The sequence below is a fragment of the Psittacula echo genome (assembly GCF_963264785.1).
Source record: "Psittacula echo genome assembly, chromosome: 7".
In the NCBI taxonomy this organism is placed as follows: Eukaryota; Metazoa; Chordata; class Aves; order Psittaciformes; family Psittacidae; genus Psittacula; species Psittacula echo.
Genome location: NC_137740.1, coordinates 29,792,911 through 29,864,999, shown reverse-complemented (window position 1 = coordinate 29,864,999; position 72,089 = coordinate 29,792,911). Strand labels below are relative to the sequence as shown.

At 42.4% G+C, this 72,089-nt stretch overlaps 1 protein-coding gene across 1 annotated transcript; it reads left to right on the top strand.

Annotated features, from left to right (window-relative positions):
• Positions 1-43,484: 43,484 nt before the first annotated feature.
• Positions 43,485-59,079, top strand: SENP5 (SUMO specific peptidase 5). The gene is given in 10 exon segments (XM_080623541.1): positions 43,485-43,959; positions 43,962-44,912; positions 48,334-48,439; positions 48,591-48,738; positions 49,367-49,414; positions 51,301-51,378; positions 54,683-54,820; positions 56,479-56,562; positions 57,951-58,001; positions 58,092-59,079. Coding segments are annotated over 10 exon segments (2,058 nt in total). The 5' UTR covers positions 43,485-43,616; the 3' UTR covers positions 58,203-59,079.
• Positions 59,080-72,089: the final 13,010 nt, after the last annotated feature.

The window sequence follows — 72,089 nt, the reverse complement described above, 5'->3', positions numbered from 1 at the left end:
ATCCTGTGAATTGAGGAAGAGAACAAGGTGAATTCTGCTGTTTTGATGAAGACTCACAGCTTGCAGTCCTCTTGGACACACTTAACCCATGCCTTTTGGGCGTGGAATTGTTACACTCATTGGAAACTGCCATCTCAAGAAAGTATGTAATGCTGTGTGTGGAAACGTCAGCATAAGCAGAATGAGGTGTTTACCTGGGTTTCTGAGATTCTTGCATGAGGGATATAGCACTGAAACTTTGTAGACTGCATTATCTCACTGTTCCTTACTGTTCAAGATGTGAGCTTTTAAAGCCATTTATGGGTGGAATACAGCACACTGCTGGCTCAGGCTGCAAGCCTTCACATGAGGAAGTGGGCTGTAAATTCAACGTGTAGCTATAACTGAGCATTCAAAGATTTACACTGTGAATCTCATGATTTGGTAGTGTGGTGGTGGTGTTACTTATTTTGATGTTGGAGAGCCTTTTTCAGTCAGCCCTTTCTACAAAAGGAAGTGGAACTAATTCAAAGAAAGAATATATTGGTTTTTTTAATATACTGAACTCATGTTGAGGCATCCCAATGCATCCATAAAAATTCATCCTATAAAAGCCTATAGAAGAGTCTCTCTTTGTCCTCATCATTTTCTCTGTTGCAGGATGCAAGAAATAAACTGATTTCAGTGGGGACTATTCTTGTGAGTGAAATCAGCTCCAGTTCAGTAAAGAATAAAAGAATGTATGTAAGCATATTTACATTAAGGTTTTGGATGTAGGTGGAGTTGTGCCTAAAGTGAAACTCATGTTTCGCTAAGCAGGTTTAGGCATGAAAGAGACAATCACATAAAGCATGTGAGGCTCTCTGTCTCTTCAAGATGTTTTCAGGAACTTTGTCTCTCACTGGAACTTTATTCACAGTGCTCGTGATGTGTAGGCTTGGTATTTTTAGAATGACAAGTAATGCAAAAGGCTGTTCTTACTTCATCAGATCATTCATTTTTCTAGATGCCTTACACCAGAGTTTTCAGAAGGTATCCACTGACTCTGAAACTCAGTGTTGTCTGCACTGTTTGATGGATTTATAATCACCATGCTTCTCTGTCTCATACTTTAAGATACATTCTTGAATGTTCCCCCCACAGTCTGACTTCCGTTGATGTCTTTTGGGCCTCTCCAAAATTGTAATTCTCAGAAATCAGACACCTTAAGCCACTGGCAATATTTTAACATGTCTGAAGATCATATCCCAGACATCCTTTGTAGCCTTGGGCAAGTTGCTTAACCTCTCTGTAGCTTCAGGTTTTTTACCTGAAAAGGAGAGAGAATATCTGCTGTGAGCATGCTATGCAGCTTAATTCAGAAATGTGAGCAGGAGGTGCTGTGAGGTGTAGCTGAATTGCAGAATGCAATCAAGCTACAAAATATTATTAGTATTGTTATTAAATAACAATATATATTTACTATTAATATTCCATTCTACTGCTTCATGCAGTGCTATCTAATAGATCATTCACATTAAAGAGAGACATACTGTGTGGTATAGGTGATGTCTTAGCTTCATGAAGGCTTTGTCATTGACTTGTGTGGGGCCAGAATTTCACTTCATAGTCAATCTTACACCTGTGTAAATCAGAGGAAGATCAAGGCTCCTATACTGTGAAAATGTGAGTTGTTCCTGTTTTTTATAAACACTGCAGAACCATTTATTAGACACGAAATACATTTAAAAGGAGAAAAAAGAACCACATAACTATGCAGTTCAAATCAGTTAAATATTGCTGGCATTCGATATACTTAAGTCTTATGAATAATTTGGAAAAATTATTTCAGTAGAAAGATTAATCAAGGTTCAGACGTATCCCAGAGTCAATGATACTTATTGCAACTGGTGTCTGAAATCAGTATGTACTTTCCAAACTCTTCAGAGGACTGGTCCTTACCCCAAAGAATTCAAAGCCTAAGATGGAGACAGAAAAATCCCTGAAACAAAAAAATAGCTTTTCAGTGTTTTTCAGATACTGAGATTGGAATTGGTCAAGGTTGATGGCAGTCTACTAATGACTCTCTTATCCTCTAAGATTTTGTTAAAAATGAATACTGCAACACAAATGAGATTCAGAGCGTACAAAATCTAAGATGAGGAATCAGTTCCCCGCTGACATATTTTAAGTTTGAGAAGTACATAGCTACAATTTCAGGTAGACTTTTCAGTTCTCCTTGTGTAAGTCTAATAATGGTTATTTTAAATGCATGCATCATGCTGAAAGGATGGTGGAATGGATGCTTTCTAGTTCAAGGTCTGCTGCTGAAAACATTTTCTGCTTTATTAGCTGTATGCATGCTGTGATGTCTCATAGTGCTCTGTGAGAGTGCACCTGGGTGCCAGGATTTGCAGGATTCAGGCCAGAACAGAATGTAAGATTAGGCTCTGAACCAGTAAGAGTGGACATGGACAAACTGCAGGTATATAGAGGGTAGCAAAACTGCACTTGTTATTGCCTAATTACCACCTCCTTATGTCACTTGGATGTCACTTGGAGTTTTCCCTTTCAGCCTGCTGCTGCCACAGGTATGTCTAATAAATCACTTTTTTATATCATATGCACCTGGATCTCTGCTTTGCTTGACTCACTAACAGTTAATATCGGAGAATCACTCTTTCATGGAGAAACTCTTTATCAGTCTAGCAACTTGTGAACTCCTTAGCATTTGATCTGATGCAGACAGTGCTCCTGATGAAATCAATAGCCATATTGATGGAGTAGCAACCTGAGGGACTAGGCCCTGAACTGGGCTAACACAGCTGGGAGGTGAAGTCAGTGATTGAAATGCTTTCAGTAGAGTTAGGAGCTGTCCCCTAAGCAGATTTTCTGCAGACTAGAGATTTTAGATGTCCTCATATGAACTCTGATGTACAGACAACTCACCCCTAAATCAATCTTTTCATCCTGTAAACATGGATCTGAAAGTTCTCACCGTGACTGAACTCCCAAGAAGGACGTTGAGGTGCTGCCTTTCATGCTTCTACAGTTGTGTTCTCCATTAGGTGAAACACTGGCTCCCTTCAGTACAGAATAGTGCAGTTTACTGGCTCCTTTGAGAAAGCAAGTCTCCTTGGAGTGACTGGAAACAGCAGGACCTCAGAGCTACCCTGGGTTGTGCTACCAAAGCCCTTACAACCTTTTTCTCTCCTGGCCATGAGGAAAGACGGTTCTAATTACTGCAGCTCCAAATCTTTTCAGTGTTTGTGTGACACTTTCACCTTCTAGTCTTTCAGAAGTAACCCTGAAAATGAGCACTGTCAGCCCAGAAAAAACAGTGTGTTAACCTTCCTGGTCATCGAAGGGGCAACCCAAACTTGGAGCACTTTAGTAGCTGGGCTTCATAATCTCTCTGCTTCATGCCAATGTGGCCAGCCTTTGGAGACTTCACAGATTCATTCCTTACCTTGGTTAACCAGATTTATCTAGCAGCATGACTCAGGTCAGTTACACTTAGTGAAACTCCTGACCTTGGATAAAGCCTCACTGATGCACTCAGCAGGACAACATCCTTTTTCAATACTGATAAAAGGCCTGATTCTGTGCACCATTATGCAGTTTTCCTCTGAGTTATTTTTGACTAACACCAGTGTTAGGAAAGCGCAGCAAAAATTTCTGAAATGTTTACATGGACTTTTTTCTTTTTGGTTGATACTAATTGATCAATACTTTTTCCATGGCACAGTGAGAATCAAAGCTAGATCTGTGTCTGCATCTGCTTATCAGTGCTGCTGTTGTAGTGGAAGACGGTGTCATTTGTTTCAAAATATATGATATGTACAGGGTAGAATCATAGATCAACTCTGTTGGAAAAGACCTTTAAGATCATTTAGTTCAGACATTACTCCAGGACTGCCAAGCCCACCACTGAGCCATGTCACTAAGGGCAAACTGATCTCTCCTCACGATCTCCCCTCATGGCTGCCCCTTCTCTCTCCTCATGATCAACTTAAAGTGATGCATGAATTTAAGGTTAGGTGAAAATTTATGTGGACATTTTAATTCTAGTGTCTGAGAGGTTTGTCTGAATTCAGCTTAAAAATGAAGCTCAAAGAGACATCTCTGGGTATTTTTCTGCCCTAAAAAAAACCCAACCCAAACCCAACTAAATTAATGAACTGTGTTTTCTGTTTAATATGACAAAATTTTGACCCGCTGTGTGGGCCACAGGAGGTGTTCTTAGGTAAATGCTTAAAAAACCTTTCTTTTCCTCTGTGGGACCTTTCTTGCCAGGTGATTCAGGTCAGCTACTGTGCTAAGGCAGGATCAGATATCCATCTCTGAATCCAATAGTACTAAAAAAAAAAGGGTTATTGTCTCCCAGTCTTTCCTCCTCTCCCCATAGTTTGTCCATGTCTCCCTGCCAGATGTTATCACATCCTCAGATTGTTAGCAGAGATGTTCAGAAGGGGGTCCTTAAGTTGCTTCAGATAAAATCCTCTGGGTTAGCAAAGAGCTATTAGTTAAGCCATCTTGAGTAAACCTGTCTTGTTTTGATTGATAGGGATTGGGAATGCTTAAAAGATCATCCCTTAAGAGCCTGTGTGACCTGCCTGCTGATCGGGGCAGTGGCAGGTAGCTGGAGACAGTGACCACTCATGAATTTGCAGAGAGCACATCTGACAAAGATCCCAAAGTAGCTCCTCGGCCTCACTGATGCCAGTGGTGGTGGGCTGGGACTCCTAGGTTCTGTTCCTGATTTAGCTGCAGGCCCACTACATAGTCTTGAGCATATCAACCATCTCTGCCTCAGTTTCTGCATCAAGGCACAATGATCTGCACAGCAGGAGGACTGTGAGAGCTAACTGTAGAGTCTGATCTCCTTGGTGCTGAGTTACAGGCAACTACTGCACTTCATATGAATTATCTTTTTTTTTTCTCTCTCTCTCTGATATCTTGAGTAAATGAAAACCCAGATTTGTGTTCACAATGGGAAACTACACTTCATTTTGAGGAACATTGTTTATTCTGATGACTCATTATTGGCATTGTTACTATGTTAAGTGGCCCAGCAAGGAATCCTCCCTCTCAGCCCTCATCAGAAAAAGCACACAATTCCCAAGAACAATGCAGCAAACTATTCAGCTGTCCACATGGAGGGCTAAAATCTGCTGTCTGGATGCCTCTGAAATTCAGTTTGACTTCTTAGTACTGGGTAAGGTTAGCATGAGTGCATTCTTATGTGTATTCAGTTAAAACATCAGCTTCTCAGAGAGACCAAAGCAAGTAACACTGGAGTAAGCAATAACAGCCCTGGCTCCTTATCTGGCACTAGTCTGACTTTATTTTTTGTCGTCTGGTTATGCATCAATTATGATACAGAACAAAAAAAAGAAGTGGGTGTGTCATGGTTTAAACCCAACCAGGCAGCTCGTTCGCTCACTCCCCCCTTTCCTCCCCCCACTCCCGGAGAGATGGGAAGGAGAATCAAAAGAATACAACTCCCACAGGTTGAGATAAGAACAGTTTAGTAACTAAGGTATAACACAAATCACTACTGCTACCACCAATAATAATAATGATAAGGGAAATAACAAGGGAAGAGAATACAACACCTCACGATCTGTTGACTGATACCTCGCCCCCACCCAGCAGTGATCTAGCCCTTCTGGGTAACTCTCAGTTACCTCCTGGGCATGACGTGCTGTGTTTGTGTCTAGTTTGTGTCAGGCGTCCTGTCTCTGCTTCTTCCCTGCTTCCCCTCCTCCCTGGCAGAGCATGAGGCTCCGAAAGTCCTTGGTCAGACTAAACATTCTGACCAGCAACTAAAAACATCGGTTTTATCAGCGCTGTTCCCAGGCCAAAAGTCAAAAACACAGTGCTGCACCAGCTACTAAGAAGGAGAAAAAATGACTGCTACTGCTGAACCCAGGACAGAGTGTTACATGATGCCTGGGGTTGTTGCTAAGACTGTAGTATAGGCAAGACAAATTGTTGATAGAACATTCTACATGTCAGCGAGATCAGCAGAAAGGAGGAGTCCCCTTCCAACATTGACAGAAGTTAGGAACACCTTTTCTCCTCCTGAAGACAGGCACATAAATCCGTGTTGTGTAATGCCATGTGGATCTAAGGCCATTGGTCTGCAGTATAAAATATTTGTCAGCGATGCCAGCTTGAGTTCCCATCCCTGGCTCACTCCAGTAACAGAGCACAGTTCCTCAAGTGGTCATTTCTGTTGGAAGCAAACCACCGTGCAGAGGTACCAATAAACAGTCAGGGGTCATTTCACTCTTGATGAAAACAGAGTATGTAACTATGCCTGAAAGTGTCTGCTAAAGTGGTGCATGGCTGGGTTGCTCCTCAGTTTGGCTGATGTTCCCCTTTACACTACTCTGGCTTTGTAGTGCAGTATTGCATATATATGGCTATATATAATCTGTAATATGGTCTTAGTAACACAGTGGAATAGCTAGGGTAGGGGAGTGCTGCTTATGTGGCTAGAAGAATTTAAAATCTAGCACTTAAAATGAAAATTAACAACTATTCCTTTGTGATGGCAAAGGGTCAGTGTGCAATGTGAGTGGTTTTGTAATACTGCTATAGCCCAGGAGTCAAAAATCTATTTTCAAGAAATAGCCTTCCAGAAAACTCTCAGTCTTCAAATTATTATAAAATGTTTTCAGCTCTCCTAATATGATATGATGGATGATGAAAAAAGCAAATTAAATATACTGAGTTTAAGCTGGTTTACTGCTTAACTGTATCCTCTACTGGGTTTACTGGGTTGGTTTTTTTTTAAGCTGCAGAAGGGTTATTACCATCTTAAAGCTGGGAGCTCCAGTCTCCAAATCCCTATAACATCATGCAAAAGAAAATGGGACAGTTAACTGACAGACACTCTCATAACTTACTCACTGGAAGCTCATGCAAGCTCCTGACACTAAAATCCTGCCTGTGAAGGCACAGAACCAAAACCCATCATCACCTGAGGCAAGCGTAGTTTGACCACAGTAGCCTTGGGTGGAGCTATGTCCTCTCCACCAGACACAGTTAAGGGCCAGCCGTTACCTTCTCTGTATCGGTTTTGGTGTCTGTCTGAGCAGTTGCAGTGTGACAGCACCTCTCACAATTGAAGTCTTTAAGAGGAAATATGGAGCTTATGGGGGAAAGGTGGGAGATGGGATTTCCCAGAGAAGTCCAACCCAATTCATTTCCCTAAGGATGAGTTAGGATTGCAGCAATATCTCCTGGCAGCCTCCTGCAAATAGGTACCACCCACTATGGTCCTCGAAGGATGTCTCTCCCTCCCTTGTCTCCACCATACCAACGCTCTCTTGGAGCAGTATTGCCAGACATCTGTTAGCTGCTGCTACTTCTGATCGCTTCTCTGCTTGCCATAGAGCGAGCCCCAGGAGCAGCTCACACTATTTCAAGTGACATTAGTTAACTGCTCGTTCTTCCTCTCTCCACGGCTGTCTCCATGGTCACTGTCACTTTTGCATGGGTTTGCTGTAGCACCAGGGTTCTTCTTCCCCAGCAGGATAGAGCCAGGGGACAGGACATGTGTCAGGGAAGACAGTGTGAGAAATCTTTCCACCTCCTGCTCTTGTTCCAGTATATAGTCCATGCTGCTGATCTGTTTTTCTGACACATTTCTCCTTGGTCCCTACAAAGGCTCATTTTCTCTGGCTGATTTCAAGAAGCAGTGGGAGATGCCGATGTGAAGCCAATATTGTAAAAGCACACTGAAACCTAACTTAAACTTGGAACCTGGCCTAGCCAGATCAGCAGTAAAATTTTCAAAAGGAAAGAGGAGAAAAGCTATTTCCCATCACAGGAGCAATGGGGTGTTTTCCATGGGAACAATGATGTTCTGGTTAAGTTCTAAGAACTTTTCTAATTATTAGGCCAAACCAATGTGAAAGCTGCTGTCAGCAGGAAGAGCTGATGGGAGGAATTATAATTGTGTCTGGGGCCATATGAAAGGGTTATACCATGTCTTGCTCCAGACTTTGCATGAGTCATTTTCCTCCTGGTCAGGATTTTGTATTGAAGTGCAGACTGGCAGTTGTCTGGATCTTTCCTTGTGCCAAAACTGCTGTGAAGTTGGTTTTGTTTGCTTGCTTTCCAGTGCCACTGTGAGAAGTACCATCAATAGAATTTCTTTGCTGTGGAGGGAGCATCAAGCAAGGCATCACACTGTGTGGGGCAGTAATTGCAACACTTGCTGCTGATCTATTGTTAGCAAGTTCTTTTGTGGGAGGAGTGCTTCCTCAGTTCCATCTATAAAACCGTATTGGTTTCAGGAGGAATTATGGCTGCTTGCCACTTCTGACTATCTGCCTCTGAGTGCTTAGGTCTTTAATTGTATATAGGCTTTCTGTAGAAGCCTATTTGCTGCAGAGACCTACCTTTAGACACCACAGTGCAGGACTGTTCCCAAATAATACAGTGGTTTCCATGTGTAAAGCTGAGATAACAGTTTTGCACCTCCTGCCTTGATTAAAAGGTATTTTTAAAAGTGGGTGCACCAAGTGATCTACCTCTTTCCTCCCCTTTCAGTTCATCCCAGCTCCTTGTGGCTTCATTGGAGAAGTACCCATTGTTTTCAGATAGAGCTAGATTGGACTCCAGGATACTCTGAAAAGACAGTCACCAATTTATTGCTGCTGTCAGCAGGTGAAACGGGTTACAAGACTGTGTAGGAAATTTTGCAGGAAGCAACAAAGCAAGCAGTTATGTCATAGAAAATGCGCAAAGCCTGGAAATGATCCAACAGTTGTGTCAAGCACTTCCAGCTACAGTCTTCAAATCAGACAGAAAACTCCATCAGCTACCATGCGATTTGTGTCATTCATGTCCATACAATGAGTTAAGCCACCACACTAGCATCAGCCACATGTATTCACAGCTGTCTGGTACTTGCTGTATCCTCATGCGGTCTTCCTAGTGCGTAACTTGGAAGGCTTTGTTATAGGTCAAGCTTGCTTAAATGTTCATGCACTTAAAATATTGAAAAGGCTTCTGTCACACCCACAAAGCACTGGCCTCAAACATCTCCTAGGCTGCTCTGGGAGAGGCTTGACTTCTTAGCCACTGTGGGTGTTAAGTGTGTGCTCTGAAGAGTCTGTGCTCAGCCCTGGTATGAGGTGTATATTCACACTTTAATACAGATTTTCCCAGACTACAACATGTGGATACTCAGAACTTTTCAGCATATGCATGCAAGAATATGCACTTGCACTGGATGCACCAGCTTTGCACAGGATTTCAAAGCATAATTGCTTTTTACTTAGTAGCACAAAACTATACTAATCTACAACACCCCTCAAAACAAAACAAAGCAAAAACCCACCAACAAAATAGCTTTATTTCCTGCCTCTATTTCTTTACCACTATGGACATTACTCAGAGACCTGTAAGTGATCAATTTTTCTTTGCAGTTCATCTTAGGGCTTTTGAGCCCTACAGTCAATACCTTTCGGCTGGTACCTCAACTAAACCAGAAAATGCACGCTGAAAAAGCATTTCCTTCTTCTGCCCCATCTTCTGCTCCAAATCTTGTGTGTCTCGCTGCAAGTATGCATCTATATCCCAAAGACTGATAGATCTTGATTTATGTATTTGTTTTTAATGCTTTTCTCTACTGCAAACAGCAGTCCTCAGCACAAGGAGTGACTTTTCCTGTTCCACCTTATCTGACAATAACCCCTAAAACTGATAAGCCTCCTTCCATCAGTTCTCCACTGTTTTCTGATGCAAATTCATAAAACTGGAATTAAAATTCATCCTTCTGCAGTATGTGGTGGTTTTCCTCTCAACAGTTTTCTGAGTGAGAGCAGCAAGTGTGAAGGTGTTGAAAAGCAGCCTGCAGTGCTCCATGTCAGCTGTAGCTCTCTAGAAGGAAACACTGCTGTAGCAAGATCAAAAACTGATATTAGCATGGTGTCCAGGGCAGTACGGCCTATTCTTTTTGTTCTGTTTAATGAACATGCTATTTTCTTGCTTCATTGCTTCATTGCTTCATCTACAGCACACTGGCAGTGGTGACTGTCATTATTTATTATAAGGGATAGTCTATCATGCTTTTCAGTGGAAAATTGGATTCCTGACAAAATCATTTTGCTCAAAGTTTTGTCTTTGGTGTGAAAATTTCACTTTTATTTAATTAAAAATCATTCAAAGAATATATTTTTTTGCCTGAAACTTTTAGCAAGTATTTCTTTAGTGCCATGTTGTTAATTTTTATGGGACATAGGACAGATGTGTTTGTATCTTCTGTCTCTTTTTGTGGCTCACTACTATAGCACTGACTCTTGTGGCTCTTTCAAATACCGTTCTGTGTGCCAAAGAATGAACAGAGGGCCAGTATCTATTTCATAGTTTTATCAGGATAAATCCTTGTTAGTGCCACTGAAAGGAAGGCAGTTTCTTTGTATATATGTCAGTCTATCCACAGGGCTTCTTGACTGGTTGAGCACTGGGGGCAGAGCTCCCTGGTGGAGACATGGCTTATATTGGCAGAATAATAGTAATCTTTTGCCAATATACTTCAAACTAATTTGCCATACTGCATAAACTGCATCTGGAAAAAAACTAGTTTCTGCTGACACTGCTTTTGTCAGAAGAAGAAAAAAATCCAGCCTCTGACCAAGACAGTCATATGATCAGACACATTACATGCAGGCAAGGGCTCAGATGCAGTATCTGGTCTGACTGCCACCTGGCTAGCCCTGCTAGCTAGAGTTTTCTGCTCTTCTTGTTCCCTTGTAGTAGAACCAAATAACACCATTTCCCACCACCTATATACTTATAATTATAAAGGTACATGCAGATTTGGTAGGTAAAGTAAGTCCCCCTACTAGTCTGTGATTTTAATGTGAATGGCTAGGTTCATCACTGTGACCTGCCAGCAGAATAACTGTCTATCTTCTTGGTAATAAGCCACAAACCCCTGGAGCCACTCCTGGCACCTTCTCAAGTGCAATCTAAGGTGCATGTCAGCACTGATTAAATGGAAGCTTTAAAGAAGGCGGTTTGGACCTTGATTATTTCAGAAGCACCAGTAGTCAAGGAACTGGATCACTTGAGCTGTCAGCTGGGTGATTTAGTGCAACTCCTATAGGGAATAATGAAGGTTGTGATAAACTGCAGTGTAAGCAGCTGGTAAATAATTTTATGGTAGAGCTGTATTTAGAAACACTGAATGATGGCAGCTTGTGTCACAGATCTTATGGAAAGGTGCTTTCCAGAGTTATATATTTAAATGGACATAGTGGGTCTAAGCTGTTCTTTGGGAACTCAGCTGAAATCGATAGAATGATTTCAGGGTTGATTTAAGAAAAGAAAATGCCATCAATAATGTTACATATTTATTGATAACATGAAGCAATTAACTCCTTTGGAGAGGATGAGTAAATTTTTTTATATTAATGCTGATTTATTACTGTATTGTTTCTAGAACACAAAACAAGACCTCCAAACCCTAGCATCCACTTGTTTTTTTTTTTTTTATCTTGGCCTATTTATCAGTTCTTTTACCATGAAGCCCACACAAATGAGGAGATACATTTATTATGTTCTTCTTATTTCACAATGTCTAATTCAAACCTGGCAATAATGTTTCCCAGAAGAAATACATATTTATTTTTAACAGGTTTGTCTAATTTTTTTTTTCTATAGGTTATTTTAAGACCTGGCCACATTTGGATTTTTTTTTCCTTTTCTAATTCAGAAAATTCCCTAAATTAATGTCCAGTGGAAAATTAAATTTCATGTTCTAGTTGTAGGCAGAATTAGGTAAATAAATTACTAAAACTTACACGATATTCCTTTTATGCTTTCATGAGCCAACTTTCTTTGCTCTAGCAAAATTTTCAAACTAAATAAGTGAAGTAATTCTGAAATACTGTTTGGTTTTCGAGTGCTATACCATGGATGCTGTACACTGGAGAGGTGCTTGTATTGACTGTAATTAGAATTTGGTTTGATGACACTCAAAGTTTCCGTACACATGGAGATAACTTCTCAAAAATCTCTCTGCACAAGTCATAGGCCTCTCTTCTCTGCTTCCCTATGCTTTGGGCACTTAGGGAGCATATGAAGCTGACATTTTACTCAGTTGGGGATTGTACTGACAGGGGTGCATGACTGTGACATGCTGATAGATGATGGAGGACCCAATATTAGCTCAGAAGTGGTGAGAAGTGCCGCTCAAACCAGTGTGGGTATACTTGCCAGCCCCAGAAAACCTGTACGCAGGTAAAGTAACGCAGTTATCCACTGCTCTGGGTTATGCTGTCATTCTGTATCAAGACAAATTAGTGTACTCGGAAGCAATCAGAAGTAATTACTCTTTAAGAAACAAGAGGCGTCACCTTGTGGCTTCTATCTGACAGCTGAAGAACTTGTCTTCCTGTGGAAAACCCATACAGCTTAATCTTCTTGTGTCAGATCATATTTCCCTGCCTCCTTCTGGTAAATGTTTACATTGCTGCAGTAAAAGGGGCACTGCATGATCTTGGCTAACAGGGGACTCCGTGTTTAGAGATAGTAATGAGATCCAGCATCTTTCAGCTATCATTCTCAAGATGAATACAAAGAAGGTTTGCAGGTACAGAATAGCACCTCAGCAGGGGCTTGAGTGGTCCCATTCTCAGGAGTAAATCCTGGTTCCACAAAGTCAATTCCTACTGTTACATGAGCTGGTGCTATGGCACAACAATGATAGGAAATGAAACAACGGGAAGTGAGCAGAGAGACCTGGCCATTCCCTTGCTCTTCAGGTAAGATGCTCAATGACATTCCAAATAATTCATTTTAGGAGTGTAAATATATTCACTTGAACCCTGCTTTTCTCACCCCTACTGCTGCATTTTCATTCCCATCACCCACTTGTCATTTTTAGGTGTTTCCTTAAAGACTGAACTCTTCCTAAAGGCTCCAGTGGCATCTTTGAAATCTTATTGAAATCTAAAGTCAGTGTGTGTGTCAGTCAGTGACTACATTTTACGTTCTCCAGGAGGAACTGCAGGATTCATCTCAGTGAAGATGAAGCCAAAGAGTGGCAGACTGAGATCCTGGTGAGCTCCCTACTTGTAGTGATAATGAAGTGTGACTCTTTCTTAGGTAGTAAGGTAGAGAGAGTCTAAATTTCAGATCCTGGCAAATGCTGTCATCACTAAAGCTGCCCTCAGAGGGTTGTTCCAACCTTTTGTAACTTACCTTTGCAGTAGCTTGTGGGAAAGGAAGACTAAGTAACAATAAAGTGATCTTGCAGTTAACTCAGCTAAGCAGTGCATAGAAAATCTGGATTCAGTTCCTGGCTTTGTTTTGGATGTCCTGTGTAACTGAATACAGTGTCTGTTCACCTTGGTTCTCCTCCCATCAGATACAACTAAGAACGTTTTCATACCATCAGAAAGTGCCTTTGAGAATATATTCACTGATGAGAGATAAAAATACTGCATGTTATTGGGTAAAATAGAGATAGGCCAGTTAAATACTATTATTTAACTGGGTTTAACCCAACCTCTGAGAATTAACAGCGAGACAAGACTTTTATGGAGGGACAGTCTCTTTCATAAGACCAAAGTTTAGTTTGACCTTCATTAGTCTTTTAAAAGATACTCTCAGTAACTTTGTCATGCTTGATTTCTTCATCAGGAGGGTGGTGTAGCACTGGAATATGTCACCTAAAGTGGCTGTGAAAAATCTATCTGTATACTTTTTTAAGATGCTGTCAGACCAAGCCATGATTGACCCGGTCTGGTGTTGGCAGTAGTGTTCCTTCTTTGAATGGGAAGTTGGACCAGGGATCTCCACAAGTCCCCTCCAAACAGCATTTTTTGTGATTCTGTATTTCTAATTAGCTTTGTCCTATGTGGAAATATCAGTATTATTTTAGGCAATATCTGTATCTTCGTGCTGTGGAAGCAAACAAGTTCAGTGTTTATTATCCATTATTACTGGTGTTAAGTATTCTAACACAGGCAAACTCTTGAATAGCCTTGCTTTCTGGCTCTCTCAAGGCAAGATTAAGGATAGATATTAGAATAGGTAAATTATCCACTTTTCAAATTATTTTTATATTATATCCATATATTATATATCTGGTTATGTGCCTTACTTAATAGTGTATTCAATAACATCATACTTATATCACTTCTGTATAACAATACTAACACAAAAAATTGTCACGCATTAACTCTACAAATATGTTGAAAAATACAATCTAAGTAGGTCAGCGTCTTATGAGGATACTTGAGGCTGAAGTATCTTCTCTACCTACAGACTTTTCAAACTAATACATATATGCTCTACAGAGTTAAGAACTGCTACTATTCCGCAAATGGGAAGTATTTTCTCTTTCTTATGTTAAAGATAAATCATTATTCACTTCTTTCTGTCTTATGTTCAAGGTCCAGATATTCCAGTCTCTGTAATAGAAACCAGCAGAACTTACTTAGGACTCCCAGAACTCAGAATGACTTCTGTGTAAACTCCTCTAGCTATTAATGCTAAAAGCTCTCACATAAAGAACAAGAACTATAGCGTAGTAATAACATCAGGTTCTCGTTTTATGTTTTTATGTTCACTACTTGTTATTATTTCACATATATGAACTGATATAAAAAAGTGTGCATGCATATTTACAAGGATGCACAATGTAATGAATTCTGCATGGTTCTGTTAATGGCTTTTAAATCCTGGCTTTGTCTGTGGAGGAAAATTGTCTGTCACTTTGTCCTGATGCAGAGAAAAAAAAGGTATGAATGACACATGTCAGGAATTAGGGAAATGAAAGATACAGAATGTCAAGGCACTGCAAGATGTTTGTTTGTCTGGTTTATTCCTCCTGTCATCTTACAACTGCTGTCTTACATACATATTAAATACCTAAATTCTCAATTCCTCCAGTTTTTGTCCTGAAGAAAAAAATGTAGTAAGTGTAGTAAACAATAATTATTTTCCTTTGATGTTCCTCTGATAATTTAAATCTTCCTTTTATATACAAAGGTCTGGCTTGTTACTCTGCATGTGTGTATGCTGGCAGAAAGTGGAAGAACCTACCCATCCCCAGCTGTTTCTGCTGAGTACTGACTGAGTGCTCTCAGTCTTCCCTCTGAGTTGTGTCCTCCAGAGGGTGGGAAAGAAAAGAAGCAATGGCAGCACTATTTTGGCTGATACTCCAGGAGCTCCAGAGCTGACTGTGTAAGCTGCCATAGCAGGAGCTTCAGCACCCTGGCTCCCAAGTGGAACTGGAGTTGATTTGTTTCATCTGCACTTCAGGCTGGCAATGCACTGCCCTTAGGACCTCATTGCCCTGTTTTCCCTCAGCCACTAGGACTCATGAAATGCAAGGAAAGGTGCATGCTCTGTTGTCCTGTGACATATCAAAAGCAGAATGGCTTTCCTGCGTATGCAGATTCCCCAGAAGGGAGACACAACCATGAGAAAGGGCTGTTGCAGGGCTGACCCAAGATAGAGCCACGTGCAAGGGCACACGTGGGTAGTGCCACAAGTCAGGAAGAGAGCATACAGTGACCGGACTGCTCTTCATCTCATACAGCAAACTATCATTGTGGGACCAGGGAGGTCACTAAAACACAGAAGACCAAGCAGATGGTACCAAATCATAGTAGGCTCCATTCTTTTACAATGGATAATTTTTAAGGTAAATTCAATAGACTGATCCCAATTGCAAGAAATAAACAGCAGTGGAGGGTACTGTGCCAGCCAGAGCTGCCTGAACTGGCTCTGGAATGATACCCACGTTACAGTTTCTGCTCTATAGGGGTCCTTGCACTGTGCTTTTTGCCACAATATCCAGAGTGTGGATTCAGCAACAGAGCTAACAGCTGTCTTGTGTCATTCGCTGTCTTGTTCTCTTCCCCGGGCAGGGAGTAGTGCAGCTTGTTTCAGCAGGGAATGTCTGTCTAAATGTGTACTCTGCTCTGTGTTTATGTTGGAAAAGGAAAGATCAAAGCATGTGCTTGGAGTTAAAAATAGAAGCTGTGTGATTAGGGACCTCATCTCATTCCCAGTCATGTGCGTATGTACATGTACTTACACGACGTACCCATGCCCCTCATCACTGCTGGAACCTGGGGCAGGAGACAGCTCTCTGAAAACCAAGCTGTTCCTTTAGATGACCATCAGAGGTCAGCGCTGCTCTGAAGGGAAGTGGACTTAAATCTTATCTGTGACTAATTAGTTGTCTGCAATGAGGAAACACCCAAGATCAGGTGATGATGGTGGCTTTGTTGAGGCAGAACAAAGCCCTGTCCACCCTGGTGTCCTGTTTTAGAGAGTGCAGTACTGAAAGCATATGAAAAGAGCGTAAAATGGGGCACTGAGACAAGAGTCCTTTTTCTGGTATATTTTTGCAGCTTCTGGTGCTCTCTATGGAGGCACTTCCTGAACTCCAGGCTGTATCTGAACTGCTGTACGTTGTGTCTGCTGCTGGATTCCCATGAAATGATCTAGTTTCTTTGAATCCACTTACTCCTTTGGACCCTGCATCAGTGAGCTTCACATTCAACTACCTACTGTGTAAGAAGTGCTTCTAAGTTATAAGGACTAAAGAGTAGTTCTTCCCTGTTTGCCTTCTCCATTGCACTCCATGATAAATACCTCAATCACATCCAGTTCAGCTGCCTGTTTAAGTGACTGAGTCCTTGCGTATGAAGTCTTTTCAGTTATAGAAGGCATTTAGTACTTCTGATGTTCTTCCTGCTTCCCTTCACTCTGCCATAGCTTTTTGAGATGGCATGACCAGCATTGCATGCAGTGCTGAGGACATAGGCACACCACCAGGGATTAACAGAATTGCAGAATGATGTTTTCCATTTTGTTGTCTCATCCCTTCCCATTTGTCCTTAGGATTGTGTGAGAGTTAACAAGTAGCTCTATTGTTAGAAGAGCCTACAGGGACAGCCTTGCAGGCTCCTTCTGAAGGAAGGATGCAGATAACAGGACATGATTTATCTGTTTAATTTATGTTGGACTGTTTGATTTTGCAAAATTAACTTCCTCCATGAAGAAAGATGTCAGATTAAATGTTCAGTTGAAAGGTGCAAGGAGAGAGTGAGAGATTAGTGTTCATAGCAGTGCAAAGCTGTGCACTTTGATCCTTCTTCATGCTTACTGCTCTGCTCCATTGTGTATCTTGCCTACAGGACAAAGTTTAGGGGCAGGACTGGGAGACTGCCTTATCCAGAAACTGCCAACTAGATTGTTTCCCTTGGATCAGGCCCTCTTTCAGCAGTTATGTCCTTGGCTTTTCACATGCAAAAGAAGCAGTTTATTAAAAGAAACAAGATACTTCCCAGAGTCTGACAGCTTGCATTTTAACTATCACCCCAAACAAGGGACCTCAAAACTGACCCCAAGACGTTAATTTAACCATTACAATTCCATTAGTCTAATTTGTCATGAAACATCTTTGACTAATTACCTGCATTTGTAAGTTAGTCCACATGTCATGGGATAAGAAGTCAAGCACAGTCATAGGTCACTGCTCTGGGCTGCCATCACATAACACAGACCCTAGATGAAAGGGAATTTAGAGTTGATAGGAGGAATCTAAATGACAGCTACTCAGTCAGTACAAGGCAGCCAAGGCTGTAATGTAAAAACTGGACCATTGTCTTAGAAGTGGTGTTTTGGAAAAGATGGGGCATGCCCTCATTAGCAGAATAAGGTCTAAGCAGACTGAGCATAATGCATTCCGCATAAGCATTATGGGAATCCTGAAGGTGGTAATTTGATAAATACAGGTCCCCACTAAAACCATTTGCTAAATTTGGCAGACAACAGTTAGTCTCAAACATTTATGACTAATTTAGAACGATCCCTTTTCAAAGAGACCTGATTATGTCCTCAATATTTCTTAAAAAAGCTCATTTGGGAACTGCTGTTGGTTTCCTCAAATGACAAATGTTGAAACAGAGGGAAAGACCAATTAGGAGTCTGATTAAAGGTTGCTCAAGCCTTTAACTGAGTAGTATGTTTGGATTCAGTTCCCTATTACTTGTTGGAAATCTGCCCATGAATTTATAGTGGGAGCAGCAGCATGCTGCATGCCACAAACACCTCTCTCTCTTAGATTTAGGCAACTGTAAACTTCCCTTCATTTTTCTTGTTCCAGTGCCTATGCCATTCCCCTAGAGACAAGATGAGGAGAAGGATGTGGTACGTGATTAATGTAGGACAAAGAATTCAGAAAATTTCCTCTTCTTCTTTTTTTTTTTTTTTCCTGTTTCCCTCTTCACTGAGAGAGGAGATGCAGAGGGATGTGGCCAAGAGCAATTCCCTCCCATCAATATACAGTGTCATCATCACACTTCTAGCTGCTGGTGCTGAGTGTGAGGGGTAATTAAATCCCTTCCTGCCCCCCAGCCCTCTGCCTCTTAGCTGATCTTTACAGACAGCAAATATAATTTAATCCTTCACTTCTATCACTCATTTGATCAATACAAAGGGCCAGCGACACACAGCTATAGTGGTCAGGCCAGCACTACTTTTGTACTCCCTAAGTATGGGCTCTGTCCAAGCTATAAATCACAGCTACTCTAAATTATAGAGGCTGCCAACATATCAGAGGGCTGGAGTGGGAGCTCCCTGTGATCACAGCAGGGAGGGGAGGATAAGGAAGGCCCTGACCTGTCTTTTCTGTACTCAGGACCTTTATTCAGACAGCAAGGAAGAGAGAGCTTCTGCGAGTCTCTGTGCTCCTCATGCAGGCATAAGCCTGCCACACTGGCTCAGCTGTGTTCTGCTTTTACCTGCTGTCCTCCAGAAAAAAATGAAATCCTCTTTCTACAGACCACCACACAGTCACTGAGATTAGCAAAAAACTTCCCTTGGTGGTGTATTACTGCAGACTTTATACTTGCAGATACTCTTTTTCCAGCACCCCTGTGGGGAGACAGGATTCATTGATTTGTATTTTCCCCTTATCACCAGCCAGCACTGCGAGTGCTCTGTCCTCTGTGAGAGGGAGCAACAGCATCACCATGCTGCCCCCAACTCCTGCCACACAACAGCAACAGCCATGAGCTATCTCACGGCTCGGTGGTCTGAACACAATGGCACTTCTTTCCTTCCTCTGTAGACATTCACCTGTCATTTTCTACCAGTATTCCTCGAAATCTTTAAAGATAAACGAGTCTTCAGGTTTCCAAATCTTTAGCCTTTCTGCAACAGGCATAAGGTATCTACGAGTCTGCAATAAAAAATCACAGACAATCCATCCTTTCAATCTCTTGCTTTTATCCTAAGCTGATAAAGGAGGCCCCGTGCTTGTCAGCTTTGCATTCTTGGTATGTGCAGTGTAGCTGAGTATTGCATATTAAAGGTGAGCAGTTGAACAGGGAAAAAAAAGCAGGAGCAAAGCAGCTATTTAATGAGATAGAGGGGCTTTCCTCTTGAAAACTGCTTACCCACATCTTGCCTCTTAGTAATTGCAGAGTATTTTCTTTATGGAGAATGCTAGCACTGTTTTCCCAATTTAATATATTTTACCCTTTTTTAGGATCATCTTTCACCTTGGTAGCATTAAATCATTCTTTACAAAATCGGAAGTGTCCCATGACATGTTTTTTTCAAACTGCTTAGTTCTGCCTTATGCATCTTTTGTTTTACAGTTACAACAAAGTTTAAGTGTGCTCAGGAGTCACAGCTTAGTTAGTCTCAGTCTGTACCTAACTTTGAACTCTTGCAGTTTCAGGTTTGAAAACTTTCCAGCCAAGCCTGTCTCAAGGTGTAACAAAACCTCTAAAGTTGCAAATACAGATATTGTCAAAACTGACTTACAATGGCAGGTTGTGATGCGCTGACAGTTAGAACCAAACCTTGGAAAGTATTAGCTTCTTGGCAGCTGTTTCAGCCTACTCATATCACTTGCTGTCTGTCTTTCTGCTAGACTTACTTGCACTTTTGCAAACTCCTCTCTGGGCCTTGTTCTGTTTTTCAGGTAGATGTTTCACCTCCTGGTATCCCTAAGAGTCTCAGGTGGGACAGCTTCACCACTGGACCTCATGTCTCCATCGGAGGTGTCATTTGCTGGCATTCACCTCCTGAAAGGGACCTAAATCATCCTTACAAAATCTGCACAAGCTTATGGGGGCCAGAGTAGCTAAGAAAGATCATTGGAAAATGCCTAATGTATGTTGTCAGCATACATACCACTGTCTTTGCTGATCTCTGGAGAGGTGCATAGATGTCATTGTTTATATATGTATAAATGATAACAGGGGGCTTCTCAAATGGCAGGATCCTGGGTTGGGATAGGAGGGGTTTTCTGTGAGGTGGGGGCTTCTCAAATGGCAGATACTTGGGGTCATAGTCTGGAGAAGATAGATGCCCTATGTTGAAGAGTATTGCCACATCTGGGGCAGGAAATTATACTGGGTTTGAGATGTGGGACAGAAGAGAGAGAATCTGTCTCACAAGTGACTGAAGGAATTTATTTTGGGGACTTGAAGGACTGAAGTAACTTATTTCACATGACTGCCCCTCCCCCATCCCATGCACATGACTGAATGCAACAGCCATTCTCGCTGATGGAAATGTGGTATCTCTATTTTCTGCCCCACCTTCATCTTCTTGTCTTTTTACTTGTCCATACAGTATCATATCCCCTATGGCATCATGTAATTAAAATAGGTGATTATGCAGATGCAGATGGATCCCAAAGGACACCTAGCACATGGACATAACACTGCAGGCAAGTTTTAACTGATTATGCAGCTATAAAGAAGTTTCTTGTTTTTAAAATTAAAAACATTCAGACTTTTTTTCCTTCTTTTTTAATTCTAACAGCTTAACATTTTCCTCTCTGGCTAAAATCTGACATGAAAGAGAGGGAACTCAGGCTTAACATGGAGTACCTTAAGGAAGTGCAGGTTGTAGCTTTCTGGGTTTAGAAACTTCTGAAGAGCACAAGATCTTTCCTCCCATTTGCAACACCCCTCCCCTCTGCATGCAGAGTGCAAACCCTGCACGCGTTTGGCTTCCAGATCTGTGACTCCACCCTCCTTTTTATAAACTGTGAATTTCCTCCCTTTCAAAGCACAAATTTTACCCCCTCCCATGCCCCCTGGAAAGTTTTGCTCTGCAAATACCCTGGGGTTTTAAATCATATGGAAACTCCTTGGCTTATTCTGTTTCTGTACTGCTACCTCCAGTTCATGGTTTCTGTTTCTATGTGGTCTCTGCTAATCAGTAGTGTTTTTGGCCTGAATGGCTGGTTTTCTCTGCATTTCCAGTGAAAAGTGTTTGTGTGTACAGGGACTGTAGCCTTCTTGCTAGCACAGTTTCTTGTTAGGTAGTAGAGAAAGAGGTACTATTTTTTTCCCCTCTCCATCATCAGCTTGATTTTATTATTATTACCAGCAAGTGATGCCAATACTGTTTGTGTTTCCTTGTCCCAATTCTTGATGGATGCATTCAATGACCATGTTAACCCCTCCTTATTCTCAGTAGCACCTTTATGATAGTATTGCCTTTCCAAGCTGCAATCTTGCAAACCTTCACTCCAGCTAATCCAACCTCTTTTGGCATCTTTCCCAAAGGTCTAGAGTTCTAAGGGGAACACTGAGCAAGGAGATTTTCCCTTGATATCCATGGATCCAGAATTTCTTCCTTACTTACCTATAGGGCTGCTCATCCCTCTTCATTGCTATCAGCAATGAGGGTCAAATGCTACTTGAAGAATATAATAATTTTTAAGAAAGAAAATAAGGAATCTAAACCACAGCTGTCTGCATTTTCTATCTGAAGGTACAAATCAGGTGGAGCTGCCCTGATACTTGTGCTGCTGGTTAAAGAATAGCATGTTATGTAAAGAGCAATACATAGTTTTCTTTATGTGAAAGAGTGATCCTGCAGTGAACTGGGAGGTACCATGCTTGTGGCGGGATCAAGGATAAGATGGTGCCTGAAGCAGAGACTGTATGGACAGCATCTCCAACTGCATTCCCCAGAGCAGCATCAGAAACTCTGGCAGGCCATAGCAGAAGTTTTCTACTTCATTATGTGCTGAAAAGCAACTGGTTTCTACTCATTAGACACTAATCAAGGTCACCCTTTCATTGCTGAATGCACTGCATTCACTATGCTGTTGGCAGGAGGTCTTGCTTTGCTCCCGTGTGTTCAGGGAAAAAAACCAACAAAATAAAATAAAAGGAGAAGTCCTTTGGCCAACCATCTGTTGGCACACAGGCTGTGGACACCGTGCAGATGCAAATGTTTGGATGCATTTTGCAGGTGTGCCCTGTGACCCATTTTTCCATGGAGGAATTCACTGGGAAAATAGATTGCACTAGACTGTTCCTGCAACTGCAGTTAATCATGCATTTTCTGTATTACTGCTACAGGATTAACACAAACATTGCTCCTATTTTCAGGCTTATCAAAGGCAGCAGCACATCTCTCTAATCTCCTATTTCCCTACTCTCTTTAAAGTATCTAAATGAATGGAGTACTGATGAGCAGGGATGTGGTGCCAGCAGGGATGGTGTCATTTAATGCCTTGCTATTTATGCTATTTAATGCCTGTGTGCCTTTACGTGTCCTGGGTGACTTGCTAACCATCTGGCACCCTCCACCTTTTCATAGGACATACGGAGATGTAGACAGCACCTTTGTCCCCAGTCCAGAGAGCGACCAGCAGCAATAAAACAGTACAGTTCTGATGTGCCTGCTCCTACACAGCCTGCACCCACTGTCACTGAATGATGCAGCTTGGAGGCCACAGTTTGATGACTCTTGACACCAGGAGGTTTCGATCTTAATGAGCTAAGGGGATGTACCTGTATTTATATTGAGCTAGTTGGCACATGCAACCTGGATTTTTCTTCCAACTGTAAAAAGCCTAATGATAGACGATCTGCCCTAGCACCTGTTTGTACACAGTTAACTTGTCAAAAGGTTTCAGACAAGCTGGAATCAGCAGAATTATGTATACCACGTTAGCTCCTTGTCCTGGGTGTCCTGCAGCTGGATTTTCTGTATCACTGAATCACAGCCTGAATGTTTAGCTTTATACTTTCACAAATAGCAAATACTTGGGTTGTGTCCTCCAGCCTTCTAGCAAGTGGGCTGAGATCCACCCTACTGCTTTCACACCACTGTCAGCTGGCATTAACTTTCAGTAATTTTCTCCTTTGAGGCTAGATTGTATTCAGTGACCTAGAAGTAAAATATTCTGTATTTCGTTAGCAAGTGGTCCCTGGAAATGCACAGTCTAAACTGGGATGTCTTCTCAGTGAGCTCTTTTGTGTATCTTCCTGCGGCGATTGTACTGTAATTACCAACAATCCTCTTTCTGGTAGCAGAATTTATTAATTGCTGTCCACTTTCTCCTATGTATTTCTGCTCAGATCACAGTGAAATAAGGACTTTGTTTAGTTTGTGGAGGGGCCATGATATCCTATGATAAAGCATTAGTTTTCTATATGACATTCTCAGAGATTATATTATGGATTCACTGATATTTCTGCAAGGAGGGCAAACTGGAATCTGTGTTTGACTTGCTGTACTGCATATTAGCAGTAAGGCTGTGGGATCTGACCCTGAAAATGCTCACGCCTGTGAGAGTATTTGCAGCAGTAAGGACTAGTCATGTGTAGAAGCATTTTCACAATCACCCTTCATGATTATGGGATCACTTGTGGATGGTGCCGATAGTCTGCTGGGAGGTGCTGCATGCCCTTTTCAGTGCTATTGCTGCAGGTTCATTTTATTCAGCATTTTGAGAAAGTGGCCAGCTCACGTAACTTTAATGCAGGCTGTTAATGTAAGTTGTATCTCCACAGTTTTTTATGTTCCTATTCAAGGTCAGATCCAGTTGGTCACTCTGTGGCAGTATGTAATGAATTGCCAGCATCCCAGAAAGTATACAATCTGAGATTAGAAGCAGCACCAGCTTATTACCATGATAGTCAATTGCAAATGGAAGCAAGGGCAAGGTAATGTAACATGTGAGTGGAATAGCACTCAATCTGTATATTATGAAATTGTCATTCTGTGCCACTGTTCAACATAAATGGGCTAATCTTCAGTTTGAAAATGAGTAGAGCTTGACTGCTAAAGAATAGGTCATTTGGCTTCTGGCAGCAGCAGAAGATGCTGTAGTATTAGCTGTAAGAACTTATGCATTCTTGGTAAGGAGATAAAAATTATTAAATAGCACTGCTTGCTTCTCTGTCTTCTAAAGTAATTCATATTTGGACTCGGATTCATCTAAGCATTTGCGTAATTCCTCAGGCCATTCCTATTCAGCCACGCATTTCAGCTTGTGCTTAAATTCAAGCAAGTGCTGAAGTCCTTTTCCATTCCTGGGGCTTCAGCCTTGCTGATCAAAGTCTTGGCCATTAGTTTATAATGTTTCAGTAGCTTCTGAGGTTTCTATGCTGTAGCAAATGGAAGATTGCTGTATTTTTTATATTATGGGCTGAATTTCTTTAATGACTCAGAAAGGTTAACGGTGAAGATCTTGGGGCCCTGGAGAGGCTCATTTTGAACACAGTCTTCTGTTGGAAATCCAAGAGCCAGGGAACTGGGGTCATGTCTCCCAGGAGCTTCATGGATTCTGCAAAACTGGCAGTCACACTGACTGCCTCCCTTCCACTGGCTTCTTCCTCAAAAGGAATGGGTAGAGCCAAGGGGAAGGTTTTGTTGGGATCTTTGGGATACGGAACTCTTTAGGCCAAATTCTGTTATGAATTATGCCTTATGATTCCAGAGTAACTACTTAACTTTGGTAGGGTTGTGCCAGGTGGTAGACATTGCTGAGGCAAATTGTAGTTTAAAAAAAGCAACTCTGAAAAATTGCATTACCATATGTAATTGCATTACCATATGTATTTACAGACCAGTCAGTCTCACCTCTGTGCCTGACAAAGTCTTGGAGCAGATTCTCCTGGAAGGCATGCTAAGGCACATGAAAAACAAGGAGGTGCTTGGTGACAGCCAGCATGGCTTCACTAAGGGGAAATCCTGCCTGACCAATTTGGTGGCCTTCTATGATGGGGCTACAAAACTGATGGAGAGGGGCAGAGCAGTTGATGTCATCTACCTGGACTTGTGCAAAGCGTTCGACACTGTCCCACATGACATCCTTGTCTCTAAATTGGAGAGACATCAATTTGATGGGTGGACCACTCGGTGGATAAAGAACTGGCTGGATGGCCGCACGCAAAGAGTTGTGGTCAATGGCTCAGTGTCCGGCTGGAGACCGATAACAAGTGGTGTCCCTCAGGGATCGGTATTGGGACCGGTCTTGTTCAACATCTTTGTCTGTGACATGGACAGTGGGATTGAGTGCGCCCTCAGCAAGTTTGCCGATGACACCAAGCTGTGTGGTTCGGTTGATACGCCGGAGGGAAGGGATGCCATCCAGAGGGACCTCGACAGGCTTGTGAGGTGGGCTGATGCCAACCTTATGAAGTTTAACCATGCCAAGTGCAAGGTCCTACACCTGGGTCGGAGGAATCCGAGGCAAAGCTACAGGTTGGCCAAAGAAGAGATTCAGAGCAGCCCTGCAGAGAAGGACTTGGGGGTGTTGGTCGATGAGAAAATGAACATGAGTCGGCTTCAGTGTGCGCTCACGGCCCAGAAAGCCAACCGTATCCTGGGCTGCATCAAAAGGAGTGTGACCAGCAGGTCGAAGGAGGTGATCCTGCCCCTCTACTCTGCTCTCATGAGACCTCACTTGGAGTATTGTGTGCAGTTTTGGTGTCCTCAACATAAAAAGGACATGGAACTGTTGGAACAAGTCCAGAGGAGGGCCACGAGGATGATCAGGGAACTGGAGCACCTCCCGTATGAAGATAGGCTGAGAAAGTTGGGGCTGTTCAGCCTGGAGAAGAGAAGGCTGCATGGAGACCTCATAGCAGCCTTCCAGTATCTGAAGGGGGGCTATAAGGATGCTGGGGATGGACTATTCATCAGGGACTGTAGTGATAGGACAAGGGGTAATGGGTTAAAACTTAAACAGGGGAAGTTTAGATTGGATATAAGGAGGAAGTTCTTTACTGAGAGGGTGGTGAGGCACTGGAATGGGTTGCCCAGGGAGGTTGTGAATGCTCGATCATTGGCGGTGTTCAAGGCCAGGTTGGACAGAGCCTTGGGTGACATGGTTTAATGTGGGGTGTCCCTCCCCATGGCAGGGGGGTTGGAACTAGATGATCTTAAGGCCCTTTCCAACCCTAACTGTTCTATGATTCTATGATTCTATTTCTATCCAAATTCAGGAGGGGGGATGGTGAAGAACCTTGATATGCTGAATTTTTGGTTTTCTGGGGATGGAAAGTTCAAAACCTATTGCCTGGTGTTACTAAGCTTTATGTGTCAGTTCAGTTTAGTGTCAAAACATGTTCAGCCAATACAGCTCCACTGCTTCATGAAGACATGTGTGGGAATTGGAAATTTTTCAATTGGTATTGACCCCAATCTAAAATGAAATGTTTGGTTATGGCTTTTTGAAGAAAATACAGTAAAACAATTGACTTTTTTTTTCTTTTGGGGAAAAAAAAATAAATTGGTAGGAAACCCTCTACAGAATAGATTCATGGTCTGAAGCCTTTTTCACAGTGGGACTGGTGGGAATTTTGCTGTTGACTTTCATGTAGCCAGAATTTTACTGAGGTTTCCCTTGCAGCAGGAGGGATTGTTTTGCTCTTTATCTGGAGGTACCAGTGTACATTCAAAGCTTCTTGGCCCATGTCAGATATAAAAAGTCTTCTTCCAAATTTCATTGATTTGTTGGAGGTCTTGTTCCATTGAAAGAAACATAGATTTTGTCTCTATTGGAGAGATACACAAAAGCTTTGTATTTGTTAATGGAGACCAGAAACATGTTCTATATACATATATATGTTCTAATACACCAGTAGCAGAAGAAAGGACAAATGTCCAGATTTTTGCTCTACTTTGCTGGGCTGTCTTCAGATCATTGGTTTAAAATGTCTGCTCTGTGAAGGGGAATTATTGCAGGTTCCAGGTGTAGGTATTTACAGCAAGATAATACTTCTGTTTTATTCTAGTGCTGTGAATCATACCATCTCTGTTTGCGTGGTCCCACCACATGAGATGATTCACCTGCTGCTGAATTTTCCTGTTTGTATAGCAGATTTTATTAAGCTCCAGAAAGGCCTACTTGGAAGCTGGTTTTCCATCCCAAATTGGGGTCCCACTATTAACGATCTTTTATGAGCAAAGGAACAGTTCATTCCATTGCTAGGTGACTGGAGTCCTTTGTTAGCTCTTCTTTACCTGGGACAAGGTGTCAACGAATGAGAGAGAGAAGAGAAAGGACAGGAAGAATCAAGAGAAGGGGAAAATCTTTCTAAGGGAAGAGGAGTATTCAGTGAGCAGTTTTCATGAGATACGCACATTTGGAAATTTGCTAAAATATGTTTGCAATATTTTTTATAAGCAACATTAAATGGAAGCACAGTTAGTTCTGGACTTAACCTACCCACTTGTCCTTGGATTTACAGCTAGCTCAGAGCAATTTTCCCATTTTGCAGTTCAAGCCCATCTACATGCTTTACTGGCAGGTTCCACCACACTGATAGACACAGAAAGAGCAGAAGTTGTTCCTAAGGAGGGGCCTGAGAGAGGAGTTTCAAAAGCAGCATGTTCCCAAAGAGGGGCCAGATTTCTCAGGACTGAACAACAAGCACTCCTGCTGTGACAGATGGCTATTTCAAAAGATCGTTGTTAAAACTGGCTGAAGATTGTCTATTCTGTTGTTTTTGACAAGAACTTGGAGTTTCTGTTAAACATAATAACAGTGCAGATTTCCCTCCAGCATTCTATTTTTATGTGAGAGTTTAAATTGTTTTGGTCAGGGAAACTCTCACTTTGGTAATACTTTCATTTACAACTCACTGTGCTGGAGAGCCATGTGATAGATGCTTCCAAAAGTCTGATCACCCGGTCTAGTTCCTCTACAGTATGAAGCTTTTGGGAAGCTCTAGCCAAACACAGGCGTGCTCTGTCTGATGTGGTAGACAGAGCACTTGAGTTTGTTGTTTCCAGTCAGGTTTTCTTGGGTAAGTTTCTGTTTAAGTTTTCTAGAGTGGGTTTAGCTTTGAGATACTTGATTTGGGATCATGAGCACACAATCTTCAGTGTATGAATGCCTTCACTTGTGGCTGTTCACTTTCAGGACTGGGAGTGAAAGTTGGGGGGTGTTTGTATGTAGCCGGGCACTCAGAAAGGGGGATTGTGGAACTTGAGGCTGTTTCTCAAAATGTGTGCTTTAACATTTCCATGGTTTAACTTTCCCATCCATAAACTGAAGGTAGTTCTTCAGCAGCAGCAGAAGACTTACAAAGTTCAGAGTTTATGCATCCAACCTTGGAGAAGCAGAAAAAAAAAAAAAAAAAATTCTCTTCCATCTGAATGTCTCAAAGCTCTTTTAAACTGCTAATTAATTGAGCAATCATAATGATGCGCCTGTGGGGATGAAGGAATAATTTACAGGTGGGAGAAATGAGGCATGAATGACTTCCTAGCCTTACCTCTGCCATGCTGTCAGTCTGTGTCAGATCCAGGCAGATACCTTATGTCCTGTCTCCTTCTGCTTCTGCAATTGGTGACTGTGAGCATCAGCTTCCTCCCCACTTCCTCCAGTTCTTCTGTAGAGGACCTATGTCCTTTATCACCAGGCTGATGTTTCATGGAACTACAAGGAGTCCATGTGTCCCATCTCTCTGAGGAAGCAGGCTTGGAAGCTGCTTGTTTTAACCCCCAAGTTTTACCCACTGACCAGTACATGGCCAGAGAGCAAGGCAGAAAAGTGAGTCAAGAAATTAAACTTCTGGGTGCTCTTAGGACAACTGCATGTTCTGCCCTGCCTTCCTCCTCCAGACCTTATGCAAGCTGGATTATGGTGTGCTGTACTCTGCACCCCTCCCACATCAATTCATGTTATATCTTTGTTACACTGAGCAGAGTGGCTGAGGAATATTTGTCCTGGCTCTGAAATACCAGCTCACCTCAGCAGAGCAACATGGCTTCTCTTTGTCACCCTCTGTTTCCTGCCTGAACCCCTGTATCTGGGGTGAGAAGACTTCTGTACAGAAAACACTGTCAAACTTCTCGCATATGTAGAAGAAATGAGCACAAGGTTAGTTCAAATTTTTTAAAATTTGTGGGATGAGCAAAGTAAAAATACTGCTTAGGGAAAGGTCCAACACAATTTCATCTACAGGTTGGCTGGGAATCCTGTTTAAATTTAGTTCTTAAACACAGCTGTGAAACTCATGAAGCTGTCACACTGCTTGCTTACCCAGCAACCCTTATAGTCTCTTGGGAAGGCAATAAAAACACCAATAGTGAGCAGTAATTCTAACAGACTGTTTTGCTTCATTCCTCCGGCTGCTCCTCGTCGAGCTCCTGCAACAAAAGACATGAAGTTTTTCTTCTAGGTAACCTGGTTCTGACTGCTTTACTGTATCAGTTATTCATATTTGAAAAGGAAAGGAAAAATACTGACATAACGTGCTGGTCCCTGGAACACCAAGTTTTTTATTTCCCTGATAGAGCTTATGGTTATCTTTAGCCATAGCTTTTTAAGTAGTTTTTAGCTGGATAGCGGTGATAAGCCTGCCAGGAAAAAGCAATGGTAAAGTGAAGAAGGTTCATGATAAATATTTTGCGCTGTCTATAGTCATGTTTTCAACTCTTTTTCAGTTTGTGTATCTTACAGGATTTTTTCTGGTAAAGCTGCTACCTTCTATGTGGTGAATTTAAGCCTATTGATTTCTAGTTTTCATAATTGCATTTTACAGATGCCCTACTGCATCTGGGACCAGAGCTTTGAAAGCCCTGTTTAGTGAAATGGATTGTCTTCCAAGGGTCATTGACACCCTATATTCTGCTTTATCTAAATTAGGCAGTCTCCACTATTCTCTGATCTAATCCCAAAAGTAAAGGGGGTGGGTTATGTGCAGATATAATGCTTCCACATAAATTTCCTATTGAGCAGTTACTGGAAAAGGAGATGAAAGCAGTAGAGCTTGACCTAGCAGTTCAGTGCACATGCTGCCAGGGACGCAGTGCCTGCTAACAGCTGGCTTTTCTGCACCTCAGCAGGTGATGGAGTTCCCACTAGTTCAGGAGTCCATTGCCAATGGTTAGCACATGCTGTTGTGAGAAATCTCATCAGTCAAAAGTGTCTCATAAATAATTTAGAGGAAAGCAATTAGCACACACAGCTGTAGCTGTTTGCAAAGTCACAGTTATACCTGCCAGGGCAATCTGGAAATGGAAATTTCTAAACCCATTTTCTGAAGTAGCCAGAATGGTCTAGCTTGGAGCTAGGGTTGGTGGGTAGTTGTTGATGAGTAAGGAAAAATTGCACTTTGATGTCTTTATGTGTAATGAAATTAAGGAGAGATTTTTAGTATTTTGCATATTGGGAAAGGGATCAAAGAGATGCATAGTTTGAAAAACTCCAGCAGACAAGGCCTTATCCTTCCAGAGGCTCTGCAACTCATTCAGGTTCAGTGTGAAGCCGACAAGTTTTAAGAGAGAGTTGGACTTGCATTTTGAAGGCATTAGCTAGTTAAAGCTTCTCTATATGTACAGACTGCTCAGGGAGAACAGGCAGGAGGAAAAGGAATAAGATATTGCTTGAAATAGCTCATCTGAGTATGCCTGCCTTGGCAGATTGATGGGAGCAAATTGAGAACTTCTGAGTCATAATAAAAGGGAGAGGAACCTGCTCTTTAAGAATCACAAGCAACCACGGGAAATGTGTGACAAAAAAAGATTTGATTGTGCAGGTGAGTCCTGGAAAGGGATTGTCCATATTAAACTTAGAGATGGCACCAGGCTGGGGAGGGTATATGTAAATATGTTTTAGGGTAGGCTTGACATCACCTATCTTGATACTACTTTGGGACAAGGGGATGGACGAGAAACATTGCAAGATCCCCTTCAGCTCTTCTAATAGCTCTGTATTCAGCCATGGTATCTCTGCTAGCTGAGTGCTCAGAATATGCTCATCTTTACAGGATCCCACTTTGCTAGGAAATTATTATTCCGGTTTTACCAGCTAGGAACTAAATTGCAGTATGTTGCCTAGTCAGGCTGTCCCAGGCCTAAACTCTGAGATTCCTTCCTCTTTCTAAGAGGAAGTCAGACACTTTATTGGGAAAAATCATTTAAATTTGCTTTGTTTGTATTATGAATGCAACCACGCTGAATACCCCTCAAATGCAAGCAACTGATGCTTCAAGCTAATAAGGCTGGCTATTCACCTGGGGCTCAGCCCTGCACAGGAATCTCTCATTTGACTGCTTATGTGAGAGTTTACATTTGTTTTAAAGGCACTCATACAGAAGAGGTTAAAGAGGTTTAGCTCTTTCGATAGTGGGATGTGGGTTTTTTCTGTAGCTCTTCCAAAGACTGTAAGTATTAAAGGTTGTTTCTGAACATTTTGGATCCCTCTGTGTGGTCAGGATGGTTATCTGCTTAGCTTATAAAATTTCAAGGACACAGGAAGAACTGGTGTCTCTTAAGCAGAGATTGACCAAGTACTGGTCTTCTGCTGCATCTCTTGAAATACTTAAATCCAACCATGTCAATCTCTATGAGATGGTACTTCCCAAGCTGGAGTGGCCCCCAGTTCAGGTTGAGGCATTCCCCTTTCGCTTACAGATTCAACTCAGAAAATGGGCATATTTCTGAATAAAAACCTTTGTCATCACAAACATTTTCTGTAAGTGTCAGGTCTCCAACTATATTGCCTGGATTTTCTTTCCTGGAGTGACTTCTGAGTAGAGGTAAATAAGCTATTTTATTTGCCAGTTCTACTTTGAAAAGCAAGTTCATTATGTCTCAAAAGCCTTAGATATAGCAGATCAGCTCCAAATGATATTGTATGAATGTCTTGGTAAGACACTGGGAAAGAGTGACATCCTTTCCTACTTCATTTTGAACTCCTCATTCAATCTTACTTTCTCCTATTTGATTCTCCCAGGCAAAGGATAACGCATAAACACAATTCCCTTTCACTGATCCGAAAATATGCAGGAAAGCCCCTTCAGCACTCTCCTTTCTTTCTGAAGACAGCCACCAGCTCCTCCACCCTCTCATGATAACAAAGATTTTCACTGATGGTAACATCCTTATTTCTGGCCTACAGTGCACATTCTACATCCTTCTGCATGTGCAATTCTCGTGCTGCAATGACTGTAGCTACAGAGTGATTTAGAAGGAGTTGGCAATTACAATAATGGTATCATTTGAGAAAACTGATAATCAAATCTCTGCTGCATGAGGTTTTTACCTCTTTTTCTTTCAAGTTTTAAGAACTGCAACAACAGCTTAGTCCTGCTTGTAATTTATTCTTTATTCCATTTCACTCTTCTGTTTCTGATGAAAGAGCCCCTCACAATCTGATATGAGTGAAAGGCAGCACAGCATCAAAAGAAAGTCCCACATTTGGCTGCCAAGCAAAAGACAAAATGTACCAGTAGGATGCTGTGCACCAGCAGTGCTTCCAGGACACAGCCTTCTTCCAGATCTTGCCCCTAGTGTGTCACTGTTAGAGAGAACAAACCCAACATGTTTTAATGAAGAATATTGGCAGGAAGAGATTGTATTTATTCTTTCTGTAACACCATTTGGACTAGCATCATTTCTGCATGTTTAAGGGCTGTTGTTCACTACTAGAGCAGCGACTGGGTGTACCTATTCTGAGACCATGGTTTCATGTACGTTTTTGCTAGTGGCTAACTGGATTTGTGCATATCCTTCTAGCCTTGATCGCTTTAGCCTGCCGCTGCCTCCACTGATCCCTGTGCAACTCCAGAGAAAAACTTTTGGATATTGCTTTTTTTTTTTTCCCCCTCGATGTGGATAAATTCAAGCATTCCATTTCCACTGAGTTTCACAGACAGTAGTAGTGGCACACCTGGAGGGACAGTGGAAGAGAACAGGGTAAGAAAATAAGTGAAAAAGAGTGATTGGAGGCAAGAAACTTCCCCAGCTGATTTCACTGCCTAAGTAAGCATGCAGAATTGTACTTGGAACTAGCTTTAAATTATCTAGCTGAGTAACAGCCCTAGTGAGCTACAGAGTGCAACAGAGTGTGGTCACCTGCATATTTTCTTGGTTTCGTAAGTGGGCTCCACAGCCTGCACTGTATCAGTGCCACGATGACACTGCCTGTGGCACCTGGAATAGCAGTTTAAATATAACTTATATGTGGTCTCAGTGAGCTCTGGTCTGTGCAGACATACAGCAAGGTAGAATTATGGACTATACAAGTGCAAAGCTAAACACTATGTTAGGAGTGTCTTTATTTCACTTGCACAGTCGCTTTTACAGTTATATCTGGGGCCTGGTGACTTCAATCTGCTTACTTAAAAAACACATCTGCAGGGCAGGGAAGCAGCCCTGTCCGTGTCCTGTAGAATGAGATCCTAGAAGCACCCAGACCCATCTATTCTTGCAAGCAGCAAGAATCACTTGGAACTTCACTTCTCCTACCTGTTTAAGGGCATCCATCAGTGGCACGGCAGAGCTGATGGGCTGTGTGGCTTTTCACCCTTCTGCGCAATGCTTAAACCACCAGTGAGGTTGGCCCAAGCTATTCTGACTTGCAACTGGACAGGGAACAGAAGTATTTTCTGCCCTTCAGCCTGGGCTAGAGAGGTAACTGCCTCTAACTGGCAAGCATTGCTGGTCACTGTGGGGTGAAGCACTGTCCTGAAATGTCAGAAACAGAGAGGTTCACTCTAGGAGTTTGTGGTGGAGCAGAATGGTGTCTGTATTGTTGATATTAATGCACATCATCCTCAATCAACTTTAGTATGACCTCTCTCTCAAGAAAATTAGCCTTCCCTCTGAAATCATTGTCAATGTTCTAATTATGAAAGTACAGATATTTTAAAGGCAGTTGAGTAAATGTGTAAGTAGCAGTGCTTTTGTACTTCAAAAGCTCTGCCTGTATTTATATAATTGGGTTATAATCACAGGGGAGGAACTGAAAGCCTCACCCTGATGTGATGGAAATGTGAGAGGTCCCCTACCTCTGGCAGAACTTGCCCTGGATGAATTGTGCAGGCCATGGAGCACACTCTAAACAAGCTGCAAGAAGTCTGCTTTTAAAATGTTGTGGGAGTTTTGGGGGGTTGGGTTGGTTGTCTTTTTTTTTTCTTCTTCTTTAAATCAGGTCACTTTGCAGATCCTATTTGGAGTTTGCTGCATTGCCAGCCCTTGCTTTGGGTTAACTGATATGTAGTGAGATGAGCAGCTGGAAAATTGGCAACCTTTCAAATGAGGTTTGTGCCTATCTACATGGCTGTACTGATACAAGACTTAAACTTTATCGAGTCCATTGAATTTGAGGGAAGAAGAAATGCCACTTTTGTAAACTGTGAGATAGAAGTCGATGTTTAAATTTCAGAATATTCACCTCTGAGATATGCTGAAATGATCTTCTTTCCAGGAGCTGCTGTGCACTTGTCATTGCCTGCGAGGACAAAGTGAACAAATAGGGGTGGAATCATGAGCAGAGTATAAGGGTGTGGGGCGTCCACAGGGAGCTTGGCAGCACAGGCAGAGCTGCTCCGACTGATCAAGATTCTGTTCAGTACCTGGGCAGGGGCCAAAAATACAGAAACTATACTATGTAGTTGGTATATTTCCTCACAGGGGAGTCTGGGGTATCTCTGTTGCGTTACTACTTCCTAACCACCCCTTGTATTGTTGTGCTACATAAGGATTGTCCTCATGAACTTTCTTACAGCCTGGAGAAACTTCAAACTTCATGAACCGTAGGCCAAAGAGTAGCCACACTTCATTGTCTGTAGTTGTATTCAGGTTTGAGTTTGCCTGCTGTGAATGTACCTTTTTTAAAGCTTTTTTTACTTTGTTGCAATTAACAACAATCCTTTCAATGTATTTATTGATAAGTATAGATATACAGATATTTCTGCCAGTCTAGTTTTTACATCACAACCTGAAGCTATGTGAAGGAATGTGCAAGCTTTTGGAATGGACCTTAATTTTATTCCTATTCAGAAGTGGAAAAATAGGCAGGGACAACAAACCCTGCCAGTTCAAATCATCTTTTGCTGAGTTTCCTGATGTGGCTATTTGCATTCTTTCATGAATTCAGACTGGCTGTTAGCAGCCTCCAAATAAAACATGGTTATATGGAGATGTACCTTGGCCCTATTCTTGCTTGGCGACATGAGACACAGAGCTGTCAATTGGTTCAGCTCAGGCTACGTGTCCTCTTCCAGGAACTGCTTCCTGTACAGCTCACTGCTGTCCAAATTAATGGGATTGTTGCTTTAGCTCAAGATGTGGGAGATTTAGTTTTGGTGTTTGTGTCAGCAATCAATGAAGTCAGGAAACTGCCTTTACAGAGCATTCAAAAGCCCTTTTGTTCTTAAAGAATCAAATCCAGGCTTCTGTTAAATACAGCAAAAGGCTGCCATCATTAAAACATTGGGGCTGCAAGTTTGGCCACAAAAATGTTATAGTAATGCAGTTGGTATTCAGTCCTTTCAGCATTGCCAAGTCTGGCTTTATTTATTTATTAATATTCACAAGTCTCATGTCTTTCTTGCATTCCATAAAGCCTCAGTGTTTACAAGCATCGTCTCATCTGAGAATCTCAGCTTCCAGTTTTTAAAGATCTGCTACTAGCCCTCATGGACAGAGACGAAGCATGAACACATGATAAGGCTGATCCTCACAGGCAAAACCAGAAGGCTCATAAAACCCCACATTTAAGAATTCAAATCATGACTTTTTAAAGAGGATCTCACGAACTTGGGCTCCCATTTATGTGTCTCAAATGGCTGGTGTAGACTGTACTAATGATTGCCTGGGTCAGGCCATGATTTCAGTGCAGAGGTGTTGTTACACAGAGAGCCAGAGAGCACTGCAGTACTGATGGATTGGGGGAGGAATCTTCTATTTAATACATTCCTGTTGTAACTTCATGGCCTAAACACTGCCTTGTGCAGCCTGTTTACTGTGTGTTTCATAAAGGCCAGAGGACTCATCTTGTTGCTCTGAAAGTACCTAGCCCATCTTTGGCTGGATTTACTGTACAGGAGAACAAATGGTTGCTTAGGAAAGCAGTGGATATAATGAGAGTGCTGGGCTGGACTTTTTTCAAACAAACAAAAGCCAGCAACTCTCAGTTTAGCGTGGACTCTGCCAGTTTGTTTGTTGCATCACCCCATTGTCTTCTCAATCCCTTTTTTTCCCCATTTGTTATAGCATTTCACAAACCATGGCCTTTTCTGGAGGAAAACAGTTCACCTCCTGCAAAGCTGTAGCAAAACTGATGCCTCACGGCTGTTTCCCAATCTCCCCTGCTTCACTGACTTCTTGTAATTTGGAAAATCTTTTAGCTTCTCCTCACAGGGGCTACTCGATGAGAGAAGTGTAACCTTCCTCCACCCAGCAACAAAAACGCAATGGTGCTGGAGCATTTCCCATTTTCACAATGGGAAATGTACGGCACAGCGCAGCAGTGGAACTGGCCGCTATCTTCTTCCCCATTCTTCAGGCGGAGGAACCACGGAACAGAGACGTTAACTGACCCACAAAGGGCAGCGCAGGGAAAACCGAAGCCTGCAAGCTCCACCGCCTCAGCCTGGCAAAGCCCTGCCTGCGGCTCCGCTTGTACTAGCACTTTTGCTACACGGCTGACGCCGGAGTAACAACGGGAATTTTTTAACTTGGGTTCACTAGAAACACAGCCATATACCGAGGTATTAACGGTTCATTTTACAAACTCAGGTTATTAAACTCCTCGTTTCTGCAGCTCTTGCTGCTGTGCCGCGGAAGAGGGGACAGCCGCGGGCCCCAGACCCAGAAGCTGGGGAGTCTGCTGCAGAGTGACAATGGCACCAGGAAAGGCCCCTGTTGCCTTCCTGACTCACACGCCCCAAGGATGCCCTACCCGGACTTCCCGGAAAAGAAGTGCAGGACCGAACAGAACAGGCCCTGCCCCACCAGCCGCCGACCCTGCACCACTCGCGGGAGGGCGCAGGCGCCGTGCCCCGCCGGCCGCTGCCCCCCACCCCGTCGCTAGGCTGACGCGGCGGCGCCGGCGCAGCGCTTTCCGGCCCGGCGTGCGGCGGGGGCGGAGCGCGGCCCTGGCGGCGGCGGGGATGAGCCGGGCAGCGCCGGCGGGCGGAGGTGAGGTGGGGGGTGGTGGACCCGTGAGGGCCGTTACGGCGGTTGAGCAGCGGCCCTGGCCCGCCCGGTGCTCGGTCCCGCGAGTGCGTGGCAGCGCGGCCTGGTCAGAGGCCGCCGGGCCTCTGCTGCAGGGCGGCTCTGGCTCGTCCCGCTGTGCGGGCCGAGGAAGCGGGAGGCAGTGTCCGCTCGGAGCCACCCGCGGCAGCGCGCAGGCTTTTCTCGCCCGGGTTTGGCCCCACGTCAGTGGCTGGAAAGTGGGGGAGCTGGGAGCGGCGGCGGCCGGACACTAACCCGGAGCCGTGGGCAGATGTCGCTGGGCGCTGCTCGCCGCTGTGCTGCCTCCGGCCCTCTCTATGGGTCTGCCGCTTCTCCTCGTCGCTCAGTGGGTGCCGTGGGCAGGCGCTGTCGCCTGGTTCCTGGCGTCGTCACCGGGGTTTGACTGGGCTCGCCAGAACAGGGAATCTGGGGAAAAGCCCGAGGTGGTGAGAAGTCTCTCAGTGCCACTCTCTCCTGGAAGGCTCGGGTAGACTGTCCGTAACTACAAGACTGTGAGAGTAAGTGCATTGGTGGAGCTGGGCAACTGTAAAAAGGGATTTTCAGTTAAGAGATTTTTTTTTTTCCCCATCATTGAGTTCTCGACCCCACTTCTCTGCCCTTTTGCTCACAGAGACTCCCATTCTCTTTGCTGTGTAAGCAGGGAGAACTTATCTGCTCCAGCGCTGTTTGCCCTGCCCACCCATCCAAACTGGGCTGCGCTGCTCAGGCAGGGCCGGGGAAGCTCAGTGGAGTGATTGTCACAGGTGGGGTGCTGGACCGTGGAGCAGTAACAGGCAGAGCTGTGTTCCTCAGGTGAGGAGGTTTAGCTAATGTGGTCTCCCTACAGCCATCTGCAAATGAAACTTGTTCTAGCCCAAACTTCCCACTCAGAAGAGAAGAAGAATGCCTTTGGTAATAGCCTTGCCTTTACTTACCTATGTGTGTGTCACTGCATAAGTAGAGAAGTCATCTTTTTTTCAAAGCTGCAGGAATATGTGTTTAATGCGTGTGAAAATACACTTTGAGGAAAGTCTAGAAAACACAAGGGAGACCCTTGAGCCCAGACATGTGCAAGGACCTTGACTGAAATTCCAGTTTCTGTTCCCTTCACAGGGCTTGAGCAGCAAAGTTCTTAAGACTTTCTTTCAGCTACTTCCATGCTTCTGCCTTGCAGAGGTATTCAGGAAGGAGGGCACAAAGCTTGACTGATATTTCATTAAAATCAATCAGAAGCGTAAAGATGAAAAATTAGGTATGTCCTTACTACTTGCTTGTACAGAAGTAACTTTGGGTTCTTTAATCTAGACATTTTTCATCACTCTGATTTGTGACAGCATTTCTTTTAAATGCTATTTTACTTGATAGCCATATCTCCACTAATCTAATTTAGCCTGAAGGAGGATGTTTCTGTAAATAAATTATAATCATCTTGCCGGAAATAAATTTAGCAGATGTGTGGCCAAGCGGGTGAGACTGTGGGTTAGTTCCCGGAACACTAGTAGGGAGAAGGGAAGAAACCGAAGTAACTGTACCAGTTTAAGCCTTGCAGTGTGATAGCTGAGGTCATCAGCTGCGTGTCCAGCTGTGTTCCCATAAGTTGGTGACTTTGGACTTTGGCCTTTTCCGTATGGTCTTGCGTTAATATGTTATGTTTTGTCAAAGTGCATTTCCTTAGGGCTTGTTTCACCTCTGGACAAAAATGTTTGGTTTATAGTTCACAGAACTGTGCTGGGCAAGTCAGAAAAGAAAGAAAAGAGGAGATAGTTCCCAGTGCTGTGAATCCGCGTTACTTCTGCATGGGCTAATTGAATCATTTCAGACTTCCTGACATTATCAGCTTAGCTCTGGCCATGCTGTGCTTTGAAGAGAGGCACCTTTCCCCAGTTTCCTTTCTCTGTCTTTCAAATTTTGGATTCCGGTTGGGAGAGGGCTGACATGCTCTTGCACAGCACGGCCCAGCTCTCTAGCCTCAGGCCTGATTTCTCTTTCCTGGTTGTCTTTTGTCTTTGAGAGTCAGCCCTGATCTCCCCTGGGAAAGACTGGACTTGCAGGGTGTTGCAAGAACTGCTGCCTCCCTTGGGAGCAGGTGATGCATGAATTACTCGTGCCCACTCAAGGCCAGGCTCCCAAGGCTGTTTGCTGATTACATTACTGATGCTCTTCGAAACAAGCTTCTTTCATAAATAGCAATAATAAAAACTGGACAGTTGGAGGGGAGGGGTGGGGGAAATAACAACCTAAGAGTTAGCAAGTGAGCTGTATTTGAATTGCCAGCTGCATGTGTCTCTTGATCTGCTGGCCACCCAGATGCAGCCCTAGATAGCTTGATCTAAGTATGAAGTAGTTGTGCTGCTGCAGCACTGTGGATTTGTTCTGTGCCCACATGAACAAAAGGTATCTGTGGTCTGACACTTCGAGTCCTGTCAGCAGTGTTGGCTGGGACTGCCTTTCCCATTTCTGTCCTCTTCAGTGAAAACCTGTGCTCTCCAAACCTGCCAAAAATAAATAGGGCTGCCAAGGACTAATTAGTGATCAAACTGTAACAGGCTTAAAATTGGTGAAAGATTTAAATATGTAGTGTCTTTTACAGTACTTAATTTCACTAAAGGTGGCATAAGCTGCAACCGTGTAAATTGCAAATGGCGTGAGTTGCTAATTGCTTAAAGAAAAATATAGCATGTGTCTATGCTGAATTTGTTACTCAGTAAAGGATCACGGGCCTCACATTCCTCCTTTCCTTGTGTGTAGGTGTTCAGTGAATTTCAGGCCAGCTTTATGTCAAGTTGACATGGTCATGCTTGCTTGTAGCTTACCAGAGCTCTAGGGATGTCTCTATTCTAAAAACTGAGTGACTCCCAAGTATACTTTTAAAAGCTTAGAATACAAAGCAAATTTAGGACCAGAATCTGTCGTTAGTAGAGAGCTGTAACGCTTTGGTGTTGTCTTTGTCCAGTGCAAAAGAGATTGTGCCATTTAGTATATAATCATTTGCAGGTGATATGTCAAACATAGCCAGAGGGTTGAGGACTACTGACAGTAAATTTCTTTCATTTGTGGTCTCTGGGAGGCATTCATCTTGAGTTCTTCTGGGCTTAAGATTTTGCTGGCATAGTCTCAGCAGCATCTCCGCGCAGGAGAGGTATGCCTTATACAAAGCAAATGTCTCCTAATGGTGCAAGTTCCTCCATTTCAGAGATTTTTTTCATCTGTGTCAATGTATGGGGTGGAGATGTGACTTTCCCTTCAACTTCTTAAACTTTGAGTGGTGCTTACTTAATTTTTGGTCTTCTGTTGCTCACTTCAGTTCATTTTCTAGCAATGCGCTTTTAAGCTGTCCTTTTGCCTTCCTGATTTATGTTGCCGAGTAAAACCAGTAATAGCCTTGTAGCACTGATAGAAAGTAAGTTCTTCAAGCAGCACCTTTAATTAAATATTTGTGTATGGATTATCTTTTGTCATTCAAAGTAATACTGCTGTTAGAAAAGTGAACTGTTTCAGCTCCTAGAACTGGGATTAGCTACTCCCTGGAGGCCTTTGCTTTAAAGGGATCCAGACTCAAAACTGATTGTTTGAAAAGGGAGAGGGGAGAGTAGGAAAGGTTTGCCTGGATTAAATGATTTAGACTTTCCTCCCATTTTAAGGATTTTTTGTGCAGAAAAAACCTTGAATGTGGAGAAATTGGTGTGTGCATCACAGGCAAACATGAGGTATTTTTTAATCCTGTAAATTATAACGTGAAGCATTTTTTTATGGTCTCAGTTAAAAATGAAGCAGAAGAACATGTGGGTAGAATAGCTTTCCTAAGATCTTCTTTTGTTGCAGTGTAAGAAGCTGGATTTCATGATACTAATGAGCTATTTCGATTGCTGCTGTTGCAGTTGATTGTGTTGAAACTGTGGCACCACTCTTGTCTCTCAATTCTAGTTTGCCTCAGGTTCTTTTTGTTGTCAGGACTTATCTTTGCTAGGATCTTGTTCAGTATTTTTCCCACTGTGATTATTAGTTCAGTCTACTATGGGTGAAACAGTGGCAGCTGTAGGTGTTTCAGCTCCCGTGTAATCCACAGCTGTTCACAAAACCAGTGATTGCTCAGCTTTCTTCCATGACTAACTTCTGTGACAGTGCCTGTGGAGGGGATGCTTCTTGTTGGACTTCGCAATGAGAGAGGAAAGAGAAAAGTGATGACTCCAAGTCATTCAGGAGGGTTCTTAAAACCTGGCATGTATATTGCACAGTTCCTGGGCGCATGTTGTTGAGGCTGAGCAGCAGTGAAACCATTACCTTCATGTGCTGTGCTCTTCTTAGAGTACTCAAGACTTGCTGCACTGGCAGAAGCCCCTTGTATATGTGGCTCTGCTCAGAATGATATGGTTTTGGTGGGTTGGTTTGTTTTACCTGGATGGAAATGTGGCTGCAGTGAGCTGTCTTAGCAAGACACTGGTTTGGCTGATGTTTCCTGGGGCCACTCAAGGAATCTTTTGTAGGTACTGTACACAATAGGCAGAAATGTAGAGTTTGTAGCATAAAAAAAAAAAATAAAATATCCAGTAGTAAACTGGATCTAGTGTGGAGAAATATGTAAGTGCTAAAAGAGCAAGTATGAGAAAGTTGGCATGATTAGATGTTATGTGTTGATTTTTATGATAACTAAGTTGCATGGTGACTAGTAGAGGGTTACAAAAGAGCTGTACTCTACTGCAGTGCTTACACTGTTAAGCTATACTGTCTTGCACATCTCTGTCAGTGGAGGTAGCCAGGTTCCTTTCTAAGGACTGTTTTCTCTGTGGTAGGGATGCTTTACGTGAGTGCTAAATGATATTCTTCATCCTCTCTGCTTTTCTACTCCCCTCTCATTCCTCCACAACAACTAATAGAGAAAAAAAAAAGCTACCTGATGTTTATATCTGAGTAGAGTGAAAAATGCAGAAGAGCTTTTTAAGTCAGACTTTAAATACTTTAAATACCTGGGTTTGCAGGTATCTAGCGTTCATATTTGCCTTTAAAGTCCAATTGTTAATGTTTTATTTCCACTTAGAGGCTCCTTTATTTTCAGCTAGGTGATGCTTCTGTGTAATGCCTGGGACAGATGTGGGTAAAGGAAAATTTGTTATAATAGTCTGTAAGTCAGAATCAGTTGGACAGAGGGAAACAAAGTCCATTTCTGAATTTAAGAAAAAGAAAAGCTGTTGTAAAATACAGATGTGAGATGTGATGTACTTGGTGAGGCTGGGACAAGTCGCGTGAAACATCCTATGTTATGTGTGCAGCTGATGCCTTCCCCTTGTGTTCCTGGATTCTTCTACCTTTGAATTAATATTTTTAATTATGTAGTGAAGATGAATAGATATTACTCTGCAGGCTTTACACTCCTGTGTAGTCTCTTATTGCACACTTGTGAGATGCAGGTTTTCAGTGGGGAAAGGAATTTTAAGCTGATTAACTGGTGTCCTGAATTGATATTGCTTTGTCAATGCAAAGATAAACACTAATTATAGAAGGTGATGGTGGTGTTGCCTTATGGAGTGACTTGTTACTGCAAATAAGGAACCGGTTCACAGAGTAAGCTGTGTCATTCTTTATCTAGCCAGAGAATCAAAATTTCTGTGGCAGTGTGTCTATTACTGTTCCTTTAAGGGAAGAGTTTGTGTGAGCATGTGAAGTGTTTTCAGGGTACCTGCTAACATCTATTGCACAAGAATATGTATTCCCTTTATACAGTGCTGATGAAATCAAGTACCTGCACACACTTGTTGACTAACTTGGACTTCAAAGTTTTGTTTTTCAAAAGCTTTTTGAGGCAAGATAGTTAACTGTGCTTGCTCTACAACATGGGTATTGAGAGAGATTTAACCTCAGGCCAGAAAGTCAAAAATTACAGGGAGTGTGGGCTGGGTGGGGATTACCTGTTTATTGCTTTACCTCAAGGGAAGGTAAATGAGAAGAGCTCTTTATGCACCAAGCCATTGCAACTATTGCTTCTTTTCCCTCTTGTTGCAAGTGAGAATGTCCTAGGGAACATGAAATGGTGTTTGGAGGACAGGTGGAATTATAGATAGGCATGTTGCCTGAGGAATGTGCCTTAGTGTTTTGCTATTATGTTACAGTCAAGATAACTCTGAATTCATTTCCTTTATTCTTTCAGCTGTTTTCAAGATCAAAATGCAGCAGAAAAATGAAAAACTGCAGGCAACATTTGCTCTGGAAAAGAAGTCAGTTGCTGGCTCAGTCTAGAAGATGGACCACTGCATTTGGGGAGCTTGGGAAATACTGCTTCCAAAAGCAATTTTTCCTAGCTAAGAAGAAAAGACACAGTGCTCAGCTAATTGTGAGCTTAAATCACAACAAACTGTACAGAAGACTGCAGTGCAGAAGGAAGGCACTTGAGCTCCAGAGCAGGTGGGCTCTTGAGGCAACTCTAAATGCAGAAACCTATCAAAAGCCTGCCACTGAACCATACAGCTTTCCTCTTACTGAGAGCAAAAAGATCCTGTCCCTATCCCAAAGCCAAAAGCCCATCTGGAAAAGTAGTAAGAAAACTCAACAATGAATTCTTTCAGAGTGAAGACCACTTGAATGAAGAATTTGAAACTGTTGCAATTCTTAATAGCATCTCTGGCAACAGCCATTATGTTTCATGTGGTACACTGGATGGTGCTGCCTTACCTGTAAAGAAAGGTAGTTTTGTATATAGCAGGGAGAAGAGCAATAATGGCAAGGGCAACAGAGTCCTAGTAGTTTTAAACAACTGTAAAGGGAAATGGTGTTGAAAAGGGAGTGGAATGGAACTTGTGGACCCTTGACAGCTATAAAGAGGTCCAAATTTAACCATCATACTGTAAAAAAGAGATCTTTATTTATGATGCATAAGAAACTTTCTATGGTTAGATTTCGCTATAGAATTATAAAATTCCCGCAACTTCAAGCAAGAGGCAAAACCTGCAAATTGAGAAAAATCAAGCCAAGGTGGCTGAAGAAAGTTACAGGGGACCATCAAGAGACGCTTCAGCAGGATTTTGAAAGTGGATTGTGTAATTGGCTTTCCTACTGGAAATCTAAAAGTAACCGTGTTTGGAACCGGTACAGCTTATCAGATATGAACCTTAATACACCCAAATCTTTAGGTGAGGAGAATGAATCATGCACACCTGAGGTCTGCTGTACGCAGGATGCATTACCATGTGCTGAGCGGTGTTCTGAGGAGCCAGAATCCAGAAGGCCTGATGGCAGTGCAGATGCTGTCCCACCAGAACTGCATGCTAGAGCATCTACAGAGGCAGAGACCTTGCAGCAGGTGGAGACCAACGGGGCTGTGGCAGAGGAGCATTGCTCTGACATTTTCGTGTCTGTGACAGGAAAAGAAATTCCTGTTTCAGGTCAAGATGATGCTGAATCTAATGAGGTTATGGGTGTAGATGGAATGATACTGTCGCAATCCTCCTTGCAGGATTCCGATGTCAATCATAATTTTTCAAATGGACTTTTATCCATGGAGCTGGCACATAAGGAGGACAGCCCTAGCCAAATGGAAGTAGAGGGCTCCTTAAACCTGGACATTTTTAGTGCAGAGTTACTAGATCACCCTTACTGTAAAAGTCCTCTTGAGGAGCCTTCACCAGAAAGCACACGACTAAAATCCGGAACTCATAAAGGAGGCAAAAGAAACAGTCAGAAAACTTCTCGGGTGGCTGATGAGCAGTTGGCGACGTGGCTTTGTGGTACACCTTTTTTACATATCTTAGGGCTTCCAGGAGTTTCTGAAAACTGCTGGATGTGTTGTGGAGTTTACATGTTGCGTTAATTCCTTTATTAAAACGGGGGTTTTTTGTGAACTGTAAAGGGTGCTTATCATAACACTTAATGAAATGAGGCTGCAAAGAGGAGGGCTGCATGAAGGAAGGACAAATCTATGCTTATCTGACAAGCTGTTTTGAGGGATAGTTGAATAGTCTGTCTGCTTTTGTTTTAGAGAATACAACATAATCTTTGTGAAAAATTGTTGATAAGCATTTTTAATGTCTTTGTCATGTGGTTCAGAAGATGATATGGGGTTAAAACTACCAACGGTATAAATGGTTGACAGTTATTACTCAGCTTGGTTTTTGAAAAATCCCTGGTGTTCCAATACTTCCAGCCTTATCCTTTCTTGTCTTGCTCTTAGACTGCAACTAAATCACTTAATGAATCTCAGGTTTCAATAGCCAGTAACATATTTTTCATTGTCACTTAGTTTTCTCTACAATTGTTCATAAAGTAGGGTTAATGAATCTTATTAGGTAATACTTTTCAAAAAAGGCAAGACTAGTTTTAGCAAAGGTTCAGGAAAAAGACTTTGGGATTTTTGCACTCAGTGCTGAGCATGCAGTATTTGATAGTCTCTTTAAAGAGGAACATGGTAAAAATAGTAATCTGTCTTATTTATGTCTAGCATCACACCGTACACATAGTAAGGAACAGTAAATTAACACATTGTGCCACCTAGTACCTTTAATATAATGTTCAAGTTAGTGGTTTTCTGGTAACCAAAGTCTTCCTTTGGAGAAATTTGCTTCATAGATTCCCATAAACCTGAAGCTGGTGTTAGCATTAAACGGATTGTTTGAAGTTTGACATGCTCTGATTTTTCTGCAGACCTTTTTGTCCTTCAGTTTTGCAATTGATCCTCTAAAGCAAAACATCAAGAAGGAGATATGGAACCTCAAAAGATGATATAGCTTTCCACATCCATATATGCAAGTTAGTATGGGATGTGTTTCTCTATGACTGGCTTTACATGATCCAGCAAGGAGCAGGCACTATGTAAGAAATGGAGAGAAACTGTGGTACCATAGTGAATGGACCACTTCTGCAGTGGAGTTTTAAAGTTTGTCCAACAGAAAAAGGCATATGGTCCTTCCATAGCAGTCAAGAACCAAGACTCTGTCAGAGTGGCAAAGGTTACTGTTTTCCAGGCTGATAGGCAGTCATATTCCTGTTCAGAGGAGGCCTGAGTAACTTAAAAAATTAAAATTAAAAGGCAGCAAATGTACCAAGCTTTCCCACACAATAATGTTTTTCTTACCTAGCTTCTGCATGAAGGTAGGTGAGACCAATTTCCATTTTCTTCAGAGTTGAGGGTTCCTCCCTGAGGATTTAAGCCAAGTCTATATTACATATTCATACCAATTGTACAGCTCTTCTGAGTTTTCTCAGCTGAAAAGCTATAAAAAAGAATTTTAATTTTGGTGTAACTATGTACAGGAGTTCTTGTCTTTTTAAGAATGTTAATAATTAACTGTACCCTAAAGATAACTGTTAACGTAGCAAGAGTTGCTAGGGTTGAGGCATGAAACAAGTGTAAATGTTGGGGATGCTCTCAGGTTTTTAATTTCTCTGCAGCAGCTGAACTCAGATGTTAATGGGCTGCAATATTTAGTGTATTCTGATGTGATATTTGTTATCAGACGGAGCTCCATGGTGAATCCTGTTTATGATGGGTGTCTGATCATGCACTAGGTCCAAACTTTGTATTTTCCTCTTTGAGTTACTCAGTTACACAAGCTAAAGTGAAGTCAGAGCCTAGATAGAGGTCTCCTGGAGCTCTGCTGCTGTTAGTTGTAGCTATGAGAACAGTCCTTCCTCTTTGTGTATGAATAAAAAGCTTTTAGAAATTAGATATGCTGAAAGAGAATAAGGTCCACATACATGCCCTATGCATCGTCTATCTAGACTTCTAGCCAGTGAGAAATATCCTTCCTGGTGCAGTCTACTGAGATGTAAGGGGTAAAAGTTGTTAGGCAACTGTGTGGCAGTGTTGCAAGGAAGGTTATCTTCCCATGAAGAGTACTTCATTGTTGTCTGATCTCTCTCTTCAGTCCTCCCTTCTTCTGTCACACATCCAGATGTACTTCTTGCTATACTTCACAGTTTTTCTCAGCTTTTGGAGTTTTGTTCTTGGTCTCTCTTCTTTCTTTTCTAGTTCTTTTCTTACTGTTTTTCTTACTGTTTCTTACTTCTGGCACTTTTTTATCTGCCATGTTTCTCTTGTCTTGCTTCTTCCCATCATGATACTCGAAAGTTTCCAGGAAATGTTGTTAAAGTCTTAGTAAGCAGATAGCTGACCATACACTGTCCAGTGATGCTCTCTGCCATCACACCCTGGCTGGAGAAGAGCGCTGTAGTTTGGGTTGGTGTGGTATCCCTGGACTCTGATCTCAGATCCAGCGTTCTGTATACAAAACATGTTTTCTGCAGCATTAGAAAATTAATTTTCAGAAAGCTGGACAACTTGTTCTTTTTTCCCCTTTTCACTAGCAAGTGTTGAAATTCTGTTTTCCATTCTCTTTCATTCTTGAAGTAGTTTTGGATGCTTGGATGGAATTTATGTCTCCAGTGTTCCAGTCTTGTGCTTGAGGAAAAAATAATCTATTTCATAGCTTTTTAGATTCCTCCAGCATTCATCTCTTCATTATTTCCTAAGTTTGTATCTTTTGTTTCTGGTGTTACGGCTGCCCAGTGCTTTCCCAGGCAATGGCAGGCTGAGACAGCTGGCTGTGTCACCTTAAATGCCATCCCTAGGATGCAAGGTTAAGTGAGTTAAGCTTGCTGAGAATCTGTCTGGTGCCTTTTCTGTTCACTATGGTGACAGCAGAGGAACTGAACAGACAGCAAATATGCTCTGCCAACCAAGGCTGCTTACATCTGAGGAGAGTAATTCGCATATCGTAAGGACAAGATACTGGGTTTTCAATGACAACTGTTGCAGAAACTAATGGCTTATCCTGTTGCAGTAAAATTATTTAAGTTGCTAATTGAAATAGGCAGGGGTGTGGATTCTCCTTATAACACTGGTATAATTAGTTTGATGAATATATGTGTGTGTATGGCAAGAATGGGGTCTGATATTTTCCTGTGAAGATGAGTGATCAGATTGCTGCTTTTTTTATTTTTGTCCTTCTTCCTCTACCCCCGCTTTTATTTAATGTTGCCAATTTGAACTCAGTTTTCTTAAATATATACTTGCCATGTGTGGTGCTGTTTGTTGGTTGCATGCAGAATGATTGCTGCTCATACTAGGAAGAAATGACTGCTTCACTGGAGTAGTGAACTTGGAAGGTTCTTTTATATGATTGCACTTTCATTTTTCTAATATATTTGAAGGATTCCTAGATGAAGTTATGAAGAAGTATGGCAGTTTAGTACCACTGTGTGAAAAAGATGTCATGGGAAGATTAAATGAAGTCTTTAATGAAGATTTCTCCCATAGGTGTGTAGCACTATCTAATTCTAGACTTTGTAAAGGACAGATTGCTTGCATTGCTACTGCACGCTCCATGTCTAACACCTATCAGAACAGAAGCACATTTGGCTTAACCTTGACTTATGATTTTTTTTCTACCTTTTCAATCCTGTTTTAGAAAACCTTTTATCATGAGGGAAATTGTGAAGTATCGGGAAAAACATCCAAAAACCTCCATGTGCAATTTCCGGGTCTTCTATAATAAGCACATGCTAGACATGGATGATTTAGCTACACTGGAAGGCCAAAACTGGCTGAATGACCAGGTCAGAGATGCTTGATGTTTATGTGCTTCCTTAACTCGTTTTAGCCCATTAATATTAGGATATTAGTTGTTTACCTTCTGCTACATTATAGGTGGACTGTCCTTACTGTACACTAAAAGAAGTGGTGAGCAGCTTTTACAATGGCAGATGCAATAATAGTGGTTATGAGTCTGGAAGATGGAAGGTATCACAACTGAACTGTTGCCTTTTGAAGAAACTATGTTGCACTATTTTGAGAAAATTGTGGCTACCCATAGAGGTGTTAGCACCTTCCCCCATCCCCAAGCTTGAGCAGGTAACAGACAAAAGCGGGGTGAAGCAGCAGCCTGTGGCACACAGTCAAAAACCTATGAAGGCTGCAGTGCCCATGGCATGCACCAGTAGACTTAAATTGAATTAAACTGCGTTTCAGATTAAAGCAGACCTAGAGCAGCTAGTTACAGTCTCTCTGTGCCAACCACTATTAGTTCCAGAGTGCTTGTCCTTCAGACTGCAGCAAAATGTCACTATAATTGCTCACCTCCTTATTGCTGTTTTGACTGTGAAGGGTCCTACATTTTATGGGAACTTACGAACTTACTTGCAGTTTACAAAATGTATGTATTCAACTATTTACTAATTCCTACAGATAATTAACATGTATGGTGAACTCGTTATGGATGCAGTCCCTGGAAAGGTGAGTTTTTTTGTTATTATGCAAATGTACCTAGTGAGAGATTTCGAGGGAAGGGTGAAACATTGACTATTTCAGCTACAGAATTGAGATTTAGCTCAATGATCTGAGTGATTCTGTTATAATTTGTTGCTATCTGCTACTCAAATTTTCCTCTCTTCCTGTGCTAAAATACAGTTTTCAGCGCTGTTGCCCTTGTTTCAGGAATTTATTAGATTAGCTCTGCAGGTGATCTCTGTGGTAGGCTGATGTTACTAATGTACCTGTAGAAGACAGGTGACCTGTTTGTGCTTATCCCGTGCTCCTTTCTCCCCTAGAGCTTACTGTCTCCAGCTTTTCTGCTTCTGAAGTGCTTTTTCCATGCCCTTGCTCACTAGTCTAGTGTCAGGTGAAATTTCTGATGAAGATTAATTTCTGCTGAGATGACAAACCATGAATCGTAGCATCTGAACCATGCGCATGTGCTGCTTGCACTTGCCCACCTGCCCACCTTGTAGTTGTGGGGCTGTAACAGCTCAAGCTGTGTCAGCCGCCTGCCTAGTGAATCTGAACTGATGCAGAGCTGCTTGGTTCCTTGGCAGCAGTGACTCTACAGGACTCTCTTTGGTTTGTGCATCCTGAACAGAATGCTTACTGCTTCCCAACTTCAGGGTCTAACTGTTGATGGCAGTTGGAAAAAAAAAAATAAATCAACCCCTACCGTCTCTGTGACCAAATTTGCAGCAGTGGCAATTATAAAAAGCCATCTGTTTACTAGGAGAGCTGAACAATTTTCAGGTGAGCCCACAAAGGAAGAACTGAACAAAGCCATTTTTAGATGAGTCCTGCAGAACATAACTCTTAAAATCTTCAAGCTCAGAAGAAGCAGCGTTGTTGCTTTGATTGGTGGTGATGGTGATTCTTCATTAGTATTCTCTATACTTCCTGAGTGTGCACCTAGGGTTGGGGTGTTGGAGATTGTATCTGTTTGCTTGTGTGTGCGTTTTCTTCATAGTGCGTAATTGAAATCTTCATGGGAGATTTTGTGCTGCTGCCTCAGAATGTGGTTTTGAAGTCTGTTGGCATAGCTAATGGGTGTTAGACTGCGTTTTCAGATACTGAATTTTCTAACTTTTTTCAAGCCGTCTACTGCCTCCACAGTAGCAGAATTGTTAAAAACAGATGTTGCAGATTTCCATTTGTACTAATCTGTTCCTGTAATTGCAAGAAGCTAATCACAGGGAATAATAGTGTTAACCTGGACCTAAATACTTTTTTTTAACATAAGCATACGTTTTTTTGCCATAAATTTAGGGCTTTACAACAGTTAGTTTGTATACAAAGTATACTACATCCTTTTAGTTACAGAAGGAATGCAGAATATTGGTTTTGTCCAGAGCTGGTCATAGTAGTTGAATACAAATGATCGTGGTGGTGAACTGAATTTAATAACCATTTTGATCAATTTAATTTATTTTTTTTTAATCTCAGCGCTTCCAACAACTAAAATCACAAATAACTCCCTTTTCCACCCCCCCCCCTTTGCCAGTCCAGTGTTCTTTTCCTTAATTCCTGTAAAAAGCAACAAAACCTGTAACTTCTTGTCCTGCTGTTTATCTTGCAAGTTGATCTGCAATAAAAAATTAAACATGATATGCCTGGAGATACAAAAGTGTAAATATAAATACTGCAGTGGCTCACATCATAGAATAGATGGAAATAAGGCTTGCTTTATTTGCTTGCTGAAGAACAGCAATAGTATAGGCTTGGCAGAACCTCTACCAGGGTTCTGTTTCTAAACCTGCGTTAAATATTGCCTCGTTACATATTATTTTGTATAAATTATCATGGGGGAGGGGGAATGATTGTGCATGGATTTCTGTGCTCATTCCTTCTCTTTCTCTTTTTAGGTTCATTTCTTTAACAGTTTTTTTCATAGACAGCTCGTAACCAAAGGATATAATGGGGTGAAACGATGGACTAAAAAGGTATCCTGTTAACTCCATGTCATCAGTGCTTTTGTTCTTTGGGGCTGGGTTGAATCACTAACTTGAAAGGAAGTTACAAAGTGTTATCGGCAAAGGATGGGTTTGCAAAGGAGCTATACAAAGTGGGAAGAGGTTAATAAAAATAGTCGGGTGGTATTATTCAAGTTAGTATGGTTGTGTTGTGAAAATGTACTTTGAATGGCTTAATCTTCAGTGTTGGTAGGTTATCTCATTGTGTATGTTCATGCAGGCTGTTAATTTAGCTGCAAGAAATGTCTCTTGATGCTCCTGACAGTGCCAGGTACACTAATCTATGGGAGAGCAGACTTAATTCTGATTCTTCCTTTTATTTCAAACTGGGATTGTTTCATAAAATCAAATTGTTACTCCTGAGTAACACATACAGGTACTGAAAAGCAGAAATTAGAGACCCACAGTTAATAAGCTGAACCACTGTTCGCATGAGAAGAACAGAATTCCCCTTGCTTTCCAGGACCCGTACCAGGTGTGGTATTTTCTGAGGCAGCTAATATAAAGAGCAGTACTCTCTTTTATTTTTTTTATTTTTTTTTTTCTTCTGTGAATGTTTGTCCTTTCTAATATGAGGCAAGACTAATCAAGGACCATGTATGAATGTATGGTCTTTCTGCAGAAGCACTTAAATAGCACATATCTGTGAAATGCTAGAGATGAACTCATTATCCAAATATAAAGTCTGTTCATATAATTTATTAAAATCTCTTTAAAGAGAGACTGAATATGGGTGCTTAATATTCCCAGATATTTTTTTAATGTTCTTTTTTTCCACCAACCCAAGTTTTGCAAAAAACCGCAAAGTGAAGGTAGATTCTGAAAGCACAACCTGTATTCCTGTTGCTGCTGAGAAGGGATGAGATGAGAGTAGGACAGTTGTTCAGACCTTTACACTTGAATTCCTGAAGAATCTTGAAAGCAAGAATGAAAACTAAGCAGTTTATACTGGAAGGTTTCAGTAGATTGCGTTGTCCTGCAATATGCAATTAAGGGGAACTTGTTTCTGCTTTTTGAACAAACCAGAGTATTGTACCAGGTTTTATGAATGTTCTTTCCCGGGATATGGGAGGCCAGAGCCCAGAGGGACATGCTCTTCTGCATCTAGCTGCAGTGGTTTCAAGGCTCCTGTTTGTGCCTCACTTTTCTGGCCACTGATCAGGTTGGCACTCCTGCTCTGGTCCACCCTCATGTCAGCTAGCTGACTGCACTGTGGTGGTGAAGGAAATCTAGGTTGCCACCATTCTTTCTGCACATCAGGTCTTAACTAAAGCTTCTGGCTGTCTTTTTCGACTTTTCTGCACGCCTGCAGCAATCCCACAACTAGGGTCACATGAGGACCCTTGTGTTTAGCACTGCGCTGCTGTTGCTGGACATCACAGAAGGTGTAGTTCATTTATCTTATTCCAGTTTTCCTTTATGGGCTCCACTTGCTGCTGGGTGACATCTCTTTGCTTCCCTCCAAAAATGATGGATCGTTGTGTAGCGAGTATATTGTAATCTGGTCAGGAAGCAGGTTCTGCAGGTGGGAGCAGGGATTGTCAATGTTTGTGCCATTTAAAGTACTGTTCTGAGCAAGGCTTGCCTGATAGCTGCTGTGAATGCTCAGACATCTTTGTGTCTTCAGCTTCCCACTGTTACTCAAAAAATACACTTTTCTCTCCTACAAACGACCTGTCTTTACCAGTGCTGCAGCAATTATGTACTGTTCAAATTGCACAGTGCTTAAAAAAAAAAACAAAACCCCAAACAAAAAAACATAGAAATCTTCCCACAGGATGAGTTTGTTTAGTTCAGTATTCTATTTTAGCTTATTTTCTGGGCTGTACCATCAAAACCCCAGCAATTAGATGCGCATTTCAAGAGGAGCTGGAAAAAGGAAGATCATGAAAGGCCCTGTCTTGGCTGGCTTCCAAAAGCATAAGGACTCATCTGCCACACACACACTGGGGGTTTTGCATCTGATCTACTTGTTCTGTACTTTAAGACCTTCTCCCTTGTTTGCTTGCATGTGACCACAGTACATCCGCTACAAAGTTAAGTTCAAGAAAGGATGGATCTGCTCTCTCTTCACTCCCTCCTTTCCTGTGCTCACCAAAGCATCATGCACCCCTCCTCTGCCTTCATCTGACAAGGCACAGAACCTGAGTTACAGCAGAGGAAGACAAACTACATCAGCTTGCTGGTTTTGTAGCATGTTTGTGATCACCACTGCTTCATAGAATCATAGAATGGTTTGGTTTGGAAGGGCCCTTAAAAATCAGCTAGTTCATCACCCCTGCCTTGGGCAGGGACACCTCCCACTAGACCAGGTTGCTCAAAGGCCCATCCAACCTGGCCTTGAACAGTGCCAGGGATGAGGCCGCCACAGCTTCTCTGGGCAGCCTCTTCCAGTGTCTCACCACCCTCACAGTGAAGAAATTATTCTTAATACCTAATCTAAATCTCCCCTCTTTCAGTTTAATTTCCTGTTGTCTTATGAGTACATGCCCTTGTGTCCGAGCAAGTCCCTTTCCGGTCATCCAATTTAGGTACTAGAAGGCTGCTCTGAGGTCTCCTTGGAGCCTTCTCTTCTTCAGACTGAACAAGCCCAGCTCTTTTAGCCTGTCTTCGTAGGAGAGGTGCTCCAGCCCTCAGATTATCTTCGTGATCTCCTCTGGACTCACTCTAACGGGTCCACATCATTCTTAGGTTGGAGGCCCCAGAGCTGGACACAGTACTTCAGGTGGGGTCTTGCAGAAGCAAAGTAGGGGAGGAAGAATCACCTCCCTCGGCCTGCTGGCTGTACTACTTATGATGCAGCCAAGGATTCAGTTGGCTTTCTGGGCTGCGAGTGCACACTGCTGGCTCACAATGAGATTCGTGTCAGCCAGCACCCCCGATACTGTCAGCTATCCATGATGCAGCTCTCACAGAAAACAGTGGTGCTCACATGACAAGAGTGTCATTATTCAACCAAAACTGAGGCTCAATAATATTACCATCATGACTCAAGAAATCCTACTTGTTAATGTACAAGACGAGCAGGATTTTGTCACAAATACAGTGGTGACTATGATACTGTGCAGGGCTCCTTAGCCACTTTGTGTGCTGTAACTGTATTTTTTGTGAATGCTAATAAGCTTTGTATGAGATAAACATGAGGAATGTGGTGAAAGAGTGGAGTGGGTGAAAGACTCCAATTGCAGGATGGTGGAGAAACAACTTAGGTACAATTAATCTGTGCTGTGTTGTACCTGTGGAATTGTGTCTAATATATTGTTCTTCTTTACAGGTGGACTTGTTTAAAAAGACTCTCTTGCTAATTCCTATTCACCTGGAAGTCCACTGGTCCCTCATTACTGTGAACATCCCCAATAGAATTATTTCATTTTATGATTCCCAAGGCATTCATTTTAAGTTTTGTGTAGAGGTAAGAGTGACAGCTGTGACTGCAAAGTTTGAACTGTTTTCTTGAACAAACAAACCCCTCCTTTCCTTTATCTGTTCAGCCTTAAATTTTAAATGCAGCGAGTCTGTTCTTGTGCTGTCATATATTAAATGAGAATCAGCTTGTCCTGCCAAGGAGTCTGAAGAACAGACTTTGAGGGTCACACCAGAGTGGGGAGCTGAGACCGGATTGCCTGTTGGCTAATTAGTCTGACTGTGAAATCAGCACACACCTTTTGTGACTTTGTCTTGTCACTTCCACAAAAAGCAGGGACTCTAAGCCAAGTGCCACAGGGAAGCAGACAAGCCAGAAGTAAAGGCAGTTCTTTCAACTGTTAAGGGACTCATGTTTAGGAAATGATAAATTGTGGTAACGATAAATCCTTTTTAGGGGAGGTTGCCTGGGTGAGAGAATAGGACTGAAGATGCTGTGGTGTTGCCCAGTGGTGTTTGTGTTGCTGTGCTGTTAACACCCTGTTTCCTTTCTCCTCTGTCTGCATCGGTATGGGGTGTATACCTCCGATTATAACCCAGCAACCTTTCAAAGCTGCAACCGGAACACTGGAGTTAAATTATCAGTTTTTCTGGTAAACAGTAGCCAGGAAATTTTTGCTGGGACTAGCAAATTGTAATGACCCTCTTACAAAAGCTAATTTTGTCAACTTAATTGCTTGCTTGATGGAGTGGCCCTCTACTTTTAACTGTCTGTAGTTGTTTGCTTACTAAAGAGTAGTAATTATTGTACCCAGGAGAGTTCCCATCTAGAACTTCTGAATGAAGATACTAGTTTCGAGCTGGCATTTGCTGAGGATGAAGCTAATGTTTGTTCTGCTCTCTAGCTTTTGAACTTGCAACATAAACCAGGGGTCCCTCTCAACAGCCCTGGAGTCTCTTGCAATGTGGCCTCTCCCATCCTGCTCTTGGCAAAACATTTGCCCTTAAATGTCTCACAAATATGAGGCATCTTTATTCCTGCCCTTTCTAGGGGAAGGAGGCGCCAATACCCAAAACTCCACAGTGATCCACCCACTGAAGTGATTGTTAGTGTGCTAGAGTGCGTTTAAATTGTGCTATAAAGTACCAGCCTGTTTACAGAGAAGTAGGATTTGCTTAACCCAAGACCATAGGCTCATTTATCTTGCTTCCTTTTCTTTGCTCTTGTGTCAGACTATTTTTTCTTATATGTCACTAAAACTCTCCCTAGAGCTTTGTTGATTAGCTGCAGAACTTGAAAGTATTTTGTATTGAGATTCAAGGAGGAAAATGCTATCATATCAAATGTAAGGGTCTTGGTATCAGCCAAGTAATCCAGGAGAGAACACATGCCAGACTGTGCTGTGTATCTGTGCATGGGAGAGCACTCTGACCCTCTGCCCCAGTGCCACAGCTAGCCTAGTATTAAGTATACCAGTGTACAGCAATGCTGGGGGGTGTTGAAGCTCCCCTTGACAGACCAAAATGAGCCTTGATGGTAAAAGGCATAGTACCCACCAGAGTTCTTTAAGTCGGAGCTCAGATCCTGATGCTTAATGCTCGCATGAAATTTGTCCTCATTGTCAAAAAGGATACCAGCAAAGATGTCGATGTCTCATTCCTTAGCTGGTGAATAATATTTTTGCTTTTTTCCTTTCCTTTTTGAAGAATATTCGAAAGTATTTGCTGACTGAAGCGAAAGAGAAGAATCATCCTGAGTTTCTTCAGGGTTGGCAAACGGCTGTTACAAAGGTAAATGGTAGCATTCAATCCCTGGAGTCTGACTTCCCTTAAGATATTAGGAAGCTGCTTCTAAACCTGTATATTTATGCAAGTAGTAAATTGGTTTATGCTGATCATGTGGAGGGTGCTAGAAGTAACACAGTTGGTTACACATGGGAGTTAGAGCTCTGTTGCTCATTCAGCTCCCACCAGGTCTGTAATACTTTCTGCAAGTGACCTGATGATCTCAGCCTAATCTCTGGACAATTAAATGTGTGTGCAGCAAAATCTGTAGCTGGTGCCCAAGCTGGCACAAGATCAGGCACTGAATGAGCTGAAGACTCAGCTTCCTCACTTCTCCCAAACGACTGTTCTGAATTATGCCACATGGATGGGACTTTGTGAGGGAGGGAACAGGCTAATGTTGCTGCTGCCTATATTTTATATTTGCTATGGATAGAGGGCTTTGGTCTCCAGGGCTGTTTGTGACACACTGTGTTTGATCACAAGTAAACAAAGTCTGACAACTATAGAAGGGAATAACTTGTGTAGTGTAAATGAGAGAATGTGTGATTTGCCTAGCCATACCATAATGGCTCCAAAGATATCAAACAGGTCATTGCACACACGACATACTCCCAACAGCTCCCTCCTCGCGCAGGTTTATTTTTAGATGCTGATGTAATCATTAAATGATTCCTCTCTGCACTCATGCACACCCTGTGCAGTCAGAGTTTGTCCTGCATTCTATGAGGTAGAAGATCTGGGAGTTGAGGAAAAATTATTACTTTTACTCTTCAAGTGTCACAGATATAGCAGCACTAACGAGTGGGACTTTTTAGCTCCATGTATCAAAATTGAGCATGTTTGGAGAAATAATGAAGGTTGAAAGTTATCATTTGAGACTGCCTTGCTCAGTCCTGTTGCCTGACAATGTGCCACTCTTAATGTTCTTCAAGACCCTTTGGTGTGGCTGGAGGAAGAAAGCCACTGCTGGTAGCATGGATGCTGAGATTAATCTTCCTCTAGGCCTGTATGACTTTGCTGATATAGTTTGGTCCTGTGTAAAGCAGATAATGCTGTACAAACATTTATATAAACTAATTAAGATGCTGTTCTGTGTAGGTCACTAAAAGACAATAAACTTGAAAGAAAGATTTGTAATTTGTTTTCTGTCCTGTATTATATATTTTTCTGAATGTTAGGTGTTATTCTAACAAGGTGTTGAGTGTCACCTTGCAGAAGTTGGGATCAGAATAAGTAATTGCAACTCCAGTTTCTTGTGCTGCAGAACAGCTAGCTCTGAGAATGAGCTAACTTCATTATGAAGAATCTACTTTTGGACTTTAAGCAGGAGTCAGAGAATAAAAGAATAAGTAAAGATCTAACATGTCTCTTCTTGTTTCTTTTCCTTTTAGTGCATTCCACAACAGAAAAATGACAGTGACTGTGGGGTTTTTGTGCTCCAGGTAAGAGTACTGCTTTTTAAACATTAGTGGCCTATATTGTTAATATAGTAAATGCCCTGTTTTTCAATCAAGACTTTTCCTTTTCCTCAGTACTGCAAGTGCCTCGCCTTAGACCAGCCTTTTCAGTTCTCCCAGGAAGATATGCCCCGAGTGAGAAAAAGGATTTACAAGGAGCTGTGTGAATGCCAGCTAATAGACTAATAGAATGCAGCCAACCTAATTTCTCCGGCATTTCTGACAAGTTGCAGCTGGTGTTTGTGTACTTGAATTTCTGAAAACTTCCGTGAATTTTGAACGATTCTCAGCTGAGTGGTATGGCCACTTGTTACCTCAATTTTTTGACACGTTCTTTAACTGGCAGAAGATAACAGAGCTGCCATAAAATATTCCTAATGTCAGTTTGGTTCCCTTATGTTCTTTCCTGTATTTAATATTTATTATCTCAGCATGCATATAGGCAAAGCATGCAACTAAAACTATAAAACTGTAGATTTGGTGCACCTTTGAGATGTAGCTAGAAATGACAAATACGAGGTGAATTTGTCTGGAAGCATAAAGATGCATGATATGTTTTCTGATGCAATAATGCTTTGAATGTATCAAAAACAAAAAAATCAATCCCATAAAAAGAACAGATAGAACCTGTTTGGTAGTTCCATTGTCCCTGTTGTGGCTGTATAATACCGAATCACTTTTTAGGGTGGCTAAACTCATCTACAGGTTCAATTTGTGGAGACCCCTTTTTTAAATAGTTCAAGTTGCTAATAAAGTTTGTTTTGTTAACATTTATCCAGTGTCATTATCAGCCTGTCGCTGTAGATAAAAAGCAGCCTTTGCACAAAAAAGCTTCAGCACCTGTCTGTATAATACAAAGTACAAAGGTGTTCAGTCAGATTGATGGTATGTTCCTATATGCTGCAGAAGTCTCCATGGTGTATGTATTAAGGAGAGTTATAAAGCCCTGAAGAGTCACGGCTTAGATACCAAGATAAACTCCTTGCTGTAACTGTTTAAATCTCAGATGACTTTCAGTCATTTTTCAGTTCCACAGTATGCAGTGAAATGTACCATTTCAGTGTCTGTCCCTTCAGCTCTGTCTTCAAATGAATTTCCATCAAGCTTGTTGTCTTCAACCTCCTACTCGCTTTTGCCTTTGTTCAAATACAAATTAATTCATTTCTGCTGCATCTGCTGTTTGATTGTCTCAGACACCCCTACTTTTGTTTGCGATCAGTAGCACAGATGAATCTGGTTGGGAATAATAGAACTTGTGGTGGGTGCTGTACAAACACAACAAGATTATGTCATTCTGCTCTGGAGGGGCAGGAGGTGGCGAGTCTGACAGCGTTATTGCACTGGGTAGGGATGAGTGAGAGCAGTGAATCTTGAGACTTTTGGGGTTTCACCTTGGTCTGTAAACTGTGATGTGCTCCTTGCTGAAGAGAGCTGCTTTTGTTCAAAGGGATGGTTGCATGGGTCTGCTACACCAGCAAATGTCTTTGCTGTGTTCTTATGTCAGATAAAGAAGTGAAAGGAAAGCTATTTTCAATGCTGAACATCAATTGCTGCACAGTTTCACGTTGTGTCTGTCCATGGCCCTGACTTCTGATGGAGAAAAACCACTTTGACTTTTTGGAAGGAGTCTTTAATCATGATCCCTATATTAGTGGTATCAGTAAAAGCACAGTGAACTTTGTGTTTAATGGGAATGTGGATGCTTTGAAGCAAGTGCACGTGTGTACCAGATCATTTGAGGGGAGGGGAGCTTGCATGTGAATCTGCTGCCTTGTAAATTGTAGAACAGGGTGGGGAAACATGCATGTTGGAAAGTACTTCTTATGTGCTTCCTTGTCATCTAGAGGTTTGCTGACAAGTGCTACAGTTGGTTATGGGGCAGCTCAGAGGAGCTACACTTGAGTCTCCAGCTGTGAACACCCCAGTGAAAGACCTCTGGAAAAAAAGGAAGGGAAATTGAAAACAGAGCTAATGCAAGCAAAGTATGTTGGTGCAGGGTTGAAATTAATCACAGGCAGTGGGAATCTCAGATTCTGTAATGGTGTATCCTGTGAAACTGGACTAATTAACTCCTCCTTGAGAATGTCTTTGATGCCTTAAAGGAGATGGACTCCATAATCTGTAGTCATTTTACTGGTTCTTAAAACATTCAGAGCATGTAGAATGTTTTTATTATGAGAGGCACATTTATGTGGATGTAGTTACGGCTGTTAGCAATTCCATTTAATGTGATCTTCAGAATTTCATAAATCACTCTGAACTGATTTGGCTGATGCTTAAATTCCATGACTTGTTCTGAAAAGATTGTCTCACTGTGCTGACTTATACAAACAGTCCAGAACTGGTAAAGCCTCCATCTTGTGCACAACAAATTTAAGCTACCTGGGCTGTAATAAACTTCAAACACAACCAGAAATAAATCGTTATTTTCCGTTTTGTTTGCTTTAATCTCTAGTTTAAAATGACTGTGCAGCTGATACAAATAAAAAAATGCAAAATGTGGCCTTGGTTCTGCAAGGTAAGTAGAGAGATGCCTAGTGCTGCACTGTTAGATACTTGCATAATGGAGGCTGGACCTTTGTGCTATCTAATATGCTGTTGCTTTGTTCCATGTGGCCCTCTTGAGTGTGAAGTCTGAATGTTTCACTTGCACTGATTACTGAGCCAGACAGGCTTACAAAGAGGAGTTGGCATGGGTTGCATCTGTAGCGTAAGGCTTAACCTGCCTTTGCTTTCTCAGAATTTTGATCGGCATTTTCTACTGTAGCATTTATTCAAGTCAACATGAAAATTTAAACCTTGGGAAGTGATGCAGACTTAACTCCACTGAGCAACAACTGTGTTTTTTGGGTGTGTTCTTGCATCTAATGAAGTCCATGTTCCTGTGAAGCAATAAAATATAGAGTTTTACCATAAACCCTATTTTCTATCAACAGTTTGGTTTCATTTTAATTTTAAAAACAACTGATGTGATGGTTGAGGGAATGTTTGTAGCAGCTTGTTTTGGCATCTGTATTGTTAGGAGAAGCCTCTCCAGTTGATTAGTTCTATAACTCTGAACTGCACGCTAATGATGCTCTCTGTTCTGTAGCATTGCAGTGATACAACTTACTGTGGTTTGAGAAGTGACAACATACGAGATTGGAGGTGTTGCATATTGCATAAATAAAGGTGGAAATCTTTCATTAGACACTTTCTACTAAGGTGGTATTTAAAAAACACAAATCTGTCAATGGAACAGGTAGGACTTAAATTGCTTTTCTAGATCAAACTAAATTAATGTCCTTCTTGTATTGCTTATTGATTTAGCTATGTAACTATAGAGTTAAGTCTTGTCTGTGCTGAATTTTACAAAGCTATGCAGCTTGTGAATTTGTGATAATGGGGGGAATGAGGGCTCAGTGAATGTCTCTTTAAGCTATTAATCATGAAATTGGCAACATCATTGTCTTTATTACATTCATAATTTTAAAATCCTATCATGGAGGAGAAAGCATGGATGCTTGTTAAATATGTTCTTCAGTGGAAAGTACTAAGAAATCAGATCATTAAAGTGCAGAATCATAAGAGACACCAGAGCCTTGCCAGGAACAATAATTACTATTTATATGTAATAGGCACTGAGAGGGAAAGAGATGAATCTGGTTTGCTTGTGCCTCAACTTAATGGATTTTACGAGTAACTAGCTAGAAGGATTTGGGGATTGAATTTTGTATTCAGAGCATGTAATATTGCAAACTATATAGCTAAAACCTTGCAAACTGAGTGAAATACCTTGAGAAATCAACTGGCTTCTTGTCTCTCAATACAATTAAGAAGAACATGTGTGAAGCAGCTCCAGCTCCTGCCTGAAATTCTGACAAGTTCTTAATTCTTGTGTTTGAGTTCAGTATTGTCAGTAACTCATCTCCCTTAATGTGGCACTTTCTTGAGTTTGTAGACCTTACCTAATGCTTAGGTTACCTCAGGCTCTTTATGGACAACTTTGGAAAGTCACTGTGAGAAGAAGGGATCAAAAATCCATCAGGGAATCTGCTTGCATTGCTTTGTGATAAATGTGCCATGGGAGGAAGGGCAGGGGAGAAACTGAGCTTTAAATAAGATGAATTTAACTGGATAATGTGGGTCAGGTCATGTTTATGGTACATGAGCTTGATACAGACAAGAAGCCATCTTGTTTATAGGAAACCTTTGGGATAAGTGGGAGAGAAATGTGGGGAACAGATGCCTTCTGCAGGGATGGTTGGTCCTCTGTGCACGTAGGGACAGGCTAAGTCTCGCTTTAAGCCTGTGCATTCTTGATCAATTTAATGCAGGCAGCAACTGCAGCAAGGGAAGAAACTGCCTCCACAGGGTGCAGCTGAACATCACGTTTGTTTAGGACAGTCAGGGCTTGACAATTTATCCGCAGCATCTCTGACAGCTTCAACCTATTGAAAAGGAGACACGCGTGCTTCTGCTTCACTGCATACACCGGTCTGCCCAAAGGCTGTTAAAAATTAAGTCGATTCCAGCTCACCTTTCAGTTCCTGGCTTCTTTGAGGTTTCAGGTTTGGGGTGCAGATTTTTTGTTTTTAAAGAAGTCTTAGGTACAGAGAAGTTTCAGGATACACCTTCAATGAGTATATCACCTTCTCATTCAAGAAACTTGTCTTTGGAGATCTACTACCAGTTTTACATTCTGAAATGCTTCTGTTTCTAAAGCAATTAGTACAAGAAGGCAATCTTTAAATGCTACTATTAATAGCCAGAAAAGAGACTTCGGGGTAGAGTTTTTTGCAGAGTTTGGGGGTTTGTCTTCTGGTGGATCACACTTCAGATCAGTGTTTTTCCCTTTAGAACATAAACATAGCTGAAGGATGCTTAAGAACTTCAGGGTAATGAAGTTAATGCCTTCAATTTATGGCCACTTAGGATTCTTGTAGGCACTTGACTGTTCCCAGACAGGATGCCCTAGTCATTAGAAGGGACTGGGGTATATTTTGAGGGGATCTGTGCTATTTATCGTACAAGTTCAGTTCCCAGAAGTTCACCATTTGATCATTCTATCGGAGCATACATTAGAAACTGAGCGTTTAGGTCCTGGTGAAGTAAGTGACAGGGCTGTAGTTGATAGCATTTCCTGTGGCTCTGGGGGTACCCTGGGTGCACTGTCAGGTGCTTCTTCTCGGGGTAGTTTTTGACCACCAGATGTCATGCAAGGACCATCAGAGCAGCGCTTGCTGCGGCGCCTCCAGCTCCCTGCTCATTGATTGACCAACAGCGTCTTCTGGTTGCTTGTTGCCTGCCACGTTGGTGGTTGTCTTCTCACGCGTTTCACAGCAGAGCCTGCACCGCACTTGCAAAAAGAATGTGTGTGTTAAACCAAACCCCTCTTCCTGCCCCCTTTCACCTGCCAGCAAATCCACTGAAAATCCCTCTGTATCAAACATGTTAGTGTTTGGCTTTGGCACAATTACACCGGAGTCCCATCAATTTTACAAATTGGCCGAAACATTTTTTGGTAGAGAAGTCTTGCATACCAGAAGCCTTTATTCTGATCAAACTGCTGCCCCAGCATAGATACAACTGTCATTTTTATAACTCTCTATTACCATGGCAAATGCTTGGGGCTAGGGGGATAAGGGGAGCAAAACCACATCAGTAGCAACTTCCCTCTGATTTGTGGTCATATGCTTATAACTTGACATGGTTTTGCAAATAACTAAACAAAACCAGGAATTCAATTGGGGGTGGGGGGAGAGGAAGAGATAATCAAAAAAACTACTGCATCAAATATCTTGTGTGGAGAGCCTAACTTGCTCACAATTTGGATCTTCTAATGGGAAATGGTTCAGAGCAGGAATGGGAACCAGTTGCCCTCTGTTAGGCAGTGGAGGCTGTGATGGGGCTGTCAGCCACTGCTGATTGCTGACAGCCGGTGGGCAGTCAATTTTTGTTGAATTTTTATTTAATTGCTGGTGTCTGTTCAGGCTTTATCCTAAATTTAGTAACATTCAGCGCTGCTTTTTCTCTGCAATACCTTTATAAATTCCCATATAATCTGATCTCTAATTTTAAAGCCATCTGTCACTTCTAAGCTCTATATTTTCCAGCTTTAAAAGGTCTTGTTGAAGGAAAATTTAAATTCAAGGCCTCCTGAAAATGCATTTTTCTTCAAATTATTCATCGGTTAAAATGTCTTTGAACTTGCACTTGTGTAGCTGGTGAGACTAGGGGGGCAGATGGTGGGATACCTGGTTAGTCCTTACACAGACACCGTGTACATGCACTGCTTGGCTTGGATGCTGAGCCCTAGAGCAGCAGTGGGAGCTTGCTGCTTCTGCACCATGCCCCAGGACCAACCTTCAGGGGTGTCCCCTCTCTGTCACATGCCATCCTGTTCACTAGGTGGCATTGCTTCCTAGACTAAAAGCTTCTAAATACTTAATTAATTATGCTAATCCACGAGGTGGATGGAAAAAGAACTTCACTGAAATAGCTTTGCCCTTGTATCCTTTTGATTTCATCTACTTTGCTGATGGAATTTCTTGGGTTGACAGACCTCCAGCATCCTCATCCCAGTTCTTGAAGTTTGGGTCTAGGGAAGGCTTTGGCTTGGAAAACTTCAAACAGCCCATTGGGAAAATACTGAACATACTGACCTTGCTGTTGGTAGCCAGCGCCATGGTCTCAAATCCATCAAAGTCATTGCCCTCCTCAAGTTACTGATCTGGTTTATCTTCTTTACTAAAAAATGTTAAAGTATTTGTGTATCTGTGTATTTGCTGCACGGAATAGCTGGGGTGGGGTTGGTGAAGCCTTGTATGGAGCAGGAGCTAAGTGTGTTTACATGGGGATCTTTTCCAACATCTGACCAACCACGGAAGCAGTAGAACAGCAAGGTGCTCCAGACAGAAGTGAGCTACTACCCATTATTTGGGTGTTTTATTAGCAGTTCATTAATTTGTTTCCCAGGTAGCTGTGTTATTTTTCATTATTCTGCCTTTCCCTCTCTTCCTCCCTCCTTACTCCTCCTCTTAGCATTAGTGATCAGATCAGCCAGTTAAGGGCTGAACTCCGGTGGATTTAAGATGCCAATCCATTGCCAATGGAAATTAATTAGAGCTTTTGGTAGGCTTCAAAACAAGGAGAGGAATTTTGGGTTTACAGGCTCATTTTAGTACCAGGAAGACTCAGTTTGTCATGGTACACATCAAGAAGGAAGATGGCAAGGTCTCTGTCAGGTGTAGCTCTCACCTTGTAGGTACCAGGCCCTGGGTGTGAGAAGTCTCAGGAACCTGCCAGACTGAGAACTGCCAAACCCACGGGAGGCAACGGATGCGAAGCGTGTTGAGAGCAGGGTGCTGCCCTCCAAGGAAGGCGGTGGTGCCACTTCCCACCTGTTATGTGAGTACCTTCTAGCCCTGCATTTCAAGAGCGCTTTTTGGCTTGTAATATTGATGCTCTCTTCTCTTTGCAAACCGTGGAGGTGTGATGTCTTGAGTTAAGACCTCCTCATGCAGCTCAGTTCTGAGCTGGGCAGGACAGTTATGTCTCACCTGATGCTGGAGCCACACTGGGCTCAAGCAAACCCTTGCTTTGATCTGATGAAAAGGCAAGACAAAGTAGGTTTTGAACATGACTTTCCATGGACAAGCAAGATAAAAATAAATGTAAATTGAAGATCCTGTTTCTCATGTGTATTTTATTAAAAACTACAGAGTTGTTCATTCTTGCTGTGTAGTATAATTGCTAAAACATGATTTGTAACCAAATATAGCTGCTTGCATTAAATATGGCACTACTTCATCCTAGGGAGGATGATATGGTAAAGGAATGCTCATTTAAACAATTACATAGTTCAATTTTTTTATTCAAAGCTCTAGCTTTGTCATTTTAGAAAAAGTGAACGGAACCTTTATGTGTTTTAACTTTGATTTTGTTGAACTGCACTTGGATGAAGAATGTATGCAATTAAAATAAACAATATACTTTAAAACTGGTTAAATACAGAAATGAAGCTTGTCAGACCATGTTTTGCATTTCGAAGTGATTGAGTAAAAGGTAATGGATGTGACAGATTCTGGTCACAACAGGATGATGGTGTCTTTCATCAAGTATCTAGGGCCTCTGTAGCCATGGAGAGGATTTCCAAAAGTCACTTATGAGAGACCAAGGGCTTACATTTACTGGGTTAGTACCTACAGCTTTTTGAAATGGCTTGTGTGGCTTTTTTTTCCTCTGAAATTCTAGATGCCCTCTGTAGCTCCTACCCTTCCACAGTAAACTCATATTTGCTGAGTGAGCAAGGATGGGAAGACTCCCCAGTTTCCCAGTTCTTTCCAAGCTGGGCTTGGTGAAGATCACCTTGCCCTACACTTGGTAGCTGGACTGGTAGCGTTAAATGACCTTTCTGTATGAGAGAATGTGCAGGTACTTATACTGAAGTATATAAATTCATCATTTGTTCCAGTCTAAAGACAGACACAATGTTTTAGTATGGGACACAATGCATTTAAGTAACCAAAGTGTTAGACATATTCTAAGTTAAGGGTGCTGCTTTCTGGTTTTGTAACCATCCCACCTCCCTGGAACAGTGGTGACTGAGGAGCAAAGGCAGTGTATCTCTATTTAGGTAATAGATAAAACTTAAGTTTCTGCCTTGGTGCATGTTGTTGCATTCAACTTTAGAAACTGGTTATTTTTAAAAATGGCATGTAGATATTTGGCTTGAATCACTGAAGTTAGGCTTCTTTTTTTAATCTTAATTGTTGATGACCCAAGAGAAGACAGTGAAGGCTGCAAGTTGGTTGCTGTTGTGCTGTACATGGCCTGGTTCCTGAGGCCACCTTGTTTCTCTGTTGGCCCCAGCTGAAGGTTTAAACATTTGCTGGCTGAAACTCGGCGTTGGCCAGAGAGCCAGTGTGTTGTGGCAGTCCTAGTGTGCAGGAAAATATCTTTTCAGACCTCCTCTCTGGTGTTTCTCAAGACTTGAAGAGCCAGTGGTATATCCACATCTTTCATTCCTAAGGACCCCTCTTGTGAGAGCTAGATATAAGCTGTTTCAGAGAAGCGTCTAAAAATCAATAGTCCTGCAAAAAGTGTAAACAAGTTTCCTCTGATTTGAGATTAATGTCTCCAAAAGCCTGAAAATAGCTCTGGGGAGGATCATCAAAACCATCCTCAGTCCCAGCTCAGTGCCAGAGTTTTCAGCTGGGGGAAAACAATGATTGCATCTAATTTGAAATGCTTGGAGGAAACGATCACTCTTATTAGAATTAGAATTAAAATCAGATATTTGTTTTTTCAGAGTTGATGGAAAGTCTCGTGTAGTTTCAACCTTATCTAAACAAAAACATTTTGTTTAGTTGCAGTTCCTTTTGTTAGAGTCTGGTTAGGTGTCTCCAAAGCCACACTTCTGAAAGCTCATTCAACAGAATGCTTGAAGATTTTATTTCTGTCCCAAAGGTGAAAGAAAACAACTTCAATATGTCAGAAATGTTTTTACCTGATGAGCCATATTTTTCGTAAGGTCAAGAAGAAACGATGGATACAGTAACAAGTGTTTGTGCTGTTACCTTTTAAAATGTATATGTGATGCTCAAGTTCATAAACGTTAGCGTGTGCCTTTCAGCAGCAAAAAAATAGCAGTGGAAAGCAGGAGTCCTTGGTCTGTTCCTCCTTGTTTCTTCTGAAAGCCATTTTTGTTTTAAGTTCTTCTGGTGTAAATGATTTTAATGAAAAGGAGAAAATTGCTAGGGTAGAGTTTATCATCTGGAATATATGGGCTTAGATGGTTTCTTGAAGTACAGAAAACAGGTGAGCAGAGCTCTGAGTGCCCTGGAGAAGCAGTGCCCAACCCTTTTAAAAGAACATGAGTTGGCATCCTGCAAGAAGGCTGACCCAGTGCAGCTCTGCATGAGAGGATTGGGCTGTGGTGGTTCAGACATCGCACATCCAGGTTGTATGCGGTGTTCAATAGCTGGTGCAGCTGAACCGCACAAAGGTGCTGGCATGAGGCTGAGCTGTGCCCTCTGTCTACGAGAGATGTTCCAGGGCCGGGCCCCTTCCCTGCAACCCTCTAGGTGAAGGCTTGGAGTGAGTGAGGAGGCCTCACCCTCCCTAATTCATTTTCTCAGAACTATGATCTCAAGAGATGGAGAAGCACATGTTTGTGGAGAGGGAATAAAGGGCATGCTCAAGGTCATGATCCATCCCATGGGGATGTCCAAATATTACAGGTCCAGCTCAGCAGAATGTTCGTATTTGTCTGTAAATTAAGCTGATTCCTGGCTTGGATCAGGTCACCTGTTCCAAGGAATTTCTTCTATAAAGCATCTTTCTAAAAGCGCTGTGCGAAACAGTGCTTTTGGTGATTTTGGGGGTGATACATCCGAAGTCCTGCCCTAGCTCGCAAGGACAGAGTTAGTTGTCAGAGATGGTGTCTCTGGGAGAAAGGGTTTTTGGGAAAGTGAGGACAGTGAGCCTGCAATGTTAGTAGTTACCTCCCCTCCTGAGCAGGGTAGGGGATGATCCTGTCCCAGCCCCAGGAGTGGGTGAATTTAGAGAAAGCTTTTCTTCTCTGAACTGGTAACTTTTAACAGCACCTGGTGGTACCATCTGCGGACGAGACTGGAGCTGCTGTGAGTCTGGACAGAGGTGTGAGCATCCAGCACTGGTCCAACTCCTCCCTTGGTGCATGTTCTTTGAGGACCAAGCTGCTCCTGCCCCTTTTTGCCTTCTCTCTTGTGCTCATGCTTGTTCTGTGCTCCTGTTTTCTGCCTTCTTTGCAGCATTGATAAATATATGCAGGTTTGAAAGAAAACCAGAGAGAAGAGGAAACACTGGCATTTGGTAGGGATCACCTGGGTCCCAGCCAGTCTCCTTTCAAAAGAAGGTTGCATGCAGGAATGTATGTGTCTGCAGAGCTTTGTGCAGTCAAAAAGCTCTTTGTGCTTTTGGTCTTCATTGATGAGGCATCCTCTGAAGTGCTTATTCAAAGTTTAGCTTCTGTGTCTCTTGCCCTTCTCCCCCTCACCTTCATCATGGTCCTGTAAAGCATCCTCACCCTCCTGTGCCTCTGTGTCCAGCCTGTCAGGAGCTAGTACAGATACAGCTCCTAGCCCTGGTCATTCCCCCAGTCATTTGAATTACCCTGGTCTGATCCTTTCCCTGGTCTCTCCAGTGTGGTTTTGGCACAATAGTGCCCAGGACTGCCGTGATGAGCCTGTTCTTGGTCATGTTTCTGCTTGTGCCTCTGCCATCAGCATGGCGCTGACCATCCCCAAGGCCTTGCGGCAGTGAACAGGAATCTCTCTGCTGACTCTAGGGGCATTAGAGGGGGTCCGTAATGCTTTGCAGACCAATTTTCTCTCTGTTATTGTTCTAAACTCCCTGTTAGCCATTCCTGCTTCCCAGGTTTCCGTGTGTTTCAAATTATTTTCCCCAGAGGCATCAACAGCATTTTTCCAAATTGAATCTCATTTATTTTCTACCCAGGTTTCCAATCTCTCTGGGGCCCTTTGTATTATTTCTCAGTCCTCACTGCCGTGTACAATATATCCTAATTTAGTATCGTCTGTGAATTATATTACCATGCCCTTTAGTTCCTCTTCTATTTAATGAAGATATTGCCAAGAAAAAAAAAAATCTAAACTACATTTTGTTAAAATAGGAAGGTAGAGTCTTAAAAACCCCTTTGTGGGTTTCCAATATGAATTCTAAATCTTTTTCAAAGAAATCCTCAGCATTTTAAAAATAAATTAAAACCTTCAAAATATCAAAGTTGGTTGGTGTAAAAATTAATCCTTTTTTCAATTAGCTGAGACCTCTGTTGCCCGTACAGCGAGCTTTGTGTCATGCAGCCTCTCCACCGGAGACACCATCTATGTATTTGTGACAGATTTTTTCTAAGCCAGTACCAAACATATGTTTCAATTTCTCAATAAATTTGTTCGCTTTCCCTTTCTGACCTTTTCAGGTTTCCTCTCTGTGGCTGTTCTAGCAAACATGTAAACTGTCAGGAATGATGCTGAAGCAGCATATTTTAATGCAAACTGTGCAGGCTTATTCATACAAGTGATTTTCAAATTCATGATCATGAATATTTGCACGGTAAGATTGATTCTGTTGTGAGCTTTTTATTTATAAGCTGAGAAGTGCTGCCTGTTGGTGCCAGGCTAGGAGAGCATCATGCCTGCGTGACGGGGAACGAGCCATGCTATGGAAGCTCTATGTCCTATCAAAACAGCTGAGATTTCTGACTACAAATAGGGAAATAGCACTGGCAGCCGGCAGTTTGCTGGAGATATGTATCCTGAAATGTTCAGTGCATAATTTCTAGCAATGAGCAATTTCACAGAGACTATGATCTGCTTGTGGAGAGAAATAAGGTGTAAATTGGATGAATAAATTGCTCTCTGCAAATGGCTTGCTAGCTCTGGAGGACTTTTCTCTTTGAGAAGCACTGCAGCTTGCTGGTGTTGTCAGCCCTCTGTGTTGGTGGTTTGACCCCATCTGCAAACTAATGCTGGGGAGAAGCATCTTAAATGCCCCGTACTTTGGCACATACTGACTGTACTAGCCCACCAACAATCTGTCTCTGGCAGCGTGCTTGCTGGAGAGGCTTGGACCCCTTGGGTGGAGGTAGCCACACTGAGCAGGGCTGTGGGCCTTGCCAGCAACGATCAGGGGTCACTGTCTGCTGGGAAAATTCCTGCTCTGTTTTATCCTCAGAAACACATGGCTATTGGGATACATGTATATTGGGTTGGGTAGTGCTGTGCGACTTCCATTCCCCTGGGGAGCAAGGAGGGCTGGTGTTGGAGCTTACAAGCTGTCACCAGGTGTCTTGGCTAACAAGCTTCACTGCCTAAGTTTCTCTGTGCCCTTTAGGTTGGTATTGCTTTGTTTTGGTGTTAAACAACAAGCCTTGTTCTCTGCAGATGCAGGGGCTTTCCCAGGGACAAGGAATCCCCAGCTCCTGGGGCTGTGCCACTATGTCCCTGCCACCTCTGAGAGGGATGCTCCGGGTGGGGCCGCAGCTCACTGCTGGTGTGCAGCAGCTGTAGGAAATTAGAGGAGCCTTGGGGCTGTGCTGGGAAACACCAAGGGAGATTCCCAAGGTCTCCGGAGTAGAAAACTGGCTCAGAGCTGCCTGCCTGCACACCAGGCAGGGCTCATGTGGAGCTGGGCATGGAGCCCCACAAATGGAAGGATCCCGCCGACAAAACAATGCAATCCTGCAAAAGTAATGCAGAGTCGGGGACCGCTGAGGCAAGCGATGGTGACTCTGGCGCTGGTGCTTGTGGACTGCAAGGTAGTCTCCAGCTGGGATGGCTGGGATGTCCCTTGTGCAGCACACTGTTGGGTATGCGGGGCCTGACAGCTGGTGTGGGACAGGGGATGTAGGATGTCACACAGGATACACTGTCCCCTATATAGATAAAACTGTTGCATTGCCTTGGAGGGTTTCAGAGATGGTAAAGATAAAACCTTGTCCTGTTCACCATTACTTTGTGGAAAGTTTAGCCTTTGGGACTTTTCTCTCTCTGTTTCTGACTCTTACTTTCAGGGGGATGCCTGGCTTTAAAAAGTACTGCTCACCTTGTGAACAGGGACATGGCACCCTTTAATTTCAGCTGAGCAGATGGGGACTACTTGCTTGGGGGGACTAATCGCTTGTCCTCCATGGAGCAAAAACCTTCCTGAAAGTGGGTCAGAAAGCCACATCATGTTAGTGTTTGCACTGGGACTCGTACATGAGCGCAAATGGGTGTGAAAAATGCTGCATCCAGCTGCCTCCTTGGTAGCTTCAGGTCTGATGAAGCTGTGTTTCATTTTTATCTCCTGACGGCAAGGTCCACCTTTTGTCACCAAAACGGCTTTTCCTGTAAGACCTGGTCATGATGGGAGGCTCCAGCTTGGTGGGAGGCGTTGTGTTACTTAAGCAAGTGTTTAGAGAGTGGCACATCCTCGGGGACAGCGGTGACTTTATCCCAGGGGACCGACCCAGAGCTGTCCTCCCCCGCCTGCAGCATAAGCTAAATACCGAGTTCTCTAATGGAGCATCCTTCCTCCCCTTTATCGATA